We start from the raw sequence: 60,948 nt of genomic DNA, 5'->3' as shown, positions 1-60,948 counted from the left end.
CTAGTGGCGGATCAACCCACCTTATAAGGTGGTCTAACTTCTTCCTAACTTTCCATGTGGGACTAAACTTCCCACCTCTTGACACTCACTAGTGAGCTGCCAACAACTTGGGCTCAAACTCACATGCGATGTCACTATATGGGCTTTGAGATTTATAGGGAAATCTGAAATATAATATGGACCACTATATGTGGGCTTAATATTTCAACAATCTCCCACCAGATCTTAAATACCCATTTAGAGATTTACCAAAACTCGGTGCTTGTTTATATACCAGTGTTTTAGCAGTGACTGTTAAGTTCAACTTTTGCCTAGAACTTTAAGCTACATCCATTCAAACTTGAACAATGGACTAAGTTTAGAATTGCAAATTTTGCGTGAACAAGTTTCACTCAAAGTCATAACCAGTACATGACTGCCAGTAGCCTACCCCGCGAGTGAAGCATATGCGTCATACTTCGTGGTCTCTTTGTGAGTTTACTAGAGATCGCACAAATATCATTGGTTGCAACGTTTAACAATCGGACTCATATAGGTGTGTTCTTTCAAGAATGCTCTGTAGGACAACATCTTTACTAAAATATCCAATATAAACATATTAAGGCTTGTTGCCAACCTGTCTTACAGAAATTGAGAGTTATGCATATTCTCATAGAGAGGGTTACATAATACTCTCCTCAATTAAACCACTAGTTTGTTCTTCCCAGGTCCTAATTCACGGGATTTCCGATCACAAAGGTTGGGTTACTACTATGGTGTAACATCAATGGGTCTCAAACCCATATCCATCGATGCACTTTCTATCACATTACGTGATAGTCCCTTTCTAAAGGGATCTGTCAGGTTTTTGTCTGTTTGAATATAAGTAACAATTATTACTCCGGAGTTTCACAATTTCCTGACAGACTTCAAACGTCTCTTTATGTGTCTTGATGAATTCGTGTAATCCTTAGAATTGTTCACTTTGACGATTACAGTTTGATTGTCACAATTCAAAAGGATTGTCGGAACAGGTTTTTCAACCCACATGTAAGTCCATCAAGAGCTCACAGAGCCATTCTGATGCAACAGTGGATGTGTCTAAAGCAGTAAGTTCTGCTTCCATAGTTGACCTCGTCAATATGGTTTGTTTGCGAGATCTTCATGACACTGCGCCACCTCCAAAGGTAAATACATACCTACTAGTGACGTAGAGATCAGCTACATCAGAGATCCAATTCGAATCATTATATCCTTCAAGCACAGTTGGGTGCCCTGAATAGTGAATCTCATAACTCGTTGTACCACATAGGTAGCTCATGACCCTATCAAGTGCATGCCAATGATAAGTACCCGGGTTTGACATGAACCTATTCAACTTGCTAACAGCAAAAGAGATGTCACGTCTAATCGTGCTCGCTAAGTACATGAGTGAGGCAATGATCTGAGAATATCTCAACTAATCTATGGCAATCCTCCGGTTCTTGCGTAGTGTCACACTGGGATCATAAGGTGTTGCATAAGACTTTCTATCAACATAGCCGAACCGACTCAAGATATTCTCACCATAATGGGACTGCGTTAGAGTAATCCCAGTCTCGTTCTTCATCAGCTTGATGTTCAGAATCACATCAGCTTCTTCTAGATCTTTCATATCAAAGCTATTTGATAAGAAAGACTTGACTTTGTTTATTACTTTCATATTTGTACCAAAGATCAGAATATCCACATACAAACATAGTATAACCCCTTCCCCCCACCTTGGTGATAGTACACGCACTTGTCAGCCTCATTAACAGCAAAGCCTACAGAGGTTAAAGTTTTGTCAAACTTCTCATGCCATTGCTTACGTGATTTTTTCAGGCCATATAAAGATTTCAATAACTTGCACATCTTTCTTTCTTCACCTTTCACTACAAACCCATCAGGTTGATCCATATAGATTTCCTCTTCCAACTCTCCATTAAGAAAAACTGTCTTTACGTCCATTTGATGAACGATAAGACCATAGGAGGCAGCTATATATAGTAGTACTCAAATGGTGAAAATTCTAGCGACAGGTGAATAGGTGTCGAAGTAATCTTCGCCTTCTCTTTGTATGTAGTCTTTCGCTACAAGGCACGCCTTGTACTTCTCAATAGTACCATCAGGCCTTAGCTTCTTCTTGAACATCCATTTATAACCCAAAGGCTTGCATCCATGGGGTCGTTCTGATAGATCTCAAGTTCCATTAGAAAGAATCGAGTCAACCAAGTCATTATGGATAGCTTCTTTCCAGACATCTGCATCTGGAGATGCATATGCCTTTGCAATGGACGTGGGAGTATCATCCACAAGGTACACAATGAAATCATCACCAAAGGATTTTGCCAATCCTCTGTCTCTTGCTCCGTATTGTCATCCTTCTCAGTAACATTCTCATTTGATTGTTCAAAATACTCATTAGATGTACTAGATTCAGAAATTATCTCAGTAGAAATTCGATCTAGCAACGCTATGCATATATTTCATAGGAAACATATTCCCAAAAAATGTTGCATCATGAGATTCCATAATAGCATCAACATGCATATCAGGTACCTCAGATTGAACTACTAAAAATCTATAGCCTACGCTCCATGGAGTATAACCTAGAAAAATACAATCCACTATCTTTGATCCGAGTTTATGCTTCATAGTAACTGGAATATTGACTTTCGCCAAACATCCCCATGTGCGGAAATACGAAAGTGATGGTTTTTCTCCCAACCCAAATCCTCGTAAGGGGTTTTCTCTTTATTCTTGTTGGGAACTCTATTCAGCACATGGGCAAGAACAACACTAAGATGCCCAAGTCCTTCACTCTCAAATTCCAACAAAGCTACAAAAACTATTGAGGGAATAAGGTACGAAGAACAAAAGGTAGGAGGAACACCAAATTTCTCCAAAATCTAAATCTAGCAAGCTCCCTTCACAAAGAGAAGGATTCGATGGTGAAGTAGTGGGGCTAGACCTCCTCACTCCTTTTTCCCTCAAAATTGCAAGAAATATTGGAGGAATCAAGAGGAGGAAGAAGCTTTTTAAGGTCAACAATGGAGGAGAGATAATGTAGGAAGAAGAGTTATGTGGAAAGAGGTGGAAGAAAGGTATAAATAGGGACCCAAAAAATATGACTATTGAGGCAGAAAAATGAGTAGATTCTTGCCCAACTGGTACTACCTCTCTTTCAACCGGTACTACCTCTCGTGAAGAAATAGCACAAAAAAAGACACAAAAGTAGGCAAAATCGCGACCCTAACCGGTACTACCGGATTTTGGGCCGGTACTACCGATTGCATTAAAACATCGCAGACCAGAGGAAGAGGTGAGAGCAAAGGGCCCGACCTAGGCTTGGAAGATGGGGACTGGGCCGTCCTGGGCTGCATTGGGTTGGGGCAAGCGGGAGCGTGAGGCAGCAGGGAGCGAGGCTCGAGGGCACGCACAGCAAGCAGGTCGAGCGGCCCAAGTGAAGCGCGCAAGGCGCAACGAGGTGGTGGCGAGCGACAGCGAGATGGACTGGAGCCGAGGATCAAGCGGGGAGCGAGCGCTGGGCGCGCGGCAGCCTAGTGTGGGAGCGGGCTGCCAGGAGACGGGCCGGTCGAAGGTAGAAGATGGTAGGTCGGCCGGTATTACCGGGCCCGGTACCAGCCAGGTATCGATCTGGGCCCGATACTACTGGCCAGGCTACCGGCCTGGTACCTGGTGGGTTACTGGGAGAAAATGGGCGTGTGAGGTAGTGCGCCGGTACCGTGTGCGGTTGTACCAGCCGGCCCCAAACCAATTTCCTCTTTTCTTTTAACAAAAAATTACACAAAAAGCAAATACGAGAATCGCGATATCTCAAGTTTGGAAACTCGGAATGGAACGAAACCAATTTTGTTGTAAAAGAGGATGACAAGAGTTACCCCCACACGAGGTGAAAAATGAAAAAAAAAGTGGGGGTGATTTTATATGAATTTTAGAGGTGCAACCTCTCAATACGAGTAACCGAGAAAATCACCCAACTCGAAAACGCAACAAGTGATACATGCAAAATCCATTTTCGATGATCTAGAGCCTGTCATGAGAATGAGCACAAGCTCTAAACATCACATGGATAAGAACCAACAACAACCAAGAAACACGATGCAGAGAATGCAAGGGGTTTGAGCTCTCTCCGAACGATACGACCAAGTGACACATTCGAGAGCCCTCTTGATAGAGCGGCCAACTATCCTACACACCTGGTCTCCCACTACAGCAAGATACCGGGAAGAGAGAAAGTCTATCAAGAACAAACCTTGAACTTGCGCATCCACTCGAACTAGCAAGTTCCGTCTTCATCCATCTTCAATAATGCACGCTTACGTCTTCATCCAACTTCTTCAACACACACGCCATCGTCTTCATCCATATTGTGTATGTCTTGAAGATGCACATGATATCTCACTCCGTATTTTTCTTCAAGACATACTTGTCACTTGATCTTCTTCATCTTCTTCTTCTTGCAATCTTGAAACCAACTTATGGTACAAGCATTGCCTATGGACAAAACTTAGAAGAGATCGTAGGGGATTCCCCTACGGTAGAGCTGTCAGAAAAAAAACCTATAAGAGAAACTCAATTCAACCATTAGTCCATAGGAATTGTTACTAATTACCAAAACCACGCACGGGGGCTCCATGTTCTTTCGGATGTTTTTTACATGCTTGAAATGTTTTATTAAATTTTACTTTAGTTCTTATTTATGTAAATATATCTATTTTAGATCCACATATTTTTTTTTTACTTTCTTGCATATCTCACAATAAAAAATGATTAAACAAATTTTTATAGATACATAGTTCACACCTATATGTACTTGATAGAAACTCAGACCAAAAGATGCTTTCAATCATTTTAAATACTCACTCAATTTCAAATCAACGACAATAAATATGGAACGGAGGGAGTATATCATATTTTTTAAACTGTGAAGTGTTACCCCCCCATCCATATAACTCACTCCGGGCATAAAACCAAATCCCGAATCCCAAAATTCCCAATCCCGAACACGTATATTTCGAACCCGAAAAACCCGAGCATTTATTTGAGAAGGTGTTTGGAATTCCCGAATTTAGTTCAGGAATTTCGGGCATGTATTCTTGCCACCCGAATATCCCAAATATCCCGGGTCCATCAACCATTAGAATTTATAAATCCCACACACGGAGATGTCTTCAGCCTAGCCCAACCGGAGCGATCTGGAATAACCTAGACTACCCCCAGACCCACACGAGGCCACGAGCGCATATCTTGCTCAGTCGCCATCGCTCACCGTCTCCCCTAGACCCTCGCTCAGCCGCCATCGCTCGATAGACATCACCCACCGGCGCTCGCCCCAACCTCTGCCGCCGCTCACCAAACATCACCTGTCGCTGCTCTCCCCAACCTCACCTATCGCCGCTCGCCACTGCCCACTGTCGTCTGTCACCGCTCCGCCGCTCCCCAAATATTTTTTCCCCGAATTCACCGTCCCAAAATTTCGGGATTTCCCGAACGCCCAGAGTGACATATAACTATAAAACCTGCATGGTATTTTATGAGTATTATGAGTACATAATATATATGGTTTTATGTATAAAAAATGACACATCTATAAAATAGTTTAGATAAGAATCCATCGATATCCCTTCTGTGCCACAAGAGTACTAGTTGGTTTTTTAGCCAGAATTCCTTGAACACCTTACATTGGTTGATTGAAGTGGTTGATTGAAGGATATATTCGGGCAATTCAGGCAGCTATAATGCATGGTATGATGTCGTTGCTGCTAAAATATGCTTCCTAAAGTTTCGTCGATGCGGTAAAGATAAATGGGGAGAGAGGGGGCAAAGCTTTGTGTACATGAACAAAAAGTAAGCTTGTACCAGCTCCAAGTTAAAACAAGCATTCTTGTGTATTCCCTCACTCGTCTTGCCCAACTTATATACACGCTATTGGAACTTTTGTATGATGGTTCATGATATGGATATTTTTACCAATATTTTTTTTATAAAGTGAATATATTAATATCGAAGAATACCAACTACACCTAGCCTCTGCAACAACGCAATGCCCTAAACATTACGGATGCAGACATCCATAAAAGAGAAAAAGAAAACTAAGAAATAAAAGTCCCGCTACAACATCATAACTCTAATAGTAGTAATACAACCACCACCAAGCAACACCTGAAAATCAGACTCTTCAAAAGTGACGCCTCCAAGCAGGGAACAGTGCAACAGCACCGTCGTCGCCCGATTAAAGATCTTAGGTTTTCACCCTGAAGATAGTTTTCGCTCTCAAAACAATGCCTTCAACAAGGATACACTATCAGGCACAACCAGTTAAGGCCAGACCTTGGGTTTTCACCCTGAAAGGTAAGACTCCGAACTTCACATGTGTTGCCACCTCCACTTCCATAACACCAAGCAAGCCCCTCAACAGCGCAAAGACTTGAACATCCATTAGCCAGTCCTCTAATATGGCCTTCATGATATTCTCTTCTTCTGACTTCACCATGGATCAGTTGTCACTTGGTGTGAACACATAAAAGAGCTTCGCGCCGCTCCCTCCAGACCAAATGGTCGGAATAAAAGCATGGGTGCGCACGACCGAATACCACCGATCCAGTAAATTCCAGGCAATAAAAGCACTGTTACACTTGCCGCCGGCGCCTTCCGGAACTCAACACACCGGTCAGATCACGATTCTAGGCCTCCGGTAGGTCTTCCTCTTCACCCAAGAGAGGCCCTAGGACCGCCGCCTTTATTCAGGTCGGACCCCCACGCCGGCGACCATCCCGAGCTGGCCATAGCTGCCACCGGAGACACCAAGCAGATCGCGGTAATCCAGAGACACCGCACACGCCTGGGCACCACCGCAGCCGAACGCCAGCCCTCCACCGTCGGCCACCGATAGGCGAGGAGAAGGGGACCTAGAGTTTCCCCCTGCAGCCCGCCCTCACCCCTCCCTCCGCCGCCGGCAGGGCACACCACCACCTCCCAGCCGTCCTCAACATCCAATATGGTAAGAGAAAACTCTTACGTCATATATTTGCTATTGTCAGTGGTGTGTTTGCTATACTTGTGCAGTTCCTTATACAAGCATGATTTCTCACATCTAATTGGATTAGAATGATAAGTGTTGGTTGTAGAGCCAATCGAAGTAACAAAAAAAACAAAAGTGGTGTGATTTGCCAGATGTAGAATTATGTGTTTTTGAACTATCCAGAAATGTAAGCGATCTCACTCCATGCAACCCCGCTTGTACAACCTTTTTCTATAGGAATTATGGAGAATTTCAGCCCATATACCCATATACTTCCTCCGTTCACAAATAAGTGAATGTGCGGGTTTTCGAAGATAGATTATAAGTGGGGAGACAATTGTATTGGAAAGATGTAGTAAATTAATGTATCTCTCATTTTTTATTTTTTCACCTTCAATAATCAAGATAACATGTGCTGATTATTATTGGTTTTGATTTCCGTTCGATGAGTGAAGCAATTTTCGCTACTTTAAAGTGCATTAAAAACATATATGTACACTCTCTTTCGTAGATAAAGTTTAAAAACCCCGCTTGATGGTACGATTGAGATTTTTACAACCATTGGCGATACATTCGCATACTTTCAGTTTTATAGAAATGTCAAACGTTTTTTTTTTCTTTTTTGCATCACGAGGCCTCCTCCTAGAGTACTTCAAAATCTGTTCAAGGGTAATACCGTCCTTTCGCATGAGCTTCCCGAACCGGTCGCGCAAAAGGAGGAGGCGGGCCCCCTCTAGACCCCTGTCTGTCTTTTGTTCGCTTCCCACTCCGCGGATTCCCTGCGGTCCTGCCCACTTCTTCGTTTCTCTTCGCTACAGCCACTGCGCACGTGGGCCCGCCGCCTTCAGTCTTCCACTCTTCACACTCACTTTCTTTCCCCTTCCCCCAGGCGCCTCCCCCTCTCGCCCTCACTCCTCACTTCCCACTTCCCACTGCATCCACGGCGAGAGCGACTGACCGTCTGGCTTGCCAAGACAGAAGCGAGAGCGAGGGAGGGGGATGGGGGAGACGGGGAGGACCTCCTCCTTGCTGGTGCACATTCTGGTCATCGCCCTCTGCCTCACCGCCTTCGGCTTCGCCATCGCCGCCGAGCGCCGCCGCAGCACGGTACCACTGAGCTCCTCCCTATTTGCCTACACACGTCGTTTTATCCCTGCAGTGCCCTGCAAATGCCCGCCTCCCGAGCCGCGCGTCTCTGGATCGGACGGATTCCGAGAGGTCGGATGTAGATTCGTGGTATGAGAAGCGCTCATCTGCGATTTCGTTTACTTTAACCCAGGGTTCTGCCTGGGAGAGATTCTTGCTGTCTGTTCCTCGGTGTCGCATAAGTTAGGCTAGATCCTGTTGGGGTAGCTTCAGAGAACGTGGTGTCTTGTTTGCTGATGGAGCGTATAACGGGTGACCCCAGATTGGTACTAGTCATCGAACTAGCTGGCTTTTTTTCTCTACAAATCAAAATTCGTAATCTTGCAAGAGTTCAATTTGTTTCTTGCAAGAGCTAGCATTTGTTTAGCTAATGCGCGAGAGTTGAGATTCTGGTGGTTACTAATTCAAACACAAACGCAGAAAAATTTAAGCTATGCTTGCTGTTAGAGTGAGGGGCTAGCTGTTTGGGCGATTTCTGTGGATTGCTTTGGGAAATTTCTGTCTAAAGTTGTTTTATTGCTCCCTAGGAAAAACAGTGGAACCTTTTCAAAAAGTCTAAAAGTCAATGGAAATTTCCTGTGAGATGTGTAGTAGTGCGGAAGGAATCCTTGGGATTATTATATTTAGAGAAAAGGCATGAAAGGCCCAGCTTTCATACAAAGCACAGGCAGGAATCCTTGGAAAATCCCCATGGCATGAAAACTAAAGCTCAAACATCCCAAATAGGAAAACCTCTACTCATCTCATGCTTAGTATTTATCTGGATACAGTTTGGGACCATAGTGTAGGCACTAATCAATCTGCTCGTCTCATGCCGCTACAGTCAAGGGTGTGAACCTAGGTTCTTCTATATATTTCAGCTGAGGGTTTGTGAGGTCTAGTCCACCATATTCAAGGGCATCTACCTCAAGCAGATTTCTTCTGTAGCCCATGGGGAGGAGTGAACCCGCAGATCATGACGGACAAGGAATGGGGTGGACAGTGGACTTGAAAGGCAGATTAAACCTTTCGTGGCCTCATTTCTACAGTATTTAGTCAGCTTGTAACGTTATCAGTACTTGTTAACTTTGAAGAATTGTTCAATGTGGCGATACCGAACAATTGAAGCATTTAAGTTCTTTTTTAAAAAAATGCACTCGTACCTTGAGTTTTTTCTGTCAGATTTTATACACCTGCTGAATGCTGATCATTAACAACTCCCCACTTACATTCTCATAACAGGGTTCAATAATCACCGACCCAAACAATTCCACATATTGCTCTTATGACTCCGATATTTCTACTGGCTATGGTGTTGGTGCATTCCTGTTTCTCCTTTCTGGCCAGTCGCTTCTTATGGGAGTTACAAGGTGCATGTGCTTTGGTCAACCACTTGCACCCGGTGGAAGCAGAGCCTGGTCCATCATCTACTTTGCATCTTCATGGTAATTCCTATGCCCACAGAAAACTAAAGGTTTTCTCTTTCACTGCGCAAGCTATGTTGTCTTAAATGTGTAATGTGTATTACCTGCACAATGTCAGGATCACATTCATAATCGCCGAGTCCTGTCTGATCGCTGGAGCAACGAAGAACGCGTACCACACCAAGTACAGGCATATGATCTATGCAGGGAGCTGGACCTGCGACTCTCTGCGGAAAGGAGTGTTCATCTCGGGGGCAGTCTTCGTGGTGTTCACCATGATTCTGAATGTGTACTTCTACATGTACTACACCAAGTCGACGAGCCAAGCTGCCAAAAAGACCAGCAAGGCTGCCGCCAATGTTGGTATGGCTGGTTATGCATGAGGGCCAACTCCAGATAGTTTGGTGAAACTTATTTGTGGTACTGCCTATAACTTTGCAGTGCTGGATTTAGATAGATTCTGGTTCAACATGATTCCTGGAAATGTAGCGTACTATATATAAGCTGGTTGTGTGCTACAACTCTATGATCCGGTGTGTTTGCTCATGCCTAGTTACTTACCTGGGATACTAATATTTGATATCTACTGCTACTTATCCCTTGGGCTTGGAGCTGCTGAAACTGACAGTGTGGCCCTACTTTTGAGAGGGGAAAAATCATATACGACCCGAGCGGCCGAGCACATGCGACCTGGGTGGTAGACCACATCCGGCAGTTAGATATCCACTGGAAATGCAGGCGGCTGTGTGCAATATCATGTCACCTGTACCTGGTATTGCCCAAGCTTTCCAGGAATTTTTGCATCAGTGCTCGGTTCAGTTCAGTTAAGCTTTCAGATGGGATGTACTCATCGAGCAGCACTATTCCAGCGCTGTACTTATTTGTAGTACTCCGTATGCAAAATGTGGCTAGTGATACCATCTCAGTTTGTAAGGCACCGGGCACCAACTCTGATGCAACATCATAATTTCTGGGACAAAATTTGGCAGACAGTGTAAAGGTCCCTAAGTTCGGCGCTGGGAGACATACACTGTAGATTCAGTTCGATAATTGGATTTGTCTCTCTCCCAACTCACTTGCACGTCTGTCACATGCTGAAACTAGAATAATAGAACTCGATTCCTGGTCTCTTTTTACTATAGTTCTGAATAAACAATGATGTTCGGTTTAATTCTTTGGATTAACACTGTCGTACTTCTACTTCCGCATTGAGCATTCAGGTGTTGACATGTGTTTGGGGGACGAAGCCGTCACGACGATCCCGTTTCCATTTGCTTTATCAGGTCATGATCAACTCTCCTTGCTTAATTAATGAACAGGGTGAAATCTTTCTCTGCCGTGTTTCCTTTTAAAGAGCAGGCAGGCTCTGTGCAGCTAGGCCTGGAAAGGCTGGAAATAAAACTCGGAACTCGCGAGGTAAACGAGTAACTCGGGACTAGATTCGAACTCGACGTATAACGAGTCGAGTTTCAACTTTTGTCTTTAAACGAGTTCGAGTGAAATGAGCCAAGTTCATCTAGCTCACGAGTAGCTCGTTTAGTCAAAGAAGCTAATTCGGTTCAAGTAGCAAGTCAGATGTAGGCTTGGGCCTACTTGTGCTATGTGATAACTCAAGTACCCTTGTGGTATGTTTACTTGCCTTGCAATGTGTCCCATAATATGTTATTTGCCTTGTCTAATGGTCGTCAATATCATTCTTGTGATATGATTATTGATTGTTGTGGTTTATCGCCTGTATTATCATGGTACCATGTTTCCAATGATTGATGTGTATCATTTATGGCCTAAAGTAATCAAGGAAAAATACATCCTACATTATACATGTTTCTTTTGACATATTTTAACGAGCTACTCGTGAACTTTGCGGGTTGAGCCAAATTTCAAATCTGAGCTCGAATGTTAAATAAGCCGAGTCGAGCTAGCTCACTAGTTAAGTGACTTTTAGCGAGTCAAATTCCAGGCATGTGTGCAGCCACCGGGGACATTATGTGCCCTCGTGTAGCGCTATTTGTTGGATACCCAATCTGGAAGTTAAGATCCCCCGACGGTGATAATTCCCTCCTCAATGCCGGCGGATGCTCCCGCTAGATCTAGGTAAGCAATTTCTTCTTTCTCGGATCTGTGTCGCGTGAATTTTCTATTAACCGCCCGTGTTTCATTTGTGCATTTCGCGCGGTGCTTCAGCATCATTCGTGAACATGCTAGAGTCGAGCGTTGTAGATATCGAGAGTTCTCCATTGCTTGCCTTCGACGAAGAGTACGGACCTGAGGAGGGAGAGGAGATAGAAGAGGTAGATATCGAGAGTTCTCCATTGCTTGCCTTCGACGAAGAGTACGAGGCCGTTGCCACCAGAGTCAAAGTCGAAGCATTGAAACGCTCCGCAAATTACATGGAGAATGAGGACATTGCTATTCTCAACGCGTGGGAGAGTATTTCTCTAGATGTGATGACCGCCAATGATCAATCCGGGAATAAGTATTGCTAGCGAATTGAGAACAAGTTTCACCGGTTGAGGCCGAAGACAAGTGAAGGAGCAAGCCGCACGATGCGATCTCTTCAAGGACGGTACGAACAAGTGAAGAATAATCCTCCAACTGGTGCAACAGATGATGACTTTGCGAGTTACTGATGGGCATGGTTTTGTTTCCATCCAAATGATACTTGAATGTTAACTCTTTGTTTCTTTGTAATGTTTCTATGCAGGACCGTTGCACAACAAAGGTGCACAGATAATACCTTTTTCACACTACACCATTGTTAGAAAATTCTAGAGAATGGTAGAAAGTGGAAAATGGGAGACCAAGAGGCTCATCCTCCACACAATGGGGCTCCAGTTAATAGCTTTAGATGATGATAGTGATGATGCACCGGGGTGAGAGAGAAACAAAGGAAGGCTGGAAGAAGACAAGTGAAGCTAGAGGCGGAGCGGCGGGAGCGCGGGGAGGCGCAACAGGAGGCGGAGCGGCAGCGCCAGGAGGCGGAGCGGCGGCGCCATGAGGAGGAGAACCGGGTGGCGCTCGAGGAGGCGGAGCGGCTGGAGTTCCTGGAGGCGCGGCGGCGGCGGGAAGAGCTGACCCAACACCGGTGGGAGGTGCGCCGTTAGAGGGGGTAGGAGGAGCTTGCGCTGCGGCGGTTGCAGCGGGAGAAGACGCAGATTCAGGAGGAAGTCTGCGAGCGGCGGCATTTGACGGAGCTGCAGCTCCGCCTACAGAGGCAGGAGTTGGATCACCGTCGGCGATGGGAGGACCTGGAGCGGCAGCTGTGTCAGGAGGCGGTGGCCACGGATAGAGCCGCTTACTTGACGTTCGTGGCGGAGAAAGCAGGGGATCATCGACGGAGGAGCAGCGGAGAGACCACCGGAGAGAGCAACGGGCGATCATCTACCTCCATAGAGCCAAGTGGCTAGTAGGTAGTAGGCTAGAGGTGAAACCAGGTTTCATATGTCATCCGAGTTGAGTGAATAATGTTTTACTCGGATTTGCCCAAAAATATTATTCATTTCTCGATCCTAAATGACATTAAAATGAAACTTTAAGCATAATACGTAGTTTGTGTAAAAAAAAATTCTATCGGGACCGCCTGTTTGGGGCCGCCGGTGTGGGAACAACTCCCAAATAGAGGATGCACTGGCATCCCCAAACGGAGGTGCCGGCACCTATTTGGGGGCTGCGTGGAGATGCTCTAAACCATGATTATGTTCAAAACCCTTATTTGCGGTATACCATGTGTCTCAGCAGAACAGATCCCGCGTAAGGTATGTGAAATCTGTTCCGCTGCTACACTTTTCTCGCAAAAAAATCTCGATGCGGTTAATCCCATCCGTGTTATGCAATTCAGCCAAATGAGGTATCTGCTAGAGATGCTCTAACCAATTTACATAATCGCTGAAAACATTTGCCTCATATAAAGGGGAATTTCGAGCAAAAGAACAAATACCATGGTCTTCATGCTCTAGTCTAATCACGTGCAAGTTAGGCGGATCAATGGAACCTATGAATGCCCTAACCGAACAGCATTTTAGTCGGATCAATGGAACCTATGAATGCCCTAACCGAACAGCATTTCAGGACGGCTAAAACTAGAGTATTAGCTTGATTATGACCAACGAGAGATCCCAGTAGCCTCTGACAAAATTGATTACAAAATTCAGCACCAACGTCACAATATTAACATGTTACACATACAACAACAATGATTTGACAAGTACAAAGTGGGAATTTCATATCAACATGCAGCTGAATTTGACAATGGAAGCAGCTTCCACTTCGAACTTATTGCTGCCTGAGCACCGCCTCAAGCTTATTCATCAGTTTTGGGTTCTTCTCCAAAAGGTCGGTAAGCCTCTCGCGATCAGCTAGTAAGCTCTGCAACAGGTAAACGTGTAAACGTGTAGGGTCAGACACCATTGGCAATGAATATTTTCTACGAGTAGTATGTAGCTTCTGTAAAATATTCAAATAACCTGAATAGCTTCCGGAGATGAGAAAAATTTCTGTAGATCGATATCTGTGTCTCTCTGCTGTTGAGATGAACTACCAGCTTGTATACTCTGGTTCACAACTTGTGATTGTTCACCCACTTGTCTCATTGTTTGCCCAGTAAACTCCTGCTGACTCTGGTAAAATTGCATCTGAGGAACAGGAATCTGGTTCTGAAACTGCAAAGCCATCTGTGGCTGCATACTACTTTGTGCATATGACTGAGCCTGCTCTTGGTGTTGCTGCCATTGAACAGAGCCAAGATGTTGCTGAGTCTGCGATGGATGAGGCTGCTGAGGTAGTGGTGGCGGTGGAGGTGGCCGTGATTGCATTGAGGAAACAGAAGCCTGAGGATTGGAAACATTCTGCGGAAGGCTAGATGAGAGTTGAACATGTTGAAGAGAGGTTCCATAAAATTGAGTAAGAATTGGAGGCCTGCCCATTAGAAATTGTGAACCAAATGATGGAAGCATACTGGACAGAAATGCGCTGCTAGATGCAGAATTCATGACTGAATTCGCCTCGTTCATGAGCGATGAAGACAGGGAAGGCTGGACAACACTATTGCCTTGGTTATACAGTGATGCAGGAGAGCCAGAGCTCATTGCACCATGTTGGGTTGCAGGAACTGAATAAGTTGGAGGAAGGGGTGGCATCGGCCGGGCAGATGAACCAGAGCTCAAGTGCTCCATAGAGAGCCTATTTACTGGGAAATTGTTCCACAAGAAATTGCCATCTGCACTGGGAGCATTTGATGATGAAGTACCGTTGTTTGCCAGGGCATGTTCAGTTTGAGCCTGCAAATGGAAGTTCACATTGAAGAATCTAATTGCAAGAGCAGGTAAAAAAGCAGCACGAAACGGTAATTAAAACTTGAAAAGGCCTCTCTTCCATTACCTGAAGCCCCACAAAAGCAGTAGGCATGCTAGCTTCAAAGGGTTGTACAGGATAATTAGACTGATAAGGTGGTGGTCCATCCCTGGCGCTGTAAGATGATGACCGTCTTTGACTTGAATCAGGACTTTGCGTAGGCATGGAATAGGTTGGTAGTGGCATTGGTGGCAGAGGTGGCTGGGTTTTGGAAAGCCTATGATCATGTCCATGAGATCCAGATGAAACAGAACTCTCGGATAACTTATATGGACTTCTCTTCTGATAATTGTTAGGACGCAACTGTCGAAGAGGTGCCTCTGCAGGACGCTTGTTACGAGAGGAAATATATGCAGGTTCATCAGCCTGATCACTGAACACATTCTTCTCTGGGCTAGAAACAGAATCTTTTCGCTCCAAAGAAACATTAGCTTCTGGAGGCATAGCTGTCTGGGAAGATAAGTCAGCACCAAGACTATCACTGCTCTTTGAGACAGGCATGTCTCTATGAGAAAAGGGACTTTTTTCATTCTGGTTCTCTGTCTCCTCAACAACTGGACCTGGAGAATTTTCCCCAACAATGACAGGAGGTGGCAGATTATCATCTGGTTGAGGAAAAGGAAGTTTGTCATCTGACTCTGATTCTGCATCGAAGACTATATCAATTTCTTGATCATCATCAAGATCAGCCTTCGGTTGTTGCAGTTTCTCCGTCTTAGCGCGGGTGTTGTCATCCAGACTTGTCTGACTTTTTACTTGAGGTACATCCCCAGATGGGGCTGGGACAGGATTTTGCCGCTCTCTCTGCCTTGCCATAAATTCATCAACATGAATAGATGGAGGTCTTCCACTAAGTGTTCCACGCGGAGTAGAATTTACAACATTTGAGGCACTACTTGCACCATCTATGTTCCTCTCTCTTGCAACATAATCATCTACATGCATTGAAGGTGGTCTACTTGTGTTTGGTTTCCGATGGCGGAAAGTGTCTCTACGTGCATGACCTGTAGAGGCACTAGCTGTACTTAAACCTCGAGTAAACTGTCCAGTAGGTTCAGTTGCTTGATTGTCTTTTATACGTCTACTTGCAGCTTCTCCTAATGCCAGTTTTCTACTAGCAGATTGGCCAGGTCTCTCAAGAGAAGAATCAGGCAACTCCCACACCAGCCTCTTTGAAAATTCACCCTCGACAGGTTCTTCTGAATCAGCAATAAACTTCCAGGCATTGGAAAAGAAGAGAACATATTCGTGGTTTACAGAGGCTATGGATGGCATTAGACGAGATGTCATTACAACAGAGCGAACCACTCCAAATGGCAAGTAAGTGCCTTCAAGAACCATCTGCACTGAATCTTCTAGTCGGCCAGAATTCTCGAGAATAGAACACAGCAATGTGATGGAACTCTGGACCTGTTAATTGAAGTCAATATGAGAAACATGGAAGTAGGGAAAACGTAATATGATACTGATAAGAATACCTGATTTAGAAGAGACTTCCCAACAGGACGTGACAAATCATTATAGCCCTGGTGTATCCTCTCTTCGAAAGTCTTCAGTAAGACTATACCCTCATTCAAACTATCGTCAGTGGGTTTCAATGCAAGACTACTGTCAAAGGAGTGCCCCAACAGACACCTCAATATAATGAGACCCTCAAAACTGCAACCAACAGAAACAGTATAAATACCTCGTTACGTTATCCAGACCCATGGAAAAAACTGCACTTGAAACATAAAATGTTTCACATCATAAATGCAATATACAGTTGCATATATTGATTATTTTGAAAGAAGAAAAGCATTTGAAACCTCAACTGATCTACTCTTGAATAAGTACAGTACAACATGAAGAACCAACTGACAGTTAATAGCGATCAACCGAGATACAAAACACTAAATCTACAAAGAACAACAAAATCACCAGCCAACCATTAGAATAAAGCATATATTGTCATCACATCTGGAACTGATCAATTTATTCTTCATACAAACAAGATAACTGGCTGCCTGAAGCCCTCAACAATCACCACTATACTGATTAGTTGTTAGTTTTCCAACATGGAGATCACTTTAATCACCTATGTGGATTGATTAACTTAAACTCCAAGCATGCATCAAGATCATTTTGAATTTCATGAAGTTAGGACATTAAAGAACAAAAAATTAGCATCCATATAATAGTTTGTTTAGTTGCTACCTCCCTTCCTTGAACATATATAGACCACAAGCTCATATCACATCAAAGGATTTACTAATACTTAAATGCAGACAATCCAGTGCTTCTTCATGCAAATGGAGTATACGAACATCTAACAATTTTGCATGCAAACGAGGAAGAAACTGGAAACTGCAAAGATATCCTTGGACATGTATTATTAAGATATTCATAAGGAAGAGCAAGAAATGATTTTTACCTGTCACCGTACTGGCTGAGGGCAATAGCACCAAGTATGAAGGAATAAATTGTTTGTACACAATAATCTGTTGGATGATTAGCATCAACATATTTTAGGAGTCGCTTGAAGCATTTCAACAAAGAGGTAAAGCAACGCCAGTTATCCATATTTGATGAGTCATGATAGTCACTCTCATTTTTCTCCTCGTCATCTTGGTTGGGAGTTTGGATTTGTGAAAATATCAAAGGTACTGCATTTCTACAGATATAGGAAGAAGCCACTTCCTTGAATGCCATGGAACAAGCAAACATTTCCCGTCCAACTGGCAAAACCTGACATGCCATCCAGCATGATGCATAAAACATGCAAATAAACATGAATACAATATAACTTCAGCATTAAGGACAGCATGCACCATAAAGAATAAAATTTAAATAAAATGGATAAGCTGTGGTACTTTTCCATCAAATAATATCTTGTTCAGAAATTTCTACAATGCCTGTTGTTAAAGTACAACATGACACAATTCATGTGTACTTGGGGGATAGGTTGCAGATAAAACTTTAATTAGGTTTCTTAAGTAAATACTAAAAAGTACCAACACAACCCTGTCAAAATGAAGAAAAATAAAGCAACAGAAGAATAAACCTTATCCCCATTCCATGTCCTCATCGTTGGTATTTCCTTCTCATGTATATGATAAACCATATTGAAACTTCAGCTATTCGGCTATTCCTTTAGGTTTTTCACCACCGACATTATAAACTTCAACTATATAATCTCAGACAATGATACATGGTGCCAAGATGTTGCTGACAGTTTTTTCTTTGACTAGTATTGAACCCAAAAAAAACTAATTGCATGGAGCATTTTGTATAAATGGCTTTTCATAAATAAACTTGCTATCAATTTTTCAGAGCAGCAAAACTGAAAAAACCACATCCTGGCAGCCTCAGAATTAAATAGAGCAATAAAAAGTAAAAACTCTACTGATTTGATAAGCATCTCATCGTAGACACACAAATTATACTGTACCTGGCATAAGACCAAGAGGTGATGCATGATAGAAGAGCACTCCTCAGCACTAGCATTCTCCGAAGACCTACTTTAAGTTAATATAATTAGTTATCATATGTAAATGGTGAAGTACTTCTGAAGTAAATAATTTGCTAGGTGTGAGTTTACTCTTCAATAGCAGTCTGCTCTTTAGTAGATGGGTGGGCACTAAATATGGATGCAAGACATCTGAATAAGGGAATCCTCCATTTGAGCATAAGTTGGTCGCTTCTGTGAGCTCCTCTTTCGGACATCTTATCTTCCAAGTAAGATGCGCTGCTGCAATTCTGTAACAACTTCTTAAGAACCCGTGCAACTCCCATTTTCCATAGCAATACCTGAATACAGAGAAAATGAGAGGAGAAAGAGAGAAACACTGTACACGAAAAATGAATAATAAAGAGCCTCTCACCTTGCCATTTGGGTGTTCTGATAATTTTGCAATGAACTTAAGCAACTGATGCACCTGGAAACATTGCATTGAACAACTTCAGATTGGTGATGCTGAGAGCTTATATAAAGGGAGAACTGAATATGGGGGAAAAGAGAAGCTCCTTCAAATATAGTGCCCAGTAACTAAATGTCAAGTGCTTATTTATTACGGCAACTAGCACGCAAGTAGAGTTACTGTTCTAATTTTTTACTGGATGTCTGGATCGATTACCAATAGTCAACAATGATTCTAGCCCCGAGCTAAACACCCCATAAAAAGGGGACACTACAGAGAGGAACCGTCCACATCAAACATGGACAGGAACAAGCCTACCAGGGTAACGTAAGAAACTAGCAAGTTCTCCAGAAGCAAGCCAGCCTCTAGTTTGCATGTCGCCGGCATTGAGGTCACTTTTTTGTGCTACTTCACTGGAGTTCACTAATTAATACTCCATGTCCGAAGCATACATAAAGCTAGAAAACAACCTAGACAAAAAAAAAGTGAAACAAACTGGTCTTCCAGAACAAATGGGGTCTGGTTCCAGAAACCTGAACACTAGCCCCCAATTTCTGTTGGTGGTCACAGGGCTTATAATTTCAATTTTCTTAACATAGTATTTGCACAAATTTGTTCGCACACAACAAAACCTGCTGGGACCAGCAGATAAGTGTGGACCTAATATTGACTTATTAAATACGATGGCCCTAACAAGAGACAAAAGGAGAAGATGTTACTACCAACCGGTCAAACAAGAGATAATATTCTCATGACGAAACCATATGGTTACCTACAGAACTTTGAACAGTAACTGCATGCAAGACGAAAAATGTATTTAACAAACATTTTTCTGGCACATAATAACACGCAGTTATGCAGTCATAATCACAATGGAAGTATGGATTAGCATACCTTAAAGACCTCTCCCTCTGACAGGGAAGTTCCATCAACCTTATCATTCAGCCAAATAAAAATTGGCCGCAGAAGAACCACCGCACACTCGATCTTTTCAGAGGCAACACGAACAACGAAGATCCGAAGCATGTCTTGTATAACCATCAAGGCCTATGTGGTACTATATAAGTATTTGCTATAGTGAAAAATCATTTGCTTTGGACTGAGAAGCAATATAAATTAACAAAACCAGTACATACCGAAGTAGCAAAGTTGTCAATGACACGCGCAAGTCTATCAAGTTGCGGCATCAACCTTACAAGTAAGATGGCCACATGTTCAGGACGGAGGTGCCAGTTCACTTGTTTCTCAACTTGAGGCCCTAGAACTGTTCCGGTACTCAATGATCTAATAGCACTCAGCGAAGGAACTTCAACATTCCATATCCATATGCCTTCATCAGGGAAAAGATCACCCTTCAAGCGCAGATAAAGCATATAAGAATGAGAAACAGGTACAATCTTATAATTCTACCTCCTTTTTTTTCTCATGGAAACAATTAGGCAACTGAAGGATAGATACACGTGTAACTAAACGGCTTACCAGGAGACAAAGGAGACTGCAGGCATCTTTTGGACCTAATGGTACTGATGCATTAGTGGGCTCAACATTTTCAAGAAGGCAATGAAACAGACCAGGTGCCCAATTATACAATGGCCAGCAAGCAAGTGCTGAAGTAATAAGCTGGCAAACCACACCAAAGCTTACAGCAAAACTAGGAAACATGAAAGACAGATCTGCCGCACAAGCTGCTAGTCTTGGGCTGAAATAATACAACAGAAAAATATTATGTAAGCAAATGTTATGTAAGAGAGGGAGGGGAGATGGTGCTGCTATGGAGGGTTATCTGAATACCTGACTTCTCGGTGTAAGCGCAGAAGAGCAGTAAGAAGTTTTTTGTTGCGATATTGTTCCTTTGTTCCCTGCAGATGTGTACACATCCAAAACTATTGATATGAACAGCCTGAGCTAATTGCGAGCTTAAACCATACAAGGAATAGAACAGAGCATATTACATGTAATATCTGGAGGAGGTTTATCAGCAAGACAAGAGAGGGAGTCATGAGATCAACTAGGGCTTGTTCATGAGTTCGGTCTAAAAGCAATTCCGTAGTAGAACTTAGTTCAGCCCCTTCATCGACAAGGTAATCTGAAGGAAGAATAAGAGAAAAAATGGGTTTAGCACGAAAATAGCATATAAACCTCAATCTACTTAATGAACAGACTGCATAATTGCATAGTAACATCAAATTCTCACCGTAACTATTTGACAAGCGTTCAAGCATAGACTTGCAGTTCATCAGGACTATGTATATAACAGTAATTGCACCTTCTTCAAACAGGGAGGAAGCCACAGCCTTCATTGGTAGCAAAAATGATGGCGTGAATAATTCATTGCAAATCAAACGTTTTGAATAAACAGAACATACAAGAGGACAATGAGCTTACCTTATCTTCTGAAATAAATGCTAAAATACGGAAGGCTGTTGTTAATTGAACCACAGAAGTGCTGGACAGAGCAACTCCATCAAAGTACTTGTTTGCAACAAGCTTCCCAAGAAGATTGTCTATGACTTGACCATCTGAAGTATTATTTGAATCTGAAACTACATTCTCGACATCCATCGAATCTGACACGAGTACATTTCCAGAAGAAAAATGGGCATCTTCACCAGAAGCCAGAATAGCAGAATAACGAAGAAGCCCAACAGCACCATTTCTCTGATATATAACACCAGCATCAATCCATTCAAGCAACCTTGTTGGAGCATCTTTCCTGTTTGAACCTGGAGAAGATGAATGCAACGCCTTGTGCAGATCAGTAGCAAATTCAATCCATGACTTCAGTGATGAAGCAGTTGAATCTGCAACCAAGACTTCAAGAATTTCTGCAGCCGAATGGAAGATCGCAAGACCCAATGGAGACCCTCCTGAGATCAGATAGTCACAAAGAGATGTAAGCCTTCCATCAAAACACAAGACATGAAAATCTAGAAGTGAGGAATGATTCTACTGACCATCTTTAGTCATGGTTGAATCGAGATCCTTGTACGAAGAGAGGGAACTCAATAGAACTGATATTGCCTACACCAGAAAAAATGGCATCACTCACAGTGCAAATTGCATTAAGAATGCCAAATGAATTTAACAACACACACCTCAGGGAAGTAACCAAGAGCTAATAATGCTTGGCGACCTGAATCGGACCTGCATCACATAGATGGATTCTGTAAAACATATGCACTGAAGTTCACATAGTGAAAACTAGAACCACACATAACTTGGTCTTCAGCATTCCAAAACTCTTAACTTACTTTAAATTAAGATAATCCCCGTAACAGGCTACTTAGGATATCAAAGATATGAATATTTGAGCAGAACAATGAAACATGACAGAGTTAAAATTATTGAGTAAATTGTCCAACAATGTTACTTGGTCCTTGGTCCTCGTTTACTGAGGCAGAAAAGGAAATTGAAAAAAATATGAGCAAGGCACTTTGTACCAAAGACGATCTCGATATTTGGCAGCCCTAGTCATTATTTTACACAACTAAACATCACAAGCGATTTCATACACTATCCACCAAATGCTGACTTCCATACTGACCTCGAAATAGAACAAAGTTCCCACAGAACCCACAAAAGCTCATCAGAATTTGGAGGAACTGCAAGAAGCCTATTGGCAGCACTTCCCTATAGAAGAAAATAATTCAATCATCAGCAACAAGATAAAACTATAGAATTCAAGTCTGATCAGTTATTACAAATGAATTATGGTCATACATCAACAGAAGTTAACAAAAATTCTATATTAATATTAGTTAGAAAATTAATTGTAAGTTAAACAGCATGTATCGTATGGATGAAAAAAAATGGAATGAGTCATTTATGTAGTAAAAACATGATGGGGCGACATCAGCTGAAAACAAGTGGAAAAGATATGCAAAAGATGGCCATGCAATGTATACCATGTAGGAGAACTTCTATAACTAATGGTTTGAAAAAAACTAGACTAGCAGAAAGATTTAGGTGAAGAACAAACCCCACATTCTGACCTAATCCAACTCTAATTTCAAAGTTCTCATCCTGGTGATTAATAAATTAATAGATATGTGCTAAAAAGATCGTAAACCAGTACAAAAATAATAGTTCTGATGCAATGAGACTGCACAAACCACTTTAAGATGTAGCTCTGTGATCATTCCAACTTCCTGGGGGCGGCAGAAGAATCCTTTCGACAGAAGAACAAAGGCATGTCTAAGAGTTATGCATTCTGTTTTATTCATATCTTTGCCATCTTGAAGAGAAAGAACAATAAGCTCAGTTGCTTCAGGTTGACTGAGCAAAAAAGATAACCCTGAAAACATATAAATATGAGTTCACGTCATAATGTGAGATAAAAACAAGATACAAAATATCCCAATTTAAAAGCATGCCAATCTAACCTGAACGGCTAAAAAGAAGGGAGAGGAGAATGGATTCAATTGACGATGTTATCTCCATCAAAATTTCAGCAGCAGGCCCACTTGCCAAATGCATTATAGGTGATGATAACAAGGCCGCTGACAGAGGGAAAAAACCTCTTTCCTGTTCTACACAAAACACGTAATTAGAGTCACATTTCGACAAGTGCAGCCATGCTCAGAGTCAAGATTGATAACCAGCAGAGGGTAAAACAAGATTAACCATATCCAAATGTGTACTTTGGAGTCATATCTTGTATTATAAACTGTGTGGGTGTTGTATATTGCCATGTCATATATACGTCAATGACCTGTCCTGGATGTCCATATAAACGAAGGAGACTACCAAAATTTGCAACTTTTCCAAGACGTTATAGATTTTGTGTAGTGCGGTAGGCATTCTAGGTAGGATTGACAACTAGGTGCTACAGCCTACCCCAGTATGTACCTCCTTCAGCTAGCATCATTCTTTGCCAAGTTATCGCCACTGAAATACCACTGCTGTATGTTTACCCCCATCATGTAAGTCCTCTCTTTATAAAGAGTTGAGGAAACAAGGCAAATGGTATAGAAGTAGTCGATTGGTCACTGTATCATCATGACCATGACTGAGGAGAGCAAGGTGTGATGCGTGCTGCTGCTGTTAAGCGACACAGCATTTTGTCTCTTGCAACCACACGTGAGGTAAAATTCATCAAGGATTCATGGTGTTCTAATACGACATGACACCGCCACCACCATCCCTCATAGACGTAGGAGCAAATTGTGACAAAAAGAAATTTCAAATAAGAAGTGTATAAATTTCACTTGCATATCGTTGGAGCTACTCTCCTCTCTGTTTATTGATAGTTGACCGCCTTACCACGCAAGTCTCCTCTTTATAAGGAGTTGACGAAACAAGGACAATCTTAAACAATCTAAGAAATACGACAAGCAGTTAACAAACTTGGGATTAACTAAATAAATTGAGATGGGAATCCTCAGCTGACTTGGAGAACAAGTTGCCGCCGGTTGTCTGTCCTTATCCTTGACGCGGCGGCCGTAAACCCGACCCACATGATAAATTATAAACATAAAAAAAAATCGTCTACAACCTGAATTTCAAGTTCTAGATATCATATTGTTGTCATAATAAATAAAAGGTGAACCCTTTTGTCCATGAAAGACCATTATGAACCACTCCACTTATTTCCTTCTCAATGAGTCAATGCTACCCGTGTAGGAACAATGTTCAAATCGTTCGTTCGTTAGGATGCCTCAGCTGTATATTGCATTCAATTTCAAATATATGGTACATTTTATAGCAAAAAATATGTATGTTACAGCAAGAACAAAGATGTTAGATGGGAAAATAGAACAAACACTCTGCCAAAGCAGCCATTGCAGATTAATAACAATCGTTAGTTCACCTTGCGTCAAGATCAAAAGAGTGCATAAGTAAAAAATAAACAAAAAACTGAAAGTGCGTATCCTGTGTTACCTGGATAAGAGATAACAAACATGAATCGGTATCGAACTGCAAGAAGCTGTACTTGGAAGAAGTTATAAGAGCAACTGTTGCTTTGAATGAGAGTGAATCTTCCAAACGACTAGACTTGGATAATCTTCTAGCAATAGCCACTGCCGAAGGATCTTCAATAGGGCCACACATATTTATCAATTTCTGCATGAAGAAATATAATCATAAAGTAACTGCTAACCCACTTCACTTTCAGGGAGTGTGCATATAATTGTACAGAATTGAATTTTTCCCAATAAAAGAGCAATTCTAGAAACTTACCGACATCTCAGCTAGCTCGTTACTTGCAAAAATAAGAAAAGAAACGGCGTCTGTGGAAAGTTCATCGGAAGGTAGATCGGAAACCACCTTCACCACAGCAGACTGCAATACAACCATAAGCTTCATATAATCTGGAGAGTACACAAACAATAGACTTACTGGACTAGGTAGGTAAGAAAATTCAGACCTCGTATCTAGATAATATCTCATAAAACCGCAAACGTTGAAGAAGATATGTAGCACGAGAGGCGATATCGTGTCTTTCTTTTTCCAGTAGAAGCTTCAGTAAAGAACAGTAGCCGTCACTACTACCAGTGGGTATACAGTTCTGATCATTCCGTGGCCACCATCCCAAGAAAGCTTCACATCCAACACCATGCCGAGTAGCATTCTCAACAATACCTAAGAGAAGCAATGTAGTAGCTGTAGATTTGGGGGTCTTCCAACAGAGCAGATTAACAATTTGCTCCATCCCACCAGCATCAACAAAATAAAAGCAACTCTCTTTTGAGGAGCATATTAGAAGAACCAAACTCAGGGACATCACCAACCAGTTATTCTGAAATAAAAATGGCACAAATAGATAAATGGTCTAACACATTCGACATTCATATAACAGTTTATCAAGTGTCATAAGATAAATCACCTGAGAAGGGCATTGTAGATCAAGTAATGAAGAGTCTCTGTAATATGGGAAACAACTGTTAAACAACTCAAATAGAATTTTGGTCGTGGGAATCTCCTCCAGTACAAAGGCAAAGCCATTGTCACCGTTACGAGTAGCAGCAACAGAATGGACATTTTTCCAAATTTCCAAGAGCTCCTCGCTAACTTCAGTGTGAATATTATTACTTCCCTGAGGATCAAGATTACTCTTGTTGAAGCCATCTGCCAAGTCTTGATTCCAACTATGTGGCATGCAGTTAGAAGTAGTTACATATTTTGAAACAGCTGATATAACTGCACTTCCTAGGTCAGGAATCAGATTTTCAACACTGGGTACTTGGTACAGTTTAAGCGCTAAATAGAGTATTTTCTTCACTTCAAGTGATAGGTCCAAATCTGTGGACTGAAAACTCAATGGTTTCAGCGAAGATAATGACTCTTCAAATTTAAATTTGGATGAGTGTAGTGCTGGTGGAAGGTCTTCAAACTTCCCCTCTGATGGAGAGCTAACCACATTGGCAAGAGAATGATCCAGGCCTAGTTCTATGTTGAATTGGCCAAGGTCTTCGGCAGTATTCCCATAAATTACAAGAGTGAGGCTGCGATAAGTTCCCCGCAGCACTAGATGATTTGTTACAATAGCCTGTAGAGTAAAAGAAACGAAGAAAAATGTCTCAATTAACAGAACAAGCCAACTTGGAATGGAAGAACAAGACAAAGACGCAGCAAGCATAAGCAACTAAAGACTACCCCTTGACATACAATACCGGAAAAAAAAGCAAGGGAAGTCTGAAAAGAGTGATATGCACATTGGTCATTACGCATGTGAAACTGTATCAAATAAGCAGCGTTCAAATAAAATCTGTAAATTGACTAATTATCAAGTTGACAAATTTAAAATAAATCCATATCAAATATAGCAATATAGCATTCGCGCATTTAGTACTGCACTTAGAAAAGGTGGTTATAACACGCATACAGAAAAAGAGAGGCCCTATATAGGCACAAGACAGAAATATATGTCAAACTTAAAACTTGGAATCAGAAAACCATACCTCAACTTCAAGCACATTGGATGAGGAGTGTGAATACAAGAAAGGCAGGCAAAGGCGCCTAAACCGAGACTCCCCATCGCAGTGAACAAAGACTTCCAAAGCAAATGATGGTGGGGATGTCGCACTGATATAACACAAACAACATTAACAAAAGAAATTAGCTCATCAATTAGCTTACTCATGACTCTTAAATTGAAGAGAACTAGAATATTAGGGCAAATATAAGGAACATTTTTTAATAGTATCAATGGAGACTAATAAACTACTCTCTCCGATCCAAATTAATTGACTCAACTTTGTCTAGATACGGTATAGATGCGTTTGTTGACTAGATACAAATTAATATGAATCGGAGGGAGTACATTTGTTGGGCAAATATAAGGAACATTTTTTAATAGTATCAATGGAGACTAATAGTATCAATGGAGACAAAGTTGAGTCAATTAATATGAATCGGAGGGAGTACATTTGTTGGGCATGTTGCCATGTTTCTATTAAAAGATTATAAGCCACAATGGCCAAATAAGTTCAGTGATACTCTTTCGCAGGACACACTGTCTCTATCGGACCTCGTCTTTACAGGGTTTACAGATGGAGCTCAATATAGGTGCAAAAATTATACAGAGGAAATTTTCTTACCCAACAAGAGATATGTTTGGTGTAGAAGGAGACGCATTTTGCTCAAGAAACTCACAGGCAGTAATCACAACAGGTTCAGAAAATAGCACCTGCATGATGCAACATAATTAAGTGAGCTGAAGGACAAGTTATAACAGATGAATTTAACTAGAAAATGGCTAACTCACTCTCACTCTATCAGTACAGTAATTACCTGCAACTTTTAACACGCCAGCACTCAATTGTTGTATGGTAAAAATGTCAAATGGTGAAAAAAGTTGTGAGTTTTGAATACTAGGTGTGTGCTGAAGCACATACAATTAATGTCTTCTGCATGTATTTACAACAACAACAACAAGTCTTCTGCATGTATTTATTTTAAGAAAATCTCCGTCATAGTATAGGATGTCTTGGACATTGACAAGATCTCCTTAGTCACACTTTGACCATCATTTTTATATAACCATGTTGCTTAAAATAACAATAAATATATCTTATGGAAGTATTTTCATGATGGGTCTAGCAGTACCAATATTGAGCAGTAGATGTTGGTAATTCGATCCATAATGATGGTCAACCTTAACTATGGTTTGACTCGCACCGATTCTTATATACAAGCTATACTATGACTCAGAGTGAGTACTTGTACTAAAAGGCTGGCATAAGTGTTACTAGAAATAATAACTGCTAGTTACAATAACACCTTGTTACATTTGTTTGGGCATGGGTTGTAAATCCCAAATGAGACAGTTCACAGTTACAAATAAGATCTTGTTGGTTAACATATGCTGATGGGGGAGGGGGTGGGAGGGTTGTCAGTTTACATTGGGGGCCAGGAGCTCCGTAATTCAAATAAAACAAGTAGGTTTCAATTTGACAAGATTTGCTAAGCTAACAACGGTTAAGATGCGTTGACCTAATTTCAGAAGGAACTAAAAAAAAGTTTATCAGGTAGACATATTCATTGAACCTATTTGTTCCGTGTAGTGTGTATGTGTGCAGTATTATATAGTTCGGCGCTACAGAGCAACTTCACTACATTGTACACGGACAAGTGGAGCCACATTGCTGGGGATGTTAGGAATCGTTCGTACGCATGAACTTCTGCTATAAAATAGGGTTTCACAGACATAATAAAAAAGCTAGCCGCGTGATTTATTAAGCCTGGATATGTACCAAAGTTCCAGCAAAGGGTAGGTCGACATGCTTATCTCATAGAGATGGTTCACATACACTGGAAAAGGAACTCGAGCATAAAACAAATCATATCAATTAGCCCTGATCCTCGCTGTCCGGACTAATTATGTGCCAATTTAGCGCAACAATCGAACCCAGGGGATACTAAAATCCGTCGAGCTCAAAAACTGAAACTTCTGATAACCAAGCAGCAGCGAGATTCGATGGCAGATTGCAGAGCGAACAGACAAAGAAGGACGGAAAGCTCACCTCGTCGACATACTCGTCCAGCTGGGAGTGGAGGATCGTCTGCGCGAACAGCACGACCGGCTCCGGGCGTCCCATCGCCGCGGGGCCTCCGGACCGCCTGCGCGAGCGGAGGCAGGGGAGCTAAAACCCTAGCGGCCGCCGAAGCGTGCAAGGGCGGGGGAACGGGAGGCGACCCGGCGCGTACGCAGGTGTCCGCGGCCGCCGTGGAGAGTCGATCCCGCACGTGATGCGCCGGCCGGTTCGGCCGTCCTGGCCGGCGGCGGCGGTGGCGGCGTGGGGGGAGATGGAAGACGGAGGAGAGGGACGAAGCAGCTATTTTCACCACCGGCGCAGGCAGGCTGCTGGGTTTTCAGAAACACGCGAATCGGGCTCGGGCGTCCAATTTTACCGACGTGGACTTCTTTTTTTAGGTATTACCGACGTTGAGTATTTTTCTAAATAAAATACTCCGTATATTATTTCTCAAAAATGTATTTACTATACTATGTACTAACACCGTTCCATAATAAAGGCTTTCTAAAAACGGTTTTGTTATGTCTCAGTCAACTGAGATTTTCTTAAGTCAAATTTACTTACAAAAATGTGCTTTGAGTTGCATTTTTCTGTTAAAAAAGTGCAATTGCCAAACTTTTAAAAAACTACGGCTTATAATATATTAGAACCTTCGCCCCAAAGCGGTTATATTTTTTCGAAAAGTTTAACTAAACTTTTAGAAAAATATATCAGTTAATATTTTTGGTAAAACTTAGTTAAAATTGATGAAGTTTAATTTTCTAAAATTAATATAAGCCTTAAATTTTGAGATGTAGGTAGTATGCGGCTGATAATTTATAATACAAAGTTTGGGCCCTGGACAAAAAATCCAACACACTCATACTATATTCAACTAGACTAAATTAATAGTTTAAAATTTTAATAAAAGGTAAATATATATATTTTCTAAATAATATGTAGAAAGCAAAAAGAAAAAAATCTGCAATAGATATTATTTAACAGTGTAAGCGCGGCTCTTCTAAGGCTATATGTACGCACTGTGTCGCTGGTTTTTTTTAGATGTGTGTCGCTGGCGCTGAAACTATCCCATGCTACCAGCCACACTGCCCCCGAAGGAGAAAAAAAACGTCCCACACCTCTCCTTCTTCCTCGATCCCTAATCCTCGCACGGCCGCATCCACTCGACCCCCTCGTGCTCCTAATCCTCGGCCACCACCTCTTCCCCATAAAGCATCGACGGCGTCGGCCACGGAGACCACAGGGCCGCCCTCTGAATTCACCGATGGTGTCTCCCCTTGAAACTACCGTGACGCCCATCCTCATAAATCACAACACCTCCGCGCTCGGAAACCGCCGCCAGCGACTTTCTCCACGGTGTGAGCTCCACTCCTGGGACCCAGCGCCACGCTGGGTTGGCCTCGATCCATCTACTCGCGCGCCACCGCCTCCATCCCCGAAGCGCGCCGCCGCTGGTGTCCTCACCTGACCCACCCCCTGTCTCCATCCTCCAAGGGGCGTCGTCCCCTGCCCCTGGTTTCCTTCATGGATTTGACTGGTGGGGATGGATTTAGATCTCTAGAAGCGGTTCTGTGTGGCGGAGATTCATGTTTCGGTGGTGAGTGGATGATACGTGCATTTTGCATCATCATTATTGCTACATATATGGTTAGTTTTCATTGTTATTTGCCTTTATACATTGTTGTTTATGCATTTTCATATGATTTCTGGGACTTTCCTACAAAGTCCCCTTCTTTGGTATTTAATTCCTGGGAGGCAGAAAACTTTCTTTTTCGTATTTTATTTGTTTCAGGACTTTCTAGATCGCTAAAAATTGAGGGGAAAATACCTGATTAGTTTTCACCCGAAGAAAGGTCGTGAGCGAAAGAATCACGCGAGAGGGGCCGCGAGGTGTGAACAGCACCAGGTGGCGCGGCTAGATAGGGAGGCCGCGCCACCCATGCGCATTTGCACTTCGGGCATCGTTTCGCCCTCCTTTTATACCAGAAGCTCCGTTTCACCCAAAAAACTAAGCCATTTTTCCCGAGATTTATTGAGGCGGTGGTGGAGGCGAAAGTCCTCTCCTACTCCGGGAGAGGGCATATCCTGCTGCATCGGTGCCTCCGGTGAAGGGGTAATCAACGCTATCGACATCACCACTCTTGCTTGGCTTGGGAGGAGGCATCTCCATCGACATCTCCACCATCACCATCATCACCACCATCTCCATCTACGAGATCTACGTCATCCCCCTCGTAGTTTCTGTTGAATTGAACCCTGGATATTATTTTTAGTGCTATTGCATGTTCTTGATCAGTACTTTGTCATTATTTGGTGGGGAGATTATATATTCAGATTGTGTTGGAACCATTATGCATTTGGTCCATATCATGTTTGACACTCGTGAGTAATTTCCCACATTTATGAGGGCATAGGATGATCTGTGATGCTACCTGCTCAAGGAAGTAAGTCTGCAGAGGAAGATTCCCACCTTTGTTCAGCTATTGAGCTGAGCGCACTACACTAGGTCGAAGTCCCCACATTTATGAGGGCATAGGATGATCTGGCTACGATTCGATATGATGTGCAATGAGTATTTGGTCAAGTTTTATATTTTTTATGTTGTTCTATGATGGTTTTATGCGAACATCGATTGCATATTACTTCACATATATGGGTTGGGTTGCACTTTGATGTAATGCATTAGTGTTGAAGGGGTCAGAATGACAGAAACCGTATTCCAACACTATGGGTTGCATTAGAGGGGTTTATGTCGGGGACCCTAAATCTTATGTCTATGATGGGACATTTATGTCTTAATAATTTCTATACTTGCACATGAAAATGGCTCTATGACCCATCATAAGGGGTGTATTTGCACATGCTTATGGATGCACCTAACTAAGACTCTGCCCCTAATTGAGTAAAGCTTGACAAAATATTTATCATATTGTTTAGAACTCAGATGCTAGTGAATCCATGCCGCCCTCAAGAACTTTAGTCTCATACAAGCACACACACTTGAGCTTGTCCTCTTGCAACATAGAGGATTGAGTTTTTCTCTCATCGAGGGCATTTACTTATTTGCTATTTACTTTCCGCACTTTATTTTTATTGCAAACTATATACCCAAAACACCAAAACCGTTACTTTACTATTGTTGATTTCTTATTCTGCTAACCAATACCTTCAGCTCCTTGTGGGTTCGACAAACTTTCTATTTGAAAAGTACTACAATCAATCTCCCGGTGTCGGCTGTTGTTGGTTGCTACTCGGCCGATGTTGCATCTTCTCTCTCAGCTATTAATCCTTTCCGCTGATGGAGTGGCAACGACAGGGGAGCATCGGGCAGATGGAGCAGCGACTAGGGTGTATCCGCGCCTCTGTGATCCGCAATAAAGAAAGGAGCACAACGAGGAGCCTATTGTTGTGGAGTGGGACAATAGAGAAGCAAGCGAGTCAGAAACACTCCACCCAAAAATTCATCCGACGTGCCTTTCTCCACATATTATTCATGGTGTTCACGAAATCGCCACCGAACAAGGTATGCTCTCCTATCATCGCCTCTGCAAATTCCGAGAACATTGCAATCTTTCTATAGTTGTGCATCATTTTTTTTCATTTCTCAATACCATGAAGGAGGTCACGCTAATGTAGTACATTAAAGTACAGATTAGTTCAAATTTGAGTTTGCAGATGATGCATTCATGTTTTTTTAGAAATATAGCATGTTCAATGTCGGCATTAACTTCTTGTGATGATGTTATCTAAATGTGGTCTGAAGAAAATCATCCTCTTTCTGAGCAAACACAGTAGTCAAGAATACCTTGAGTTGATCTTTGTGACAATATTTGTTATTGTATTTTTAGAACTCTAATGCCTATAATACTTGGTTTACGAGTTCATGATGTCACTATAGGCCCTCAGTCCAGCATGAGTGCACTCGCCATCCATTCACTCCGGCAACACCGAAGTCGTCGCAACCTCACCATGGAGGGTGCCAGCAACGCGCGACGACACCACCGACAATCTCCATGTATTGGTTGGATTACTTGCCTGCATCTGCTTCTTTGATTCCCAATTGAAGAAGAAACTATAATTTATTTCCATGGGGTATGTGTACCTATCTTTCTATATCTTGGCAAAATCTCCCCGGTTTGATTTTACTTGCTTGGTAATTTGGAGTAGTATACAAGATACCCAGTGCAATATTCCATCGAGTTAGCATCTGATAGTTGTGTTAGTCGATGAAAAGTTGGTACAATGTTTGAATACTATACATGATGATGTTTCATGGATTTGGCATAAGAAAGGTCCATGATGTTACGGAGGTCAAATGCCCTTTTTGTTACCTGTTTAAGCACCATACATGATCCGATCAGTAGTAATTGAAACAACAGTATAGTATATATTTCAAGAAAAAACATAGGTTGATTTGGTTTCAAGACTATTTTGCTCCTCGATCATCCGATTCGCTTGATTCATTCGTCCACGGACTTCGTCTGATCTAAAAACCTCTATATAAAGGGCTTCCCGAGGCTTTCGCGAGGAGAACGCCGCATAAATACTGAAACACCAAAATAGAGGCAGAACTAGCCATGATTAGGGGTGGAACTTCGCCGGAGCCGCCGCCAGAGGGATCTCTACCTTCTCCAACGTCTCCACCATCATCACCATGATGAAGAGGGAGCAGTCCACATATGGATTATGGGTTTGTGGCAGTAATTTGATCTATTTCTCTCTTGTTCTTCATATATCTAGTACCATATGAGCTTCCCAACATGATTATGGTCATATATGTAATTACTATGAGGTGGATCTTTATTCTATGATTTGATATATGAGATTGGAACCTATTATGTATAAGATGTTTGATAGATGCATATCATGTACCCCGTTCTTAAGTACTTGTTCTGATCCAACTTGTATGGAAGAGCATGTGCGGGGAGAAGTGTATTAGATGGAGTAGCATGGTGGTAGTGTATTGGAAGATCTACTATGCTATTTACCTTTCTTTTGCTGCCTCACTAGGGATAAAGTGAATTCATGTGCTATAATTATCTTGTGGCGGTTAGATAATCTCGTTTGGTCAAGGTAGCATATTTGTGATTCAAACATCATGTCAAATTACTTAAGGCTATACTTTGTTGATTCTTAATTCAAGTTTTCTTGGAGTTTTCCCTTCCTTAGTATAAGAGAGATGTGTTGCATCATCTCTATGTTAGGACGTGATGCCCATATGAATGCTTATCAAACATATATAGTGCTCCCGAACGCCACAAGAGGCCTCACCTTGAGGTGTGGTTGCTCGATGCACACCAACGCCACAAAGGCCTCACCCCAAGATGTGGTACTCACACCACACATCGAGCGCCACAAAGGCGCCTCACCTTATTCTCCGGTGACCCTCGCCACAAAGGCCTAGGTCACGGTTCCACTAAGGGATTTCCTTCGAGGCGGAAACCGGGCCTTACACAAAGCTTGAGGCACGCATCCACAACTTAATTGGAGGCTCCCAAGAAATCGCCACAAAGACCTCAAATCCGTCTAGGGTTCCAAGAACCCAAGAGTAACAACTTTCTTGCTTTCACTTCCACGAATCACCGTGGAGAACTCAAACTGATGCACCAAATGCAATGGCAAGAGCACCACAAAGATGTCCAAGTACTTCTCTCTCAAATTCCAACAAAGCTACAAAAGCTATTGGGGGAATAAGAGAGGAACAACAAAAAGGAAGATGAACACTAAATATATTCCAAGAACTTGATCTAGAGATTCCCTCACAAAGAGAGAAAGATGATTGGTGGGATTGTAGATCTAGGTCTCCTCTCTCTTTTCCTCAAATTTGAGCAAGAATCATGGAGGGATTTTGGGTAGAGGAAGCTCTCAGATATTGGCAATGGAGGAGAGCAAAAAGTGTGTAGGAACCCTAAAAAACGAGAGGAGGAAGAAGGCTATTAAAAGGGGCTGCCAGAAATTCTGCCCGTTGGGGTTGTTCAGGCAAGACCGGCAGTACCGGCCTACTATGGCCGGCAGTGCCACTAGCAAGCAGCAGCGAGCAGCAAATGAGCGGGTGACAAGGTATTAACTTGTGACATAGGCACCCCTAATGGGCCTGCCGAAGATGGTACCCGGGGTTTACTGAAGGCCCACGACCCGAAGAATAAGAAGATTCAGAAGCCCAAGATGCTATTAAGGAAAGCTAGAGTTGTATTAGGAAACAATACTTGTAATCTTGCGGGACGGGTCAGAAACCCTCCCAGACTCTGTAAACTTGTGTATTACGAAACCCTCGGCTCCACCTCCTATATAAGGGGGAGTCGAGGGACAAAGAAAGGATCGAATTTACTGTCAACACAACCCTAGTTTCATATTCGTCGAGCATTTTTCGGCTGAAACCTTCGAGATCTACTTGCCCTCTACATCCAACGAAACCCTAGTCTACAATCTGTAGGCATTGACAAGTTAATACCTTGTCAATTGGCGCCGTCTGTGGGATCTAGAGGCGACAAGGAGCTGATCTCGATGGCACGTTTAAAATCGTCGACTTCATCGGTAGCAAGCAACATCATGGACAGAGGTAAACAGATCGAAACTGGTCTCGTTGATTTTGTTCCTCACCCGCCCTCCCATTTGGATGCATATGCGTATCTGGAGGAGCCCATGGAGATGATGTTTGGAGAGTTCCACTTCCGCGTCGAGAAGGAAGGATCATATCGTCTCGAAATTCCCATCTCGTCGGGATTATCGGCGGTCGATCTCGATATTTCGAACTCAGCATCATCAACAGAGTCAAGCGACGGAGAAATTTCGTCGCCACGCTTCATCAGCACAAGGGCAAGTGAAAAGCTCGCCAAAATCTTCAGCGACATATCTTTCGAGTCATCCGCGGACTCTGATATAAGCGATGACTCGAGTAGCGTCGACAACTTCAACTTCATCGACAGATCCACTACTGTGGGCAAGGTCTTCACCAATCTATATGATGGTGTCACCAAACCCAGCAAAGTTCAAAAATCAAAATATCATCAGGTTTATGCCATTGGAGAAACAAATCGTGATCAGGAGGAGACATCAGAGGCTTTCGACGACTTGGAAAATCCATATGTCGATCCCTCTGACCTAAGGCGAGGATTGGGCACTAAATATGTCGGGCCTACACCACGCGTCAGAGTTCAACTTCCACAAGCAGCATGGGATAGAGCCGCGAGAGCTATGGATGGTTCTGAACCAATGGAGACAACCGGTACGGCGGAAGAATTGCAAGCATACCAATATAGGCTCGCCAGAACGGGAAGAGAATTGGAAAAACAGACAGCTTCTCTGAATAGAAGAAAGGAGGCAGCTTCCGCATCAAGCAGGCGAAGAGCGGAGTTAAGTCGACAGTCAGGAACTTCGGGAGATAGTCATAGAGAAGCTCGTAGGAGAGCAAGATCTCGGCTACAAAACATACATGAAGCAGAAAGAGAGACTTTAATCCAAAACCTCGATATGTCCTTTATGTCAATCGACACGAGGGGGAATATTATTCCAAAAACACCGGAAGCAGGATACATGGCAACGCAAGCCTTCATCCTAGCGTCCAGGCCACCTCCCGGAGATCCAAGAGAAGCGTTGTATAACATGGCCATGGCAGGATGTGGAGCCATGGGAGCAGCGTTCGCAGCTACACCTCCCGAAGGAACTGCAAGGCAAAATAGTCCGAGACCTACCGCAGTAGTGCAAGATCCACCGAGAGCAAGTGGAGCTAGAGACACAACGACTCAGGCCAGAGTGGATAGAGCGCGACAAGAAAGAAGAGAACATCGGCATTCACCAGAAGTTGCCGAAGAAGATATGTGTGGACTCCCGTGTTTTACGAGGCGAGTTCGAAAAACTCGAGTCCCGTCAGGATTCAAGTTACCCGATAGTTTCAAGAAATTCGATGGCCTACAAGATCTTGAGGATTGGCTAGTCGATTACCTAGAGACGGTGAAATTGATAGGTGGCACCAGGGCAACAGCAATGCAGAGTATTCAAATACACCTAAGTGGAGCCGCAAGATCCTGGATAAAGAAACTTCCTCCGGGATCCATCGACAGCTGGGACAGTTTTGAGGATGTGTTCGTCAAGAACTTCCGATCAACCTGCAAAAAACCGGCATCACTTGAAGAGTTGAGGTCGTGTCGACAAAAACATGATGAATCGATGAGAAAGTGTTATCACCAGAATTTGACCGAGTCAAGAGGGGGGCCGCGATCAAGATAGACTTAAGGAAATATACATGGAAGAATTACGTGAATCGGCCTGTTATGCTGAGTTTGGGCTAGTTTGCCCTTGTATCTGTAATATATTAGGTTACGTGTCGATTAGTTAGAGTTTTGCCCGTGCACGGTTAGGTGCACGTCTAAAGTTAGAAAGTCCCTTGGACTATAAATATGTATCTAGGGTTTATGGAATAAACAACAACAAACGTTCAACCAAACAAATCAATCTCGGCGCATCGCCAACTCCTTCGTCTCGAGGGTTTCTATCGGTGGCGACATGCTGCCTAGATCGCATCTTGCGATCTAGGCAGCACAAGCTCCACGTTGTTCATGCGTTGCTCGTACTGAAGCCTTGTTGATGGCGAGCAACGTAGTTATCATAGATATGTTAGGGTTAGCATAGTTCTTCGCGTAACATGCTATCGTAGTGCAACCCTTGCATGTCTAGCCGCCCTCACACCTATCTTAGGTGTGGGGGCGGCACCCCGCTTGATCGTTATTTAGTAGATCTGATCCGTTACGATTGCTCCTTGTTCTACAAGGATTAGTTTAATATCTGCAATAGTTAGGCCTTACAAAGGGGGGGAGGATCCAGCGGTACGTAGGGTGTCGTTCGCTAGTCCTAAACAGGATGTTCCGGGGATCAACTTCGTGTTGGTTTTTAGGCCTTGTTTAGGATCGGCTTACGATCACCGTGCGTGGCCGCGAGGCCCAACCTGGAGTAGGATGATCCGATTATGCGGTGAAAACCCTAAATCGTCGTAGATCTCATTAGCTTTATCTTGATCAAGCAGGACCACCATATATTCGTGCACCCCGTACGAATCATGGGTGGATCGGCTCCTTGAGCCGATTCACGGGATAACTGAGAGCCGATCGAGGCTCGTATTTAATGTTTACGTGTATGCCATGCGAGGAAACTAAGCGAGGCATCTCCATCACCTTCCCGACCAGGTATAGGTCAGGTGGCACGCCCTGCATCGGCATCGGGCGTGTGACCGAAAGGCTTTGCGGGCCGTCGCTCGGAGGGACCTCGGCCGGCCCGCAGCTCTAGGTTGTTCCGGCTCTACGGTGTTGCCCGTCGCTGCCCGCCGGTGGGTTTCTGACGACAACACATTCTGGCACGCCCGGTGGGACACAAATGCATCGACGTGATGAAGGCCGTGTAGTAATAACATTGGGGTTGACCCCCGAAGATCCATGTAAGGATATTACAAAGCCTTCAGGGAGCGCTTCGATCCAGCGAATCGGCTAAAATCATCCTCACCACACGGTCGGCTTGGGTTCAACGGTGATCTAATGAACGGCGGCCACGTCGGCTGCATGAATCCCAACGGAGCCGACGTGCAAATACGGTGCCTTGGCATGATACGAGCCGATATCTGCAGTCACTGACAGATTCGGCTCGGGGAGGCACATGATCGGCGACAGACGCATGAGCAAGGAATGTCGGAGCCGATGGAAAATCGGCCAATAAAAAAAGGAACAACAACACTTTGCAAGTACGGATGTAGCAAGTACAAAAGGATCCATTCCAGCGAAACATCATCTGCTCTCGAAAGCCCTGCGAAGAAATACACCGAGGTCAAGAAGGGCGTCAACACGGATGCGATCCGCCTCGGCGATCTCAGCCTCGTCATCCTCGTCCTTACCGTCACCGGCTGGTTGCTCGAGTGCGAATTTCAGCCAGATCGGTCTTCGAGATCGGGTGTGAGGCCTTTGCTTCGTCTTGAGAACGGGCAATGAGGGCTTCCTTGTCTGGATGAGCTGTTTGGTCACCCTTACCCTCTCTTCAAGAATCTCCAGCTCCTTGCGCAGGGTCTCGAGTTCGGCGCGATTGGCAGAAGTGTCCGTCTTGGCGTCCAGAGCAGCCTTCTTTTCATTGAGCCATCGACACTTTTCGGCAATATCGGCTCTCAGCGAAAGCTGGGAGCGGAGAGTAATCCTTTGTCGAGCCGATTGCACCCTCGACTTAAAGACCGAAACGGGGGTAACGGCGAGCCGAGCTTCACTTGTAGGGTCATAGGGAGATGAGGCTGGATGTCCTCGAGGATGCCTTTGGCTTCCTCGGAATTTTCAATCAGAGTCTCAGTTGAGGCAGAAAGCAAGTCTGTGAGACGCTGGAGCGGACCATGGACCGTACTAGGACTCGGCTCTCCACTTGCCTTGGGAGGAGTGGGTTCGATGGATTCTGGATCAAACGTCAGCAAGCTCGAGAGATCACAACACGATAGGGCAAACGAAGTGAGTTAGCATGCAATGAAGAAATTGATGGAGCCAAAGAAGAGGGGCATACCTCTCCCAATGTAGGAGGAACAGCCGATGTCGTGACGATCGGCTTTTCTGAGGACTGAGATGGGTCAGCCACTTGGGCGGCCGCGATCGCCGAGGTGGCCAGGTCCAGGGTGACGGACGGCATCGGTATCTCCTCAACGTCGCCGCTAGAAGTTTCTTCGGCCTGCAAGAGGAAGTGATTAGCCGATCCACCCATGACGACGGGAAGCATGAAGTATGACCGGGGAGATGATTACGTTTGAGACCTCCTGGCTTGATGGAGAGGCTCGTGGGTTCTTACGAGCCCTTTTGACACAGCGGCGCTTCGTGCGTGACCCCGATCTGGTCGGGGCTTGGGGAGCAGGAGGTTCAGTGATCGACCTTTTCTTAGAAGCCGGCGCTGGTGAAGCCGTCTGGCTTTGGGTGGTGGACCTCTCAGAATTGCCCGAGCTCGAGTCCCCCTGACTGGAATCTTCGGCCCTGCTGGAGGTTTCTTCGGTGGAAGTCTGTAGAAAAGGAATACGAGCGCATTGTAAAATTTCTTGAAGACAGATAAATATGGACAGTGGTGCGAGCCAACTTACACGTAGGCTTTCTTGGGCGGAGCCTTACGCTTCAGGGTTTTCTGGCAGCCACCTTCCTCACTTTGCCGTCCTCGCTGAATCGAGGCTCGGGGGCAAGCGGCCCCGAAGATGCTTTACTCTTGGGAGCCGATTTCGGTGAAATCGGCCGACTCTGCATTATGACTTTCTTCGGGGGTGGCGAACTGCGGCGAAGAGAACCACTGGTGCCGGAGGAAGGAATACGAAAGGGGAACCGTCGGCTTGTGTGGGAGCCGGACCATCTTGTTGCTGCCAGGAGAAAGAGTCAGGTCACAGACGATCACCGTGGTGCGGTTACAAGAAATGCTTAAGTGATGGTACACAGTGCAGGGGATGTCATATTCGGCGTCAAGCTCTCTCGGCGGCGGTCCTAGAGCCCTCTGAAGACGTGGGTCTTCCACATAGACCACCAAGTTTCAAAACCATCGGTAGTGAAGGAGAAACGGAGGTTGTGGGGAATTGGGATGGCCAAAGCGTCAAAGAAGGTATAACACCTTTGGGCGATAAGGATGTCGTGCAGTTCAGCTCTACTTGCTGTCGGTGGTGTAAGAAGAAGTGTGGAGGCACTGTCCGAGACCAAGGCCGTCATTTGCTACTGCGGTTGATAACACTCATAACCGGGCTTGATGATCCGGTTCGAGGTGCTCATACCAACAGGGAGGAAGCAAGGACGAATCATGAGGGAGTACAAATCTTTGTGTCTTTGGCGTCATCGGCAAAGTCATCCAATCGAAAAGAGGCGGGTTTTCAAAATTTGCCGATTCGGTATAAGGGTGGAACAGGGGGTTGTCCAAACCTTGGAAGAAAATCTTAAACCACCCTGCTTGCTTCTTTGGGGATCGACCTGCTGCCGGAGACCATACGAGGGCTTGGCCGTAGCTGGTGCATCGAATTTCCTTTCCATTTGCATCCGGAAAGGTGCAGGTGGTCAGCGATGGGAAGTACGGGATTTGGTTTTGGAAGTATAGTTGGGCCCACAACCGAATGAACCACCGGGGGCCGCAGTTTTAAGCGTCTTTCGAGAGAACAGTTTGTGAGACATCGATTGAAGGGATCGGTAAATCTCTCCAAGAAATAGTTTGCCTAGGCCGAGTTGGGTGCCTTTAGCAAGTTCATAGGCCAGGGAGAGGTAATTCTTGGTGGGAGCAAGTGATGGGCCGCGAGAATATGAAGTGCTCCGGCCCGAGAAATTCGGGAAGGCTGTGTGCTCCCTCTCTGTCACGGGGCCTTTGGTTTTCATATAACGATTGAGATAGGCGCCCACTGGTACACTCTTTTTAGAGGAGAGAGTGAAAGGGACTTTTGGCAGTTTGAATGCGGAAGGGCTGGGGGATGCAATGTCTAGCCTGTGATCATGGCCACATCCGGCAGGGTCGGTGTCATAGGGCCATGACCAAACATGAAGCGATTCGATGCATCGGACCAGAAGTAGCCGATGGTTTTCAGGGATGTTCTCATTCTTCTCTAAAGGAGATAAGGATAAGGACGGGCATCGGCTATCCCTATGGTTTCCCAAGTGGCATAGTGGGATTTTGATACTCTATTGTACCATGCCACCCAACCCTCGGGAGGATTAGGCCAGGGCTCGCAGCGGTCGGCCCAAGAAGTTAGATCTAGGTTACGGCTCACAAAGGGGATTACTGTTAGCTTCGCACGAAATTAACGGGCGGGACTCTCGAAGAACGAGGACCGAGGCACATCGAATTTGCGAGAGAAGGGTGTGGCGAGAAGAATGTACGAAACCTAAATTAGTAGCGGAGCGAGACATTAATTCAGGTGTTTGCCATTAATCCCATGTCAAATCGAACGGCGAGAGGAGGTTGAGGGTTACCTTCAGTCCGGAAGCCGTGGTATCGGTATTGGATGATTCCGCCATGGGATGCGTTGAAGGAGCCGGGGGCGGTGTGGTCGAGATCTGTGTAGGTGGTTGTGGGTTGGAGCGCTCGGGCGGCGATTTGGGGATGCGAGTTTGCCTTTTCAGATGGAGGTCGCAGGTTACCGTTTGGAAGGGCGGCTAGGTCGACGATACTCGTGTTTTTATGATGGAGACCGATGCGATGCCATCGGCTCTTTTTGGAGATTGTGTGACTTTGACTATCGGCAAAACAATTGACTGGGAAATGCTTCTTCATTAACGAGAGGAGGGTTCTTTACAATGAAGAGCCGATTGCTCAAAGGGGCACAAAAGAAGAACCGATTGCTCGCATACTACGATGCTATGTCACTAATCCTCGCTGCCCTCGTCGTCGGCATCGTAGCTGTTACCGGCGCGCTTCCAGGAGAACTCCTCGTCACTTTGCTGCCCCTGACCCTCGGCCGGAGCTTCTTCCTCTGCGTTGTCATCGTCATCTTCACTATCTCGCCCAAAAACGGAGGCGCTTCGCCGGCGGGTATCCGGTGGAGGAGGAGGAGTCATCCTCCTCCTCTTCTTCCTCCGTATCTTCGTCTTCCTCTTCCTTATCGTAGGAAGTGGGATTCCTCCGAGAGGAGAGGTCATCCTCGTTTCGCTCTCCGGTTCTCCTTCAACGAGGAGGTGGAGGTCGCCCTCCTCATCGGTCGGGGGCATGTCACCGTCGACATGAGATCGAAGTCCCACTCGAGCTCCGACATTGGCTCGCTTGGGGTAGAAGATTGGAAAGGAAGGCCGGAGGAGACGGAGGGAGAAGAAGGCATTGCTACAGGGAAAGAGGGTTTTTAGTGCCGATAGCAAGAACAGAGGAAGGGGATGAAGGAGGCTAGTCAATCGGCACAGTTTAATAAGGAGAAGCCTAATGGGGGATTTAAAGCCATTGTGGTTTCCAAGGAAATGGTGCTAAAGTTATCAAGTTTTGCAAGAAGTTGAGGAGACAAGACACCATGGTAATGGATAATACAACGGTTACGCACGACATGACCTCGACGAAAGAAAAGCGAGTGATTTTGGAATTACCAATTCCAAAACCAGGGGGGCATGTGTTATCACCAGAATTTGACCGAGTCAAGAGGGGGGCCGCGATCAAGATAGACTTAAGGAAATATACATGGAAGAATTACGTGAATCGGCCTGTTATGCTGAGTTTGGGCTAGTTTGCCCTTGTATCTGTAATATATTAGGTTACGTGTCGATTAGTTAGAGTTTTGCCCGTGCACGGTTAGGTGCACGTCTAAAGTTAGAAAGTCCCTTGGACTATAAATATGTATCTAGGGTTTATGGAATAAACAACAACAAACGTTCAACCAAACAAATCAATCTCGGCGCATCGCCAACTCCTTCGTCTCGAGGGTTTCTATCGGTAAGCGACATGCTGCCTAGATCGCATCTTGCGATCTAGGCAGCACAAGCTCCACGTTGTTCATGCGTTGCTCGTACTGAAGCCTTGTTGATGGCGAGCAACGTAGTTATCATAGATATGTTAGGGTTAGCATAGTTCTTCGCGTAACATGCTATCGTAGTGCAACCCTTGCATGTCTAGCCGCCCTCACACCTATCTTAGGTGTGGGGGCGGCACCCCGCTTGATCGTTATTTAGTAGATCTGATCCGTTACGATTGCTCCTTGTTCTACAAGGATTAGTTTAATATCTGCAATAGTTAGGCCTTACAAAGGGGGGGAGGATCCAGCGGTACGTAGGGTGTCGTTCGCTAGTCCTAAACAGGATGTTCCGGGGATCAACTTCGTGTTGGTTTTTAGGCCTTGTTTAGGATCGGCTTACGATCACCGTGCGTGGCCGCGAGGCCCAACCTGGAGTAGGATGATCCGATTATGCGGTGAAAACCCTAAATCGTCGTAGATCTCATTAGCTTTATCTTGATCAAGCAGGACCACCATATATTCGTGCACCCCGTACGAATCATGGGTGGATCGGCTCCTTGAGCCGATTCACAGGATAACCTGAGAGCCGATCGAGGCTCGTATTTAATGTTTACGTGTATGCCATGCAGGAAACTAAGCGAGGCATCTCCATCACCTTCCTGACCAGGTATAGGTCAGGTGGCACGCCCTTGCATCAGCATCGGGCGTGTGACCAGAAGGCTTTGCGGGCCGTCGCTCGGAGGGACCTCAGCCAGCCGCAGCTCTAGGTTGTTCCCGGCTCTACGGTGTTGCCCGTCGCTGCCCACCGGTGGGTTTCTGACGACAACAGAAAGTACATCCAAAGGTGGAACATCATCAAAAACTCGGCAGAGAACATATCTGACGAGAGAGCAATAGATGTGTTTGTGGCAGGAATTCGGCGAGGAGATTTCGTCGAAGACTTGGGGAGAACTAACCCAAGGACAGTGTCAGCACTGATGGAGATAGCAAACAGATGGGCAGACGGAGAGGATGCCGTTCACAATAAGCGACACAGGTCACCAGAGGAGGACCGTTGCCGAAACTTTCAAAATAGAAGGCGATTTCCTCGGCAATTCTCGAGTTACGATGCTCCTGGCCAAATATCGGCTGGTTTTCGGGGAAACAACGGAGGAAACAATAGAGATGAATATCAAAGAAGTAATGAGCAGCGAGGCGACAACAGAGATGATTCTCGAAATAACAGGCAAAATAGCGGGTCAAGGTTTCAAAGACCTTTCGTAACTCCCGAAGATATGATGAACGGGCCATGCCAGATGCATTTTTATCTCGACAATAATGGAAGAAGGCAGTCAGGACATCTGCAGAAGGATTGCCGCAATTTTCAAGCAATGCTGCGAGTAGCAGGGATAGTCAACGCTCAAGCAGCAAATCGAAACCTCCAAGGGCCTAGGAGTGAGATCCACCTACCACCTCCTCCGGCGGTCACGAACGAAAATCGACACCAGCTCAGAATAGTGGCAGCACCACACCCACCTCCATATGTGGATCCTAACTCCAACGGCGCGGTTTCGATGATTCAGAAAGCTAGGCCATCTAATAGGGCTTTGATACGCGTAAAGCACACGTTCGTTGGGAACCCCAAGTGGAAGGTATGATGCGTATAAATCTGTCCCTGCTGAAACTCCATCAAAACGATGTCCAATGGAAAAGTCGTAAACTACAAAGTTGTAGAGAATTTCAAAACAAACAATTTGGACATCTTATTCGTCCATAACGGACAACGGATGCATCCGGCAGAGCAGAATTACTGCGGAGGTTCGTGCAGTCTCGGGACTTCGAAAGTTGGTGACGTATTTGACACAAACTCTGTCCATACCTGGATAGTTCGGCCCAGCCACGAGTTGTGAGGCTCATGAAGGACAGAGGGGAGTCCTAGGAAGATTCTATAGGTGCCCAAGAGCCCTTGGATCAAAGGGGCATCCATCCCATGGCCTAGATTGCATCTCCAACACTATATATTGATGGGAAACCCTATTTTTGGAGGCCCCCAAGCATTGTCACGAAAATCCTCCTCCTTGGCAGCAGCCGGAGGGGGAAACACTCATCTACACCAGCACCAACTCAAGGAAGAAGAAGGCTAAGGGGCGGCGCTCCTCCATGATACCGGCGGCGGGGAAGGAGTCCCCCGCGCCGCCGCCGGCGCCGCCCACGCCTCCGCCTCCCGGCGATCCTCGCTGAGCCCTCCAACGTCTTCACCGCCATCTCCATCACCAACTCCTCATTGTATTCAGTGGTCCATCCTCTCACAAACCTCTGTACCGTTCTATGTAAACATGGTGTTTGATGCTATACGTTATAATCCTATGATCTATGTCATGTTGCCATAGTTTATTTGTTCTTTGATTGATTGGTTGTTTCTCTTTGGTTCATTAGAGTTGTATGTTGATATGTTACCATCCTTGGTGCCCATTATATTTGTGCGCGCATGGATCAAGCACCATAGAGTTGGTAGTACTTGTATACTAGAAGGGGGAAGTTCTGCCAGAGTGACAGAAACCTAAGGACGCGAACCAGATAGTTGCATGTATGGGAGTAAGAGGACCATTTACTTAAGGCTATGGTCGGGGAAACCTTAATGTTTTCTAGTATTTACGGATGTTTGCTAGCAAGCCAATCATATAGTACTTGTAATCCCGGAGGGAGAGCATGTATATTTAGCCTCTCCTACATAGAAAGCTGCATCGAAGACATTGAACCCAAGATCTTCACTAATTGATCTTGGACAAAGCCACCACTATTACCACTGCCTTTCCACACTCATGGTACTGTTAGTTTAGTTTGTTTTATTGCTGCAGCACTAACATTTATTCCGTGTATTTTATTGTTCTGCAAAGTCACCTCTCATACCCGTTATCGCTCTAGTTTTATTTCCTAGATATTGCAAACGCTTAGTGTGCGTAGAGTTGTATCAGTGGTTGATAGAACTTGAGAGAATGTTTATCCTACCTTTAGCTCCTCGTTGGGTTCGACACTCTTACTTTTCGAAAAGGCTACACGCGATCCCCTATACTTGTGGGTTATCAAGACCTTTTCTGGCGCCGTTGCCGGGGAGCCATAGCGTAGGTGAATATTTTCGTGTGCACTTATTTGGTTTATCTTTAAGTAGTTTTACTTCATGTACCTAGTTGTTCTCTATCTCTTGTATGGATAGGGAATGCTAATTACAAAAAAAATTAGTTGTACTTCTTATATAAAAAAATAAAAAAAATGTTTTCAGAAAAGAAAAGTGATTGGAAAGATGAGTAATGGTGAAGTGGGGGTCGACCTTGAACACTTGTGTTCATGCCTGCGAAACCAAAACAATTCTTTCCATGGAAGCTTTTCATTAAAAACTTGTAAATAGTGTATATAGTGTATATAGTGTACATATCCCGCTGTAAATAGAATGTATAGATAACCCCTAGTTTGTTATGCAAGTTTGTCACTATGCTGCCTAGAAAACAGATTTCCTGTGCTCCACTGTAGAAAATTTTAAAAATCACCAGAACGTGATCTTGACCTGAAATTTCTTCAGTGCATAGTAGTGCTTGCTATCTAACTTTCGTTAGTTCTGACTTTTCTGATTTGAGGTACGTAGACAGATCTAATAATTCAATCTTTACGGACTGATTCTGTTGAGACAGATTTCCTGTGCTGTGCTGCAAAAATTCGTGAAAAATCTCAGTATGGCATTTTGATCTGAAATTTTTTGTGCATAGACCTGAGGTTATGATCTGTCTTTCATTAATCATGAGTTTTTCGATTTGAGCTACGTAACTATCTCATTGAGTGACATCTTTACAGAGTGTTCAGTTTTGAAAGATTTCTATTCTCTTTGTTTAAATATTGTACTTAGGATTCAAAAGTTTCCTTCGTTTTCAACGTACGATTTAAATAATAAGAAACCTCAGTATTACAGTGGCTAAATATTTGATAGATTTTATAGAAATTAGGGATACTTGAACACTTGTGGATTTTATTTAATGAGTACTAACCTACTAATGAGTTTTGTGAAGCTTTATGTGGATGCAGTTTTTAAGTTCCAATCAATATGGTGATATGAGATGAGCAAGAGGATGCAAGAGCTCAAGCTTGGGGATGTGTATATGGATCCCAAGAGAATATTCAAGAAGATGCAAATATCTAAGCTTGGGGATACCCAAGGCATCCCCCTATTCATCAACCAACATGAGGTTGTCTCCTTCAAACTCAATATTACCCATCCACATGTAAGCATTGTATATAGTTGCTTTTATTATCTTTGGTTTTATCCTATTTAGTTTTATTAGGTTCTTTATTTGGTTCTTGTTTCTTTGTAAGTTTCACTTATAACTGGAAAACAACAACAAAAAAAGGGGGTTTGAGAGCTCCATCAAATAATCATGTCCATCTTAAATGGCTATAAAGAAAGAGCTTTATGGGAGACAACCCAATATGTTTATATTTCTGTTATTTACTGCTTTGTTGAGTCTTGGAAGTCATTACTACTGTAATGACCTCTCCTTATCATGTTTGTTTTGTTTTTGTGCCAAGAAATGCCTCTAATGGTAAGAAAATGGTATTTGGGAGATTTGCAATCTTGTTTACTGTTTCTGGTTCGTCACGAGAAAAATCGCCAAAAATCACCAGAACGTAAGTTTGAGCTGCTAATTTACTAGCATCTTCCCCAGGTATTTATCTAACTTTCATTAGTTCAGAGTTTGTCAAGTTACGCAGCGTAACTATTTTTTAAAAATCAATTTTTACGAACTGTTCTGTTTTGACAGATTCTTGCACTGTTTTGCATTTGCATCTTTTTGCCCACCTTTTTGAGTTCTCTTGATCAAAGAACCTTATTGAAGTTGTGCTACAGTAGCTAATGCTTATTAAAATGCTTTTCATATGTCATACTTAACTTTGTAGATTTGATTAATATTATCATTGCACTAACGCTGCTAATGAGATTTGTGATGAGTTTTGTACGAAGAAAGTTTTCAAGTGTAGGAAAGAAGAATGATGAGATGAGATGAAGAATGGACAAAAGCTCAAGCTTGGGTATGCCCATGTCACCCCAATATATATTCAAGAAGTACAAGCGTCAAAGCTTGGGGATGCCTGGGCATCCCCTTCTTCATCAATAAAAATATCAGGTCCTATTTCTGTTCACTATATTTTTATTGCTTCATATACTATGTGTTATTCTTGGAGCGTCTTTATTTTCTATTGTGTATTTTATTTTCAATAAAGTGGGCACCATCAAACCATGTTTGTTTGGGAGAGAGACACGCTCCGTTTTAATTGTATGAACGCTCTAGTTTTCACTCTTATTGTTCAACGAGCGTTTTATTTTTGCTAGTACTGCGTTTAGCTCTGGTTTTTCACTCTTATTTTGTTCAGAGCTTGTTAGTATGCTTCAGTTATATATGATTATCTCTCTGATCTTTAATGAATATTATAAATGAGAGTTGTTTCAAATAAGTTGATTGGTGTTGGATACGAGTAAAAAGGTTTCATATTAATAGTGATGCAAATGGAAGATCTCCTCTGATGTTTCAATTGGGTTGAATTGATCATTCAGTTTAGACTTTTAATATCACCATATGCTTTAATTAATAAGTTTTGTCGATATGCATGATTATGACCATTATTGCTCTCTTAGTTGGTCGCTATCTTTCTTTTTGCTAGCCTTCATTCTGTACTGAGTATGATCTCTACTCGTGCATCCAACCACCAAAAACCAAAATATGCCAAAAGTGTCCATCATACCTACCTATATGTGGTATTTCACCGCCACTCCAAGTAAATTTACATGTGCTACCTTTAAAACCATCAAAATAATTCCTTGTTTTTGCAATACATAGCTCATGGGAAAGTAGCCTAAAAAATATTGTGGTGAGGAATATGTCACTTATGTATCTTAGTTCTTATAAGCTGCTTGTTGTGTGGCAACCATGCTGACATGGGGACACCATCATCATATTTTTGATAAATATCATGTGAGTTACTATGCATGTCCGTCTTGTCTGAAGTAAAGGAGATAACCATGATAAAAGGTTAGAGTATGCATATTGTTAGAGAAGAACATTGGGCCGCTAACCAAAGCCATGTTTACATGGTGGAAGTTTCAGCATGGACATTAAAACCTCAAAAATCTCTTATGAGAAATTTATGTTGCCAAAAGCTTTAAGCTTAAAGAGGAGTCCATTTGTATGTTGTCCATGTTGTCCCTGTATAGATGTCTAAGTTGAGAATAATCAAAAGCGAGAAATCCAATGCGAACTTTCTCCTTAGACCTTTGTACAGGTGGCATGGAGGTACCCCTTTGTGAAACTTGGTTGAAACATATGTAATGCGATGATAATCCATAGAAATCCGAGCTAATTAGGACAAGGTGCGGGCACTATTAGTATTCGATGCATGAGGCTTGCAACTTATACGAAGTTTTATACATAACCTATATTACTTATTGCTACCGTTGACACAATTGACTCTCTTAAAATTTTATATATCTATGTTTTCAAAATAAAAAGCTCTAGCACATGTTTAATCTCTGCTTCCCTCTGCGAAGGGCCATTCTTTTACTTTTATGTTGAGTCTTCATCTTCTAAGTTATATGCACCGTCTTATGAGAGCATAGTTGTCATTCTTAGTTCTATGTGCATGGTCTCAAAATTATTATTGATTGAATCATTAATGTGTTATTAATTGTTCTTAAATTATTTGTATCTAGTCATCCTTTGAACTTTGAAGGTGCATGTTACCTCAAAAATTATTCTTTTTATCACTTACCTACTCGAGGACGAGCAGGAGTTAAGCTTGGAGATGTTGATACGTCGCAAACGTATCTATAATTTTTGATGTTCCATGCTTGTTTTACACCAATTACTATATGTTTTAAGGGACTAACCTATTAATAGTTGCAAAAGTGCACAAGTTCTTGGTTTCAACTTTGTTGTGCAGGAAATAGGCAAATATGGAAGGAAATAGCTCATTATGGTGAAATCTGGAATTTCCCGGAATGTGTCCCTGCTGAACACTTTTCAAAGATCGCTTCGAAGCTCCATCAAAACGACGTCCAATGGAAAAGTCATAAACTACAAAGTTGTAGAGAATTTAAAACCGAACAATTTGGACATCTTATTCGTCCATAACGGACAACGGATGCATCCGGCAGAGCAGAATTACTGCGGAGGTTCGTGCAGTCTCGGGACTCCGAAAGTTGGTGACGTATTTTCACAAACTCTTTCCATACTGGATATTTCGGCCCAGCCACGAGTTAGGAGGCTCATGAAGGACAGAGGGGAGTCCTAGGAAGATTCTAGAGGTGCCCAAGAGCCCTTGGATCAAAGGGGCATCCATCCCATGGCCTAGATTGCATCTCCAACACTATATATTGATGTGAAACCCTATTTTTGGAGGCCCCCAAGCATTGTCACGAAAATCCTCCTCCTTGGCAGCAGCCAAGGAGGGGGAAACACTCATCTACACCAGCACCAACTCAAGGAAGAAGAAGGCTAAGGGGCGGCGCTCCCCCATGATACCGGCGGCGGGGAAGGAGTCCCCCGCGCCGCCGCCGCCGCCGCCCACGCCTCCGCCTCCCGGCGATCCTCGCTAAGCCCTCCAACGTCTTCACTGCCATCTCCATCACCAACTCCTCATTGTATTCAATGGTCCATCCTCTCACAAACCTCTGTACCGTTCTATGTAAACATGGTGTTTGATGCTATACGTTATAATCCTATGATCTATGTCATGTTGCCATAGTTTATTTGTTCTTTGATTGATTGGTTGTTTCTCTTTGGTTCATTAGAGTTGTATGTTGATATGTTACCGTCCTTGGTGCCCATTATATTTGTGCGCGCATGGATCAAGCACCATAGGGTTGGTAGTACTTGTATACTAGAAGGGGGAAGTTCTGCCGGAGTGACAGAAACCTAAGGACGCGAACCAGATAGTTGCATGTATGGGAGTAAGAGGACCATTTACTTAAGGCTATGGTCGGGGAAACCTTAATGTTTTCTAGTATTTACGGATGTTTGCTAGCAAACCAATCATATAGTACTTGTAATCCCGGAGGGAGAGCATGTATATTTAGCCTCTCCTACATAGAAAGCTGCATCGAAGACATTGAACCCAAGATCTTCACTAATTGATCTTGGACAAAGCCACCACTGTTACCACCGCCTTTCCACACTCATGGTACTGTTAGTTTAGTTTGTTTTATTGCTGCAGCACTAACATTTATTCCGTGTATTTTATTGTTCTGCAAAGTCACCTCTCATACCCGTTATCGCTCTAGTTTTATTTCCTAGATATTGCAAACGCTTAGTGTGCGTAGAGTTGTATCAGTGGTTGATAGAACTTGAGAGAATGTTTATCCTACCTTTAGCTCCTCGTTGGGTTCGACACTCTTACTTTTCGAAAAGGCTACACGCGATCCCCTATATTTGTGGGTTATCAAGACCTTTTCTGGCGCCGTTGCCGGGGAGCCATAGCGTAGGTGAATATTTTCGTGTGCACTTATTTGGTTTATCTTTAAGTAGTTTTACTTCATGTACCTAGTTGTTCTCTATCTCTTGTATGGATAGGGAATGCTAATTACAAAAAAAATTAGTTGTACTTCTTATATAAAAAAATAAAAAATGTTTTCAGAAAAGAAAAGTGATTGGAAAGATGAGTAATGGTGAAGTGGGGGTCGACCTTGAACACTTGTGTTCATGCCTGCGAAACCAAAACAATTCTTTCCATGGAAGCTTTTCATTAAAAACTTGTAAATAGTGTATATAGTGTATATAGTGTACATATCCCGCTGTAAATAGAATGTATAGATAACCCCTAGTTTGTTATGCAAGTTTGTCACTATGCTGCCTAGAAAACAGATTTCATGTGCTCCACTGTAGAAAATTTTAAAAATCACCAGAACGTGATCTTGACCTGAAATTTCTTGAGTGCATAGTAGTGCTTGCTATCTAACTTTCGTTAGTTCTGACTTTTCCGATTTGAGGTACGTAGACAGATCTAATAATTCAATCTTTACGGACTGATTCTGTTGAGACAGATTTCCTGTGCTGTGCTGCAAAAATTCGTGAAAAATCTCAGTATGGCATTTTGATCTAAATTTTTTTGTGCATAGACCTGAGGTTATGATCTGTCTTTCATTAATCATGAGTTTTTCGATTTGAGCTACGTAACTATCTCATTGAGTGACATCTTTACAGAGTGTTCAGTTTTGAAAGATTTCTATTCTCTTTGTTTAAATATTGTACTTAGGATTCAAAAGTTTCCTTCGTTTTCGACGTACGATTGAAATAATAAGAAACCTCAGTATTACAGTGGCTAAATATTTGATAGATTTTATAGAAATTAGGGATACTTGAACACTTGTGGATTTTATTTAATGTGTACTAACCTACTAATGAGTTTTATGAAGCTTTATGTGGATGCAGTTTTTAAGTTCCAATCAATATGGTGATATGAGATGAGCAAGAGGATGCAAGAGCTCAAGCTTGGGGATGTGTAGATGGATCCCAAGAGAATATTCAAGAAGATGCAAATATCTAAGCTTGGGGATACCCAAGGCATCCCCCTATTCATCAACCAACATGAGGTTGTCTACTTCAAACTCAATATTACCCATCCACATGTAAGCATTGTATATAGTTGCTTTTATTATCTTTGGTTTTATCCTATTTAGTTTTATTAGGTTCTTTATTTGGTTCGAAAACAACAACAAAAAAGGGGGTTTGAGAGCTCCATCAAATAATCATGTCCATCTTAAATGGCTATAAAGAAAGAGCTTTATGGGAGACAACCCAATATGTTTATATTTCTGTTATTTACTGCTTTGTTGAGTCTTGGAAGTCATTACTACTGTAATGACCTCTCCTTATCATGTTTGTTTTGTTTTTGTGCCAAGAAATGCCTCTAATGGTAAGAAAGTGGTATTTGGGAGATTTGCAATCTTGTTTACTGTTTCTAGTTCATCACGAGAAAAATCGCCAAAAATTACCAGAACATAAGTTTGAGCTGCTAATTTACTAGCATCTTCCCCAGGTATTTATCTAACTTTCATTAGTTCAGAGTTTGTCGAGTTACGCAGCGTAACTATTTTTTAAAAATCAATTTTTACGAACTGTTCTGTTTTAACAGATTCTTGCACTGTTTTGCATTTGCATCTTTTTGCCCACCTTTTTGAGTTCTCTTGATCAAAGAACCTTATTGAAGTTGTGCTACAGTAGCTAATGCTTATTAAAATGATTTTCATATGTCATACTTAACTTTGTAGATTTGATTAATATTATCATTGCACTAACGCTGCTAATGAGATTTGTGATGAATTTTGTACGAAGGAAGTTTTCAAGTGTAGGAAAGAAGAATGATGAGATGAGATGAAGAATGGACAAAAGCTCAAGCTTGGGGTTGCCCATGTCGCCCCAATATATATTCAAGAAGTACAAGCGTCAAAGCTTGGGGATGCCTGGGCATCCCCTTCTTCATCAATAAAAATATTAGGTCATGTTTCTGTTCACTATATTTTTATTGCTTCATATACTATGTGTTATTCTTGGAGCGTCTTTATTTTCTATTGTGTATTTTATTTTCAATAAAGTGGGCACCATCAAACCATGTTTGTTTGGGAGAGAGACACGCTCCATTTTAATTGTATGAACGCTCTAGTTTTCACTCTTATTGTTCAACGAGCGTTTTATTTTTGCTAGTACTGCGTTTAGCTCTGGTTTTTTACTCTTCTTTTGTTCAGAGCTTGTTAGTATGCTTCAGTTATATATGATTATCTCTCTGATCTTTAATGAATATTATAAATGAGAGTTGTTTCAAATAAGTTGATTGGTGTTGGATACGAGTAAAAAGGTTTCATATTAATAGTGATGCAAATGGAAGATCTCCTCTGATGTTTCAATTGGGTTGAATTGATCATTCAGTTTAGACTTTTAATATCACCATATGCTTTAATTAATAAGTTTTGTCGATATGCATGATTATGACCATTATTGCTCTCTTAGTTGGTCGCTATCTTTCTTTTTGCTAGCCTTCATTCTGCGAGTATGATCTCTACTCGTGCATCCAACCACCAAAAACCAAAATATGCCAAAAGTGTCCACCATACCTACCTATATGTGGTATTTCACCGCCACTCCAAGTAAATTTACATGTGCTACCTTTAAAACCATCAAAATAATTCCTTGTTTTTGCAATACATAGCTCATGGGAAAGTAGCCTAAAAAATATTGTGGTGAGGAATATGTCACTTATGTATCTTAGTTCTTATAAGCTGCTTGTTGTGTGGCAACCATGCTGACATGGGGACACCATCATCATATTTTTGATAAATATCATGTGAGTTACTATGCATGTCCGTCTTGTCTGAAGTAAAGGAGATAACAATGATAAAAGGTTAGAGTATGCATATTGTTAGAGAAGAACATTGGGCCGCTAACCAAAGCCATGTTTACATGGTGGAAGTTTCAGCATGGACATTAAAACCTCAAAAATCTCTTATGAGAAATTTATGTTGCCAAAAGCTTTAAGCTTAAAGAGGAGTCCATTTGTATGTTGTCCATGTTGTCCCTGTATGGATGTCTAAGTTGAGAATAATCAAAAGCGAGAAATCCAATGCGAACTTTCTCCTTAGACCTTTGTACAGGTGGCATGGAGGTACCCCTTTGTGAAACTTGGTTGAAACATATGTAATGCGATGATAATCCATAGAAATCCGAGCTAATTAGGACAAGGTGCGGGCACTATTAGTATTCGATGCATGAGGCTTGCAACTTATACGAAGTTTTATACATAACCTATATTACTTATTGCTACCGTTGACACAATTGACTCTCTTAAAATTTTATATATCTATGTTTTCAAAATAAAAAGCTCTAGCACATGTTTAATCTCTGCTTCCCTCTGCGAAGGGCCATTCTTTTACTTTTATGTTGAGTCTTCATCTTCTAAGTTATATGCACCGTCTTATGAGAGCATAGTTGTCATTCTTAGTTCTATGTGCATGGTCTCAAAATTATTATTGATTGAATCATTAATGTGTTATTAATTGTTCTTAAATTATTTGTATCTAGTCATCCTTTGAACTTTGAAGGTGCATGTCACCTCAAAAATTATTCTTTTTATCACTTACCTACTCGAGGACGAGCAGGAGTTAAGCTTGGGGATGTTGATACGTCGCAAACGTATCTATAATTTTTGATGTTCCATGCTTGTTTTACACTAATTACTATATGTTTTAAGGGACTAACCTATTAATAGTTGCAAAAGTGCACAAGTTCTTGGTTTCAACTTTGTTGTGCAGGAAATAGGCAAATATGGAAGGAAATAGCTCATTATGGTGAAATCTGGAATTTCCCGGAATCTGTCCCTGCTGAACACTTTTCAAAGATCGCTTCGAAACTCCATCAAAATGACGTCCAATGGAAAAGTCAATAGGTTAGTGCCGGAAAATGCAGAAAACAGCAGAAAACAGCAACTGGCTCTTCGGCATCTCGTCAATAGGTTAGTGCCGGAAAATGCATAATAATGACATATAATGTGTATAAAACATGTGAGTATCATCACAAAAGTAGCATGGAACATAAGAAATTATAGATACGTTTGAGACATATCAGGCTCAGAAGGTAATCTCGCGGCAAGTGTTCATGGCAGAGAATATGCCTCCACCAACGATAGAGTACCTAAATTGGTCGGGACAGGACATCGGCTTCACAATTGCGGATCACCCGCAGCAAGTTCCTCGACCAGGGCAGTCAGCACTTATCTTGCCAGCGGTGATCGCAGGATTTGACGTATCTCGAGTTTTCATAGACGGAGGCAGCAGTCTAAACCTTATGTATGAAGATACATTAAGGAAGATGAACATATCCCTGGCAAATCTAAAACCAACTGACACGCGTTTCCACGGAATCACACCAGAGAAGCCGAGTTATCCGTTGGGAAGGATTAATCTCGACGTTCAGTTTGGGACCCGAGAAAATTACAGGATAGAAAGGTTAGAGTTTGAAGTCGTGGATTTCCCATCGCAATATCACGCCTTGTTGGGGCGACCAGCATATGCGAGGTTTATGGCAGTACCACATTACACGTATCTGCTATGGAGGTTACCTGGACCTAAGGGACCAATCACAGTCAAAGGAAGCTTCACGCTAGCCGATAAATGTGACAAGGATTTTCATCGACTATCAGAAACTTTCAGGATGCAAGCGGAGTACGCGGCGTCAAGGCTCATGACTGATTATGATGTACTGCCAGATGTAGGAAGATTTAACAAGGAACCAACCTTTAACACAACGAAAGATTCCAAGGAGGTGCAGATCCACCCGACAGATCCGAAGAAAATGACGTCCATTGCGACAAACATGGACCTCGCATAGGAAAGCGCGCTCATCGAGTTCCTCCGTGAGCACTGGAAAATCTTCGCATGGTGTCCAGCTGACATGCCAGGAGTACCCAGGGAACTTGCCGAGCACCACCTAAACTTGGATCCAATAGCGAGACCAATCAAGCAACCTCTGAGGGGTTTTTCGGAGCCAAACCGTAAAGCTATGCTGTCAGAAATTGATCGACTAAGAGAAGTTGGTTTCATTAAGGAGCTGCATACAGAGGCCACATGGGTAGCAAATCCAGTGCTAGTCCCGAAGAAAAACACTAAAATCCTTCGCATGTGTGTCGACTTTACGTGTCTCAACAAACATTGTCCAAAGGATCACTTTCCCCTCCCGAGGATCGATCAAATTATCGACTCCACGGCAGGATGTGAATGTCTTTCCTTCTTGGATGCATACTCTGGTTATAACCAGTTCAGATTAAAAGAAGAGGATGAGGTCAAAACAGCGTTCATTACACCTTACGGCGTATTCTGCTACAGAACAATGCCTTTTGGTCTGAAAAACGCGGGAGCAACATATCAGCGGATGATGCAGAAGTGCTTAGCAACACAGATTGGGAAAAACGTACAAGTATACATTGATGATGTCGTCATAACATCAAAAAAGGGGGCAACGTTAATCGAGGACTTGAAGGAAACCTTCGACAACCTCGACAAATTTTGTCTCAAGCTGAATTCAACGAAGTGTTCTTTCGGCGTCCCTGCGGGAGAACTTGTTGGGTTCCTGGTCTTAGCAAGAGGGATTGAAGCTAATCCCGAAAAAATCCAAGCTATCGTAACAATGAGGAAGCCAACAAAGTTGAAAGAAATACAACAATTAACTGGGCGAGTCGCAGCTTTAAGTAGATTCGTCGCCAGGCTGGGAGAAAAGGCGCTACCATTTTACGCCTTAATCAAACAAGGAGAGAAGTTCCAGTGGAACGAAGAGGCAGATAGAGCCTTCGAGGATCTTAAACGTACAATTTCGACACCACCAATCTTGGTGGCGCCAAAAGAGAAGGAACCCCTCCTATTATACATTGCGGCTACACCCCAGGTGGTCAGCACGGCGCTAGTTGTCGAAAGAGAAGAAGAAGAAAAACTCCATGGAGTACAGAGACCGGTATACTTCATCAGTGAAGTTTTATCGCCTTCAAAACAGCGGTACCCGCAGTACCAGAAGCTAGCATACGGAGTGTTTACAACAGCAAGAAAATTGCGGCACTATTTTTCGGCGCATCCGATAATAGTGGTCAACGAGGCGCCTCTATCCAATATACTAAACAATCCAGAAGCTACAGGTCGTGTCTCTCTTTGGGGAATAGAACTTTCTCCTCGGGACATCACGTACGAAAAAAGAAAAGCAATAAAGTCGCAAATTCTGCCAGATTTCATCGCAGAGTGGATGGAGCTGCAAAATACAGGACCTCCAAATTTATCGAGAACCTAGACTATGAACTTCGATGGATCCAAAAGGTTAGAAGGAGCTGGAGCAGGCGTGATATTAATATCACCTGAAGGCGACAAATTAAAGTATGTCTTGCGGATGACATTCCCAAACGCGTCTAACAACGAGGCAGAATACGAAGCTCTTATACATGGGATGAAGATGGCGAAGGCTTGTGGTGCAACTCGACTAAAAATCTTTGGCGACTCACAATTGGTGGCCCAACAAGTCATGAACCAATGTGATGCAGTCAATGATAGCATGGTGGCGTACAAGGAAATGTATAACGAGCTGGAGAAACTGTTTGATGGATGCGAGGTAAACCACATCAGCAGGCTGAGCAATGATGAAGCCGATGTTCTTGCAAACATCGGGTCGCAGTGTCTCGCGATTCCTCCAGGCGTGTTCTGGGAGGAGATAACAGAGAGATCCACAAAGCCGAAGAAATCGAAAAAGAAAGAGAAGGATGAAAAATCCTCGGGGGTTGTGCAAGAAACACTGGAAGAAGAGGAGGAACAGGATCTAGTACTGATGGTGCAAATCCCATGGATGCAGGCGTACATATCATACATCCTAAGGAAAACAATACCCGACGATCCAGTTGAAGCAAGGCGAGTTATTAGACGTTCCAAAGCCTTCACTGTGGTCAAAGGAGAGTTGTACAAACAGAGTATTTCGTGTGTGTTACAAAGATGCGTTACACTCGAAGAAGGAAGGGTAATTCTGAAGGAAGTACACGAAGGAGTATGCGGTCATCACGCAAGCAGCCGAGCTATCGCGGCCAAGGTTTTCAGAGCAGGGTTTTACTGGTTGACATCAATTGAGGACGCGAAGGAAATAGTGCGAACTTGCGATGCGTGCCAGAGATTTGCCGCAAAACCTCACTCTCCGGCAGCAGAGCTGATGCCAATACCATTGTTCTAGCCCTTTGCTCAATGGGGCCTTGATATGGTGGGAAAATTACACAAGGCCTCGCCAGGAGGATACGAGTATATGCTCGTCGCTGTCGACAAATTCACCAAGTGGATAGAAGCAAAGCCGATAAATTCACCAGACGCAGCATCAGCAATAAAGTTCGTGAAAAGCATTGTTTTTCGATTTGGAGTACCTCATAGCATCGTCACGGACAATGGCAGCAACTTCGCATCCAAGGAATTCAAGGCATATTGCGCAGAGGTGGGCATCAAATTGCACTTCGCATCAGTTGCGCATCCGCAAACAAACGGCCAAGTCGAGAAAGCTAATGGTATAATCTGCAATGGTATCAAGAAACGCTTGTTAGGACCACTGGAAAAAGCTCGACATACTTGGCCAGAGGAGCTGCCGAGTGTGTTATGGAGCATCTGAACAACACCAAATACAGCGACACAAGAGACTCCGTTTTCTCTGGTCCATGGAGCAGAGGCAGTACTGCCGATAGAAATAGAGCACGACTCTCCGAGAGTCACGGAATACAATGAACAAGCTTCCGGGAGAGCATTGGAAGACGACGTTGACGCACTCGACGAAGCTCGAGACGAAGTGTTATCGCGAGTCGCTAAATACCAGCAAGATATGAAAAACTACCACAATCGACGTTTGCGACCAAGGTCCTTTCAGGTGGGAGACTTAGTTCTGCGGCTCAATCAACAAAGACATGAAAAGCTCGAGTCACCGTGGCTTGGACCTTACATCGTCACAGAAGTAATCGAAGGAGGCGCATACAGGTTAAAGGACAAGAAGTCAGGAGATGTCGAGCCAAATCCTTGGAACGTAGCACACCTCAGGCGTTTTTACGCGTAGAGTCGAAATATAGTCCTTCTTGTAAAGCTACATTGTACTGAAACGCCCGCGAGTTTTCAGACGCACTCTTTTCCTTTTTCGGGGCACCGAGTGGGGCCGGAAAAGGTTTTTAATGAGGCGGGCTCGCGGTGCTGCAATATAGTAAAGATAGTGGAGATATACATCTTTTTTCGTCGACAGGCTCGGGGGCTCACAACTCACGACAACAATATATATACTCTCGCAAAAATAGTAAATTCATCGAGACACAAAAAATAATATAAGCTCCGGCCAAAGGCTCGGGGGCTTCGCAATATAGACTATACTTCACAATATATACAACTTCATTATCATGAAGAATTCGACAAAAATACATACATGATTTCTTGCAATATAGTACAACTCAGTTAACGCCTAATATACTATCTATGGATAGACCTTTGTTATTTACAGCAGTTGTCGTATGTTCAGCATAGCTCCCTTTGATAAAGAATTCAGAGTCCATCCGAAGAAGTTCGTCCATCATTTCTTCGACTACAGGAGTTACAATATCATTGATTTTGTCGATATTCCTTTTTCGTTTCGACTGCTTGGCCAGGCACTTGGAGACAATCGTCGTCAGGTCTAATTTTCGGTAGCAGATTTGTATCATAATCATGGCAAATCTTGCTCCAGCGGACAATTGAGCTCACACAAAGTTATGGATACGAGGAGCATCCCGAAATTTTTCCATCAGACCAAGAAGAGTGTCGGCTGCCTTGCTCCGAGGAAACATTGTCTTGTAAACCAGGGACAAGGTCCTAGTGCAGAAATCAAGGAAGTCACGAACCTGACAGGCGCGGTCTTGAAACCTGACAATTTGTCGGGTACGTTCTGGAGTGGCCCAGAAAAGAGAACCATGGTCAAGAGAAAGGTTAACGAGGAGATTTGTCCTTGTGTTTACCCTTTCGTCTTCAGCAGCAGCGTCGAGAAAGGAACCTATTTGGCGACAGCACAAGAATTTCAAAAAAAAATAGCAGGAAAACAGAAGGAGTCTTGGTTTGCAAAGGCATACCTGACATATCCGCACTGGCCTCAATCATCAAATCAAGCATAAAATTCTCTCGAGTGGTCGCTTTTGCAGCTTCAGAAACAGCGGCTTC

General features: G+C 43.2%; 2 protein-coding genes across 2 annotated transcripts; one reads left to right on the top strand and one right to left on the bottom strand.

Annotated features, from left to right (window-relative positions):
- The first annotated feature begins 7,877 nt into the window (after nt 1-7,877).
- LOC127313712 (uncharacterized) lies at nt 7,878-10,190 on the top strand. Its single transcript, XM_051344186.2, has 3 exons — nt 7,878-8,152; nt 9,413-9,615; nt 9,713-10,190. Exons 1-3 carry the CDS (start codon nt 8,045-8,047, stop codon nt 9,975-9,977), a joined length of 576 nt encoding a protein of 191 aa, XP_051200146.1. The 5' UTR covers nt 7,878-8,044; the 3' UTR covers nt 9,978-10,190.
- A 3,466-nt stretch (nt 10,191-13,656) lies between these two features.
- LOC127313711 (protein virilizer homolog) lies at nt 13,657-29,155 on the bottom strand. Its single transcript, XM_051344185.2, has 27 exons — nt 28,808-29,155; nt 27,383-27,471; nt 26,744-26,867; nt 25,669-26,331; nt 25,210-25,581; nt 25,023-25,124; nt 24,723-24,905; nt 23,225-23,366; nt 22,955-23,136; nt 22,387-22,472; nt 21,938-21,986; nt 21,797-21,863; nt 21,228-21,709; nt 21,037-21,136; nt 20,795-20,928; nt 20,634-20,701; nt 20,322-20,541; nt 19,979-20,194; nt 19,737-19,889; nt 18,807-18,860; nt 18,524-18,732; nt 18,374-18,440; nt 17,357-17,670; nt 16,422-16,602; nt 14,971-16,353; nt 14,058-14,870; nt 13,657-13,959 (listed from the first exon to the last, which is right to left on the bottom strand). Exons 1-27 carry the CDS (start codon nt 28,880-28,882, stop codon nt 13,867-13,869), a joined length of 6,621 nt encoding a protein of 2,206 aa, XP_051200145.1. The 5' UTR covers nt 28,883-29,155; the 3' UTR covers nt 13,657-13,866.
- Nucleotides 29,156-60,948: the final 31,793 nt, after the last annotated feature.

This window comes from Lolium perenne, chromosome 7 (genome assembly GCF_019359855.2).
Source record: "Lolium perenne isolate Kyuss_39 chromosome 7, Kyuss_2.0, whole genome shotgun sequence".
Lineage (NCBI taxonomy): Eukaryota > Viridiplantae > Streptophyta > Magnoliopsida > Poales > Poaceae > Lolium > Lolium perenne.
Note: the sequence above shows the minus strand (reverse complement) of the source record. Positions and strands in the feature narration are given on the sequence as shown.

What these genes read in the sequence shown, in the direction of transcription:
- LOC127313711 (XM_051344185.2), bottom strand. Translation starts at nt 28,882, where the DNA reads ATGGGACGCCCGGAGCCGGTCGTGCTGTTCGCGCAGACGATCCTCCAC. An exon ending in TGGACGAGTATGTCGACGAG is followed by an intron (nt 27,472 to 28,807) that starts GTGAGCTTTCCG and finishes TGCATCATGCAG; the next exon opens with GTGCTATTTTCTGAACCTGT. An exon ending in GCAGTCTCCTTTGTCTCCTG is followed by an intron (nt 20,195 to 20,321) that starts GTAAGCCGTTTA and finishes CTGCGCTTGAAG; the next exon opens with GGTGATCTTTTCCCTGATGA.
- LOC127313712 (XM_051344186.2), top strand. Translation starts at nt 8,045, where the DNA reads ATGGGGGAGACGGGGAGGACCTCCTCCTTGCTGGTGCACATTCTGGTC. An exon ending in CCGAGCGCCGCCGCAGCACG is followed by an intron (nt 8,153 to 9,412) that starts GTACCACTGAGC and finishes TTCTCATAACAG; the next exon opens with GGTTCAATAATCACCGACCC. An exon ending in ATCTACTTTGCATCTTCATG is followed by an intron (nt 9,616 to 9,712) that starts GTAATTCCTATG and finishes GCACAATGTCAG; the next exon opens with GATCACATTCATAATCGCCG.